General features: G+C 34.4%; 2 protein-coding genes across 2 annotated transcripts; one reads left to right on the top strand and one right to left on the bottom strand.

Moving 5' to 3' along the window:
• Positions 1-17562: 17562 nt before the first annotated feature.
• Positions 17563-20501, top strand: LOC136041378 (ubiquitin carboxyl-terminal hydrolase 44-like). Its single transcript, XM_065726035.1, has 2 exons — positions 17563-18221; positions 20280-20501. Exons 1-2 carry the CDS (start codon positions 17912-17914, stop codon positions 20309-20311), a joined length of 342 nt encoding a protein of 113 aa, XP_065582107.1. The 5' UTR covers positions 17563-17911; the 3' UTR covers positions 20312-20501.
• Positions 20502-58233: 37732 nt separating this feature from the next.
• Positions 58234-67361, bottom strand: LOC136041370 (uncharacterized). Its single transcript, XM_065726027.1, has 4 exons — positions 67099-67361; positions 62843-63011; positions 58976-59178; positions 58234-58853 (listed from the first exon to the last, which is right to left on the bottom strand). Exons 1-4 carry the CDS (start codon positions 67132-67134, stop codon positions 58728-58730), a joined length of 534 nt encoding a protein of 177 aa, XP_065582099.1. The 5' UTR covers positions 67135-67361; the 3' UTR covers positions 58234-58727.
• Positions 67362-72089: the final 4728 nt, after the last annotated feature.

Below are 72089 nucleotides of genomic sequence, written 5' to 3'. Positions count from 1 at the left end.
CAATCGACCCACAAACTGTTTGTGGGAGCACGGAAAAACGCCTCTAAAGAGGCTGAAAAGAAATTTCAGTACAGTCACAATGAGGTGCCAACTTTTCATATCCTGAGTGACCTAGGCTGAGAGCCTGGTCCTAGGTCCTAGGACCCGCTTTGTACTGCACAGAATTTTCCTTGTAGGATTTTCAGGACAAGTCCTTTTATATAAAGTTGAGGTTGGATACAGTTGGATACCCCTTCTCAGCTCCTTCCGGAGTCATTTTGGACTACATTCTCCTCCTGCAGCAGGGAGAGTAAACAGGGAGATATTAAATATCTATGTGATATCTACCTAATTCTTTAAGTAAAATAACTGTCTACACAGACTCTGATACTCTGTTAGCCTGCCCAGAATAATATTGAGTGTTGTCGCTTTTATCTCTTTAGAAACTGTCAAATCTCATTGCTCTCTAGTTTCTCAAGGCTCTCTAGTTTGAATTGAGGGCACTAGGTTGATAGTTTTTGTGTTTCCCATTTTCCCAACATAATTTTTGCATTGTGTTACTGCGTGTCCAGAAGCTAATCTCGCCAGCCTTTTTTAATGGTTAGTCTGGCAAATAGCTGATTTTATCTTTGTGATCTTAGTAGTGACAACCAGCTTTGTCATATTAACCATCAGTCTAGGCAATGCAGTAATGTTGCCTCACAAAAAGATGGTATTAGGCTATACATTAATGTTTTTTAGCTGCGAGAGAAGCATGGCATGTATGAGGCATTAACAAAAGAGATGGAAGCTTCCGACCATTTGCTCTTCTTTCAGACTTGCAGAATGCCAAAAGAGCAGATGGACTTTATTGCGTCATTTGTCAGTTCACTAATAGAGAAAAATGACACTGTTATGAGGCCTGCTATTGTTGCCAAGTTTAGACTGGCAATGACTCTTCGGTAACAATTTCTTACTTTGACAAAGTTTTATCAATAATAAAAATTTTCAGAGCTATTTCAAGTGTGCTTGCAGCTATTATAGGTGTAAACATCTAAGTTTGATTATGATTCTGGTTCTTAGATGATCTCCTGTAAGCGTGCTTAGTATTGCCACTTTGTTAATATTTGTACCGCCATGTCCCCCATTCTGTAACGTTTGAGGGTTAAATAAAAATTATAGTTTGTAAAAAACTCAAATTAGATGGCTAGCAAGCTCTTGTCTAATAAACCTTACTTACTACTTACTTAACTTCCTCGAGCTTGGGTGTATTTAATAGTTACACTTTTGTGTAGCTTGGCCCCATATCACCTGGAGTTCAAAACTTTGCAATGTATGCCTCAGTGGGGCACCCCTAACTTTGGACTAGGAGCTCGAATCATGAGATGTATTACAAACTCGTTATACTGAGAGAAAAGTAAAAAAAAAACTAAACTAAAAATGGAATTATTTATAATAGCAGACTAACTTAAATCTTCTCATCTGACGTTCAAAGTCACATGAACATTACAAATGCACTCGAACTAAAGGAGGTTATAATTTCAACTAGAATCTTGAAAAAGCCAAATTCAAAATCTACCACTTCTCTAACCAAAAACTTAATATTAGCAGGTCTTTTAATGTTTTTCAAGCTGTTCCATCTCTTCTAAAACGATTGAAGCAAACTTTGCTTTGATTCTTGCCTGCACAAGAGGTGTGAAGCTGTTTAACTGGGCAGCCAATGACTGGCAGTATCCAAAATTCGGTGACTGGTTTTGGTTCATTGGGGTCTCAACGATACTACGCAGGGCTTTTATAGCCTCCTCAATAAGGGCATCTGCACTTGACTGTCCTTTAACCGGTTCTTTTTTTGTCTTCTTGACCGGGGGCTCTCGTTCTGGTAAGGATTTATTTCTAGTCTGCTCGGAACTTCCGCCCGGGTCATCTGCCCCTTTGCCTTCTTGTACAAGAACATTGGGATTGGTATTGCCTTTGGAAGCTCTCGGTGAGGCTTCACTTCTCTGCTGCGGCAAGTGCAAGGCCTCTGTCTCTTTAAGGCCCTGTACTTGAATAGGGCTGACAAAGTCCTTCGAAGGTCCAGGAACGGGTGAGGCTTCACTTCTCTTCTGCTGCAAGTTCTTGTGCAAGACCTCTATCGCTTCAATGCCTTGCACTTGAATAGGACTGGCAAAGCCCTTTGATGGCCCAGGTGAGGCTTCCCCTTTTTGCTGTGGCAAGTTCTCTCTCCCTTTGAAGCCCTGCACGTGAACAAAGCCTTTTGAAGCTGTGCAGTAAACTTCTTGCAGGTCATCATCGCTTTCTGGCTCCCTCTGAGCTCTTTTGAGGCCGTTCAAAGTTTTGAGCACTGGCAGATTCAATTTCTTGCCCTTTCCCTCGTCTGACAGTTTTACTCTTTCCACAGAGTCTCTTTCTTGTATGCTATAGACTGGAAGGAAGGCATCTGTTGGTTCTTCTTCACTGTACTCACTGCTTTCCCCAGTTGCCGCCACAACCACAACTTCCTTGCTCATATCAGGAAGATTTCCGCTGGTCCTGAAAAAAGGGAACCTATTAATCACAAGTCTCCTCCCCCCCCCAAACATCAGTGACGGGATGACTTCGTTAAGTTTTGTCCGACTGGTAGCACCACAACTCTCGAAAGGGTTGAAATATTTTGTTCAAACTTTGAGAGGATACAAAAACAAGACCAAAGGTTACGATGGGATCCCAAAAATTCAATATTTGATCCAGACTCGACCTTACTCTTGACCCAAAGAATCATCACACCAAGTTTCATGAAAATATCTCATTCCCTTCGAGAGTTATCGTGCTTACAGACGGACGGACAGACGGACAACTTTTGCGATGTCATAGGTATCCCTCCACTTACGTTTTGGGATCCAAAAAAGTCATATTTCACGATGCATGTAGCTGACGGAACACAACTGACGTATCCGGTTTACAGCGTCAAATATGATTCGTAATCAGCTAGGTCTGAAGGAATATTAAAAAAAAAAATCCAAGCTGACGTGACAGTCGATTTACGGATAAAAATATGAAGACGTGAACTTCCTATTCTCACCGGACAGGTAGTTTGCCCAGAAGCAAATCCCTGAAAAAGATTGTTTGCCCCGAATCCAGGCGAAGCCCAGGAAAATATTGTTTTATAAAAAAAAATAATCAAAGAATACTATTTGTTCTCGCCTCAGAGGGATAGTCCAACTGGAACCATGACAAAACAGGATGTGTATGGATGAACCAAAAAAACTGCAAGGCACGACTTTCTGTATTAACACGACTTCCTGTTGCTTATTCTGCCTTTTATAATTTAGTTTCCATATGGAATTACCAGCTTACTTCTTTTATACTTTTTACTTCTTACTTCTTTTATTTGTAAGTTTTCCCACATTTTAACCACGGCTCGTTCAGTTTTTCAAATGTTTTGGGCCCAGCCGCCGCGTCGGAGAGCAGGAAAGCTGGACATAGTCGACAAGCGCTAACAAGAAAATCGCTATTTTCTCGTGGACAGTAATGGTGTTTCCGAAACAAATTTCTACCCATTTCATAGGTTAAAGATCATTTCTAGGCAAGAGTTGTGCTTTTAAAAAAGTCAAGAAAATCCACACAGAAGACAGAATAATTGTAGTCTGTATGATGTAATGCTGTAGTCTGTTTTTCTTAAAACAGTCGTTTTCTCAAGAAAAATAGTCAATAAAAATGACAACCCAGTCGGTAAATACCTTGACCCCCCAGACATTTTGGCTAGTATGGTAACACCTCTGCTCATGATACTTACTTCCTTGGGTTGTAGTATTTGATCAGGAACATCAAGTATCTGAACAACGGCCAATTAATATTCTCATCCTCTTCTCCATCTCCTCCACTGAGCCTTCCTTCTTTTCTCGCAGAGTAGCGCTTCATGAATTCTCCGCGAACATATGACCATGATTTTCTACACCAGTCCTCTGAAAGTAAGAATTTCACTATTAAGAACCATTAACATATTTCTTAAGTAAACTCAGGAATGTATATTTGAACAGTTTCTTAAATGTAAACAGTGCAGTTTCGGACTAAATGGTAGAATGAATATCCAAAATACAAAATCAGGTGTTTTCAGAGGCTCTTAATTACCAATCTAACTTCTTGTTAGTTTCATCATAACAAATGCTTGAAAATGCCAAAGTTTAAAGTCAATAAACATTCAAATAAGCATACCTCTACTGCAGACTGACGGCAATACCCAAATATAGATGTTAACTAATCAGATATCACTAGACAGTCAACCACAAACCCCTGATTTTTGGATACCCTATGCCAAACGCTAGATATATCTAACATTTCGCATAGCCTATGCCTAATGCTGGACACCATATGCCAAATGCTGGATACCTGTTGGTACTATTACCTTGACCTATCTTACTAGAGGTGAATTCTGATTGGTTGATTTCTGAGCTTCAGTAAAATCATTAATATTTTATTGAGAACAAGTATCTAACATTTGGCATAGGGTATCGAGCGTTAGGCATAGGCTATGCCAAATGCTAGATATATCCAGCGTTTGGCATAGGGTATCCAAAAATCCGGGGTTTGTGGTAGATTGTCACTAGTTGCATTTTGCAGATACCATGTTATCTGTTACCATGCTAAATGGATCTGCAGTTAGTTCTTTCTGCGGTTGTCCTTCAAAAATGACAATTGCCAAAATTGCATTTTGAATTCATCCCAAAACATAAACTGATATTCAGTCACATCACTAAGGTCCAAACTTCTTTACGGCCAATCTAATAAAATCATCGGCTCTTTTGTTGGTAATGATGAAAGTGAGATGACTTTCTCAGATACCATGGTCAGTTACCCCAGTTGGACTGTGGTACCTGAATATCAGATACCCTGACAACTGCAAAAACACATTTTGAACCCCAAACATTATTTCATTAAAATCAGGAATTAGTTGCAGAATTTGTTACAGAACAATTTGTAGAAGTGTCAATTATCAAGGATGTCTTGATATCCACCAGAATAGTTTTATTATTATCTTTTTATTTATTAGTATAATGTGGGGTTTATTAATATAATGTGTGTTCAGTGCAGGGTAGACCAGAAGAGTAGCACTTGAAGAAACATTTCATTGTCGATAACTGTTGTCCTTGTTAACAGCTAATGAAAATTAATACTCATACATGAATCGGCTTCATTAATTGCATAATTATAGGAGGGGTATGCAACCTCGAACTTGGCCGAAAAAGATTATAAGGAAATTTTGGTTCAGTCCTAGCAACCAGTCATACACAAATCCTCAATTTTGAGGCATGGAGCCCCAATGTATGGGCATGGTGCTCATAGTCTGGGGTACCATGCCCTGCAGCAAGGAAATGGTACCCCAGTCTGCCACGAATTCCTCATTTTTTGTTACCCTATGCCAAAAGCTGGATATTATCTAGCTTTTGGCATAGCCTATGCTTAATGCTGGATACCCAATGCTAAACGTTGGATACTGTTCCCAACAAAATATTAATGATTTTACTGCAGCTCAGAAATCAACCAATCAGTACCTGTAGTGAGATATGTCAGGGTTAGAGTACCAACAGGTATCCAGCGTTTGGCATAGGGTGTCCAGCATTAGGCATAAGGGTATCCAAAAATCAGAGATTTGTGGTTGGCTGTGGTACCTGGTGGTACCCCCATTAAAATCTGTTTAAAAGGTTAATTTCCATTTCAGATCCTGGTTCTAACTGACAATATGGAAACCCGCAACGACCTGGGACCTCTTTCGGAATGCACAAAGTTTCCTTGTAAGATCTTCAGGCCAAGTTTGAGGTCATATAAATTTGTGGTTGGATACCCCTCCGGTAGAACAATTCCTTTTAAGTAAATAACCTAAACCCCTACCCCAGCCAAAAGCGTACACGAGGGGCCTCCAACCTTAATTTATATAACCTTGAACTTAGCCTTAAAATCTTACGAGCAAATTTCTGTGCAGTTGTAAAGAGGTCTTAGGTTATGATCTTGCAGGTTTTGATCTTGACAGTTTAAAACTGAACCAAAATTTCCTTATTTCCTTTTTAGGGCAGAGTAAAGGGGCCATGTAAGTTCAAAATTGCATACTCCTCCTTATAGTTTTTCAAAACACTTTTTAAACAAGTTCTGTATTGTCGGCAAACAGTATTTTATTTACATTTCCGTCAACGCTGTACTAGAAAAGTCAAAGGAAATGGGAAATAGTGATACAAAACCTGCTTTCAGGAAAGCGGTTGTGCAGCTGACTTCACAGACCAAGGTGGGCATTTATGTAACACTATAGAAGAATTTTCGGTAAAAATCTAGTTAGGTGACTTCTTGCTATCTTGGAAAGGGGTTAGGTTAGGAAAATGAAACTTCCAGGGATGGTTCTACAGGCTAAAGTATGTCTTGGGAAGGTGTTCTGAAGTACATTCCTCCAGTCCTTACTCTAGAGGGCCCTGACCTTTGATTACCTTTAAAAATATGTGTGTTATAAAAGTGAAACCTTGCAAAATAGATCTTCTGCTTGAATGAAGTACAACAAAATTGTTTTCAGCTTCACAACTTTGCTCAATCCCAATTTATAAGGTGTTAAAGATATACAAATACATTTCCTAAATTTTGAAAAAAAACCATTAAATAGATTGGTAAAATTCTAGTTAATTGACTTCTTGCTATCTTGGAAAGGGTTAAGGTTAGGAAAATGAAACTTTCAGGGATGGGTCTACAGGCTAAAGTATGTCCCAGGAAGGTATTTTAAAGCACCCACCTCTACTCCTTCTCCCTCTAGAGGGCTCTGAAATTTGCCTACATGACAGGTTTACCTATTGAATTTCAATTACCTATTATTAATTTCAATTTACCTATTGAAATTTTGACAACACAACATTTTACCTAAATGTTCAGTTACTAGTTGCTTTTTCTCTGCCTTTAGTTCTGAAAATGCAATTCCTCTTATTTGAGCAGAATTTTGAGCCATATCAATGTTTTTTTTTTTAACTTAGGAAATGTATTTGCATATCTTTAAAACCTTATAAAATGGAATTGAGCAAAGTTATGAAGCTGAAAACAATTTTGTTGTACTTCAATTAAGCAGAAGATCTATTTTGCAAGGTTTCACTTTTATAACACACACATTTTTAAAGGTCAGGGCCCTCTAGAGGGAGAAGGAGTGGATGTAGTTGCTTCAAAATACCTTCCCAAGACATACTTTAGTCTGTAGATTCATCCCTGAAAGTTTCATTTTCTTAATCTAAACCATTTCTGAGATAGCAAGAAGTCAATTAACTAGAATTTTACCAATAGAACTATAGGGCATACTTTAGCCTGTAGACCATCCCCAAAAGTTCCAATTTCCTAACCTGGTTCATTCAGCGGTTCTGAAATCTCAGCCCAAAGCAAGTCTTTTAGCTTTGTTTTCTTGTAGTCTTGGTGAGCAGTGTCATAAATACAAGGCTTTTCCTGCACCAAACAGATTAAATCAGTAATTTTGGGATGATTCTTTACTGACATGTTATTTGTTTGTCGGCCAAAATCAACAAAACTGTAAATATTCTCGTTCTTCTTGCCTACACATCAAGCAGAATTGGTCAAAAACGGTCTCGGTGAAAGGAATCCTTGCTGGTCGCTAGACTTTTTTTCTACCCGGATTCGCGAGCGGAATCCTTTCAAGTGGACCAGAATTCCTTTGTCCGCGACGGGAATTCTCGTCCGTGTAAACGCGCTATTAATTGAGAAATTTATTGAAATTTTGGATAGGTCCTCCCAAATCTCACATGAGGAAATAGACATTTATATTTAATAGACACTTAGACTTAATGTTTTTACAATATAGAGGTATAAACTGTAACATTAGACAAACATAATTATGTAGAATGAGCAAAATTTAGCCAAGTGACAAGGAAATAGACACTTAGATTTCAAGTTTTTAAGAACTAGTGGTAGACAATTCTAACGAAAGACAGTCCTAATTATGTAGAATGAACAAAACTTACCAGAATGGCACAGGTAGTCAAACATCATATCTCTCTCCTCCTTTGACAGGTGGGTCGCATTCCTTTTAATAGTCGCGATTAGGTGGCGTATCGTGGTTTGAGTCGGAACGCGAACAGCCGGCCTCATGCCGTCTGGGAAAATTTTCTCTAGGAACCTCCACAATTTTCCGCTTGTGTTTAGTATCTTGAGTCCCGACATAGATAAAAGGAAGTTTTCTGGTTCTGGCTTGTCTGGCTTTATCAAGTCGAACGCAGGTCGAAACCAGGTCGAACGAACGATAGGTAATTCCTAAAAATGACTTCTTCGCGGACACTGAGTGCAATCCCAGCGGACTTCATGCTAGCGGTCTTATGTTTTTCAACGAGTATGACGAACATATTCTCCTCCTCCACAAACCGCCTGTTCAGAAACTCCTTCACCGTCATATTCTCCGGAATTCCTGGCCGGTGTCCAAACATAAAGGAAACCAAAAAGCAGAGGTACGCAGTGAGGTTTATGTGGTCCTCTTCTACTAGCCGATTCTTGATAGACGCTTGATCACAGGAGCCATAAACTTCTCCACGCCAGCTTTCAGGTTCTTGTAGTCCTCCGTATTGAAAGAGTTCGGATCGAAAGTCCACTGGAGTTCTCTGTGCCTCATCTCCGCCGTCGCCAGTGATTTTGCTTCTTATCCAGGAAGCCTAACGCCGACATAACAGAGTTGACGTGGGCTATGTTCAGCTCTGGCGGTGCTTCACTACCACGGGATGTGATAAATTTGACAAACCTGTAGTAACCCTGAGCGTATTTGTTTCTGCTACTCCCTTGCATCCCACAGTCCGCAAGCTTTGAAAAGAACAGCTCAACTCTTTCGGCAGAGTGGAAATTCTTCCAATTATACTTTGTGCCCTCTAATATAAAGTATACGATCTTTTGGGCACACCCAAAAGGATTCCTATACTTTTTGGTACTCCCATCGCCACATTGCGCCGACCATTTCTCAAATTTGCTCATCAACTCGATTCCGTAGGCCATCTTCTTCGCCTCCTCTGCTGTTTTGACATTTCGGGTGTAGATGTCATACAGCCCAACACTTGCACAGCAAGTGCAAACACTTGCAATAAAAGTTCTCAGTTAAAAATCCATTTGTTTTTATTTTAAAATAGCCTTGGCATCATTACTTCTTAACGAAAAGTTCAGCCAAGACTGTCTGATAAAAGCTAACATTTTACAAGATAAAAAGGTTCATTCATTTCACTAACTGTATTTATTAAAAATTGGAATGATTTCTTATTGCGATATTTGCCTTCTCTGCAGCTAATCTGATAGTACCCGTTGCAAAAAGTATGTCTGTAATAAAATTTAATTCTTTTTTAACATACGGCTCTGAACATATATTAAGTACTCTATCCACAAGAGATATTACCACACCTCTTTTAACCTGTGAAGGATGGTTAGATTTGAAGTGAAGGTATCTATTATTATGCGTAGGTATTCTGTAAACTGTAAAATCAAGTTTATTCACACTGCGTATTATCAATACATCTAAAAAAGGTATTTTTCCATCTCTTTCGGTCTCTAGAATGAATTGTAGGTTTCTATCGTAAGTATTTAAATGTTCTAGAAAATGTTTAAGTTCACTTTCGCCATAATTCCAAACTGAAATTACGTCGTCCATGAAACGTCCCCAAAACATATGATTAAGAAAATACGAATCTAGGGCCCAATTTTCAAGATTCTCGAAGAAAATATTTGCGAGTAGGGGTGATAGAGGTGCTCCCATAGGAAGGCCTCTTACCTGTTTGTAATATGAATATCGAAACTGGAAGTGCATGGAATATTTTTTACATAATTTAACCAAATGCATGAGAACATCAATGTCTATACCTATTGCTGACTCTTAAATTAGATGGTAATTGTTTTCCAGTTTATTTTGTAATAGTTGTTCAGATTTTGAAATATCAATACTAGTATATATAGACACTATGTCAAAGCTGCTTAATATGGAATTTTCAGAAATGTCTATTTGTTTCAGTTTTTCTACAAGATCAACTGAATTTCTTATATAAGATTTTTGGGAGTGAAGCAATGGTTTAAATGCAGTGCATAACCATTTTCCAATGTTTGAGGCAGGTGATTTTGTACTAGCTACCATGGGTCTTAGAGGAATGCCTTGTTTGTGCAATTTTGGTAATCCATATAACTTTGAGCAAAAAAACACCACGGGGGAGGAATTTATTGTACAACTGTGGAGTGATTCTGCCATTTTCTTTCAAAGTTTTTAATTCTTTTATTAGTTTTTGAGCAAATTGATCAGTCTGGTCATGGGTTGATTTAACATAAGTGGTTCTATCATTTAAATGTGACTGAATTTTACCATCATAATCAGTTTTATTCATAATTACTATGGAGTTGCTTTTATCGGCTTTAGTGATTATTATTGAGGAATCCTTACGGAGTTTTTTCAAAACTTTTGTGTCATATGATTTTTCCATTGCGTTATTGGGAGAATTAGGAAGTTTTAATGAGGTGTTGTAAAGAGTGTTAATTAAACAAAATCTAACTGTATCCGGGTTTGAAACAAGAGCACTATATTTGTGGAGAGAGGATTCTAAAGATGCTACCAAGTCTGCAACTGGAACTTGTTTCGGTAAAAACGAAAATTTTGGCCCTTGTTCTAGGACTTTTTCTTCAACATAGCTAAGCTTTTTAGATGAAATATTTACAATCGCAGGTCCAGGACTTATCTTAGGATTGTAAACTGGGTTGACCACTTGAGACTCATATTTCAACCTTGTAAACTTATTAGTGAGTCTCTCTTGTGACACACGGAAATCATGGTGGAATAAATTCCTTTCCATCCTAACAATCTGCAAAAAATCATCAGTGGACAAGCTCTGTGACAGAACATTTTCGAGTGATTTTCGTTCTGAGGAAATTATATGTCTTCTGTGTTTTTTGTCCTTAATTATCTGATTCAACTTTTTTAGCTGTAGTTTATGTGTGAACTGTGACTCTCGTAAAGTATTTAAGTGAAATTTATGCCTTAAGGATTTAGGAATAATTTTATTCCTTCTGCAGGATTCCAGAAACGTTTGTTGATTAATAATGTTCGCTTGTTTTTTCCATAAGCTAATGAAATGAAAAATATCTTTGGTCAAATGCTCCCCATAAGCGTGACGTAAATAATGACGAAGACCACACTGCCTTTCCATAATACAACAACAAAAGAGAATAATGAAAACTTTTTCCCCAAGACAGTGAACCAACAAAACCTATTTGAATATTTCGGCCCTATATCTAACGGCCGTCATCAGAAAAGAAAAAATAAAAAACAATAAAACACTTACAATAAAAGTTCTCAGTTAAAAATCCATTTGTTTTTATTTTAAAATAGCCTTGGCGTCATTACCTCTTAACGAAAAGTTCAGCCAAGACTGTCTGATAAAAGCTAACATTTTACAAGATAAAAAGGTTCATTCATTTCACTAACTGTATTTATTAAAAATTGGAATGATTTCTTATTGCGATATTTGCCTTCTCTGCAGCTAATCTGTGAGTTCATGTCTTTGTTTATTGTCCTGTTCTATTCTAGTATTCAATTCTCTACGTTTTTCATTAGCGTCTTTATACTCCTGACTCCCGTCTTTATACTCCTTATAAGCATCATTGGTTGTAAATTCTTCATCATATTCATCTAAGATAGATAAATGGCACTTTGTCTCTAAATTCTATTGTATCATCATAAGGTGGCACATCAGACATATTGACTAATCTTTACTATTTACACACAAAATAAAGTAAAACACGGTTAAAAACCAAATACACAACTTTTAAACACTAAAATACAATTAAACAAATACTTTAAAAATCTTTTCCTTTTCACTTTTGTTAATTACTTATTCAGCCTTTTTATACTTTACATAAACGCAATAAAAGCATCAAAAATTGAAACGCTTATTTAGCCTTTTATCCTATATAATAGGATAAAGATCCTCCAGAGCCATTGCTGGCGCATAGGGTGTCGAATCTACGTTTCAGTTACTGGGTGTTTTTACAGGAACAAGTAGCAAGCTTGTCGCCCAATCTTGCTGCGATGGGGATCGAACCCTGGGCCCCGTATTGCCAAGCAGAGCACCAATCCACTGTGCTACAACAGGTTTTATATATATATATATATATATATTTATATATATATATAATATATATATATTATGAAAAGAGAAATCACCAATGCAACAGCACAAAAAAAAAGAAAAAAAAAGACAGAACTGGTTTAACTGAAAACCAGTTAAAAGTCTTGTAGTAAGACACAATGTTTATATAGTATGACAAAAAATTTTAATTCGTAAAAATAATTTTGTTATCAAAGGACTATATATAGTAGAGAGTTCCCTCGGTTATGCAAGTCAAGTTACAAGAAAGCTTTTTTTTTGCAAGGAGTAGTTAACAGTTAAGATTACTGAAGAGTAAATTTATTTCATTACGATCACTATCACTCTAGCGCCAGGTCCCCTTCTGAATTGGAACAAAAAGTTAGGTTTAACTATGATCTTTTTGTATTTCACTAGGGTTTCTTACCCGTCACTAGATTCGATTGTCGAAGAACCTTCTATTTGATAGATGAAAGTGTGTCCTTTCTTGGACACACTTGGTGAATCTTTTGCAATCTTGATTTCAAATCACATCTTCACCTGGACCGTATATACTCATGACCGGGCTTTCAAAGTGATTGGATAGGCATATAAATTTTCCATGTTCATCGATTGTTCTACGATTCTGCTCTAAAACGGTTTGCAAAAAAAGTTTCAGCACTTCAAGATAATTCTGATCCAACCAATAGTATGTCACTTTACCCAACGGGTTTGACAAATCTGGTTTGTAATCCTGGCAGTTACACTCTTTACAATGGTCCCAATTTAACTGAGTTTCTTCGTAACAAAATCTTTCTGGAACAATGTCATAGCCAGGTCCAACAACTGGCGCTTCATTTATGTAGTCTAGTGGTTTATCAATAACTTCATTATTGAATTTCCTCTCCCCTGACTTAAAACCATAGTGTATCTGAATTTCCCTATCGCACAGACACTGGTGGAAAAAAAATTGGTTGAATTTGCCTATTATCTTAGTCGGGGCTCACTTTGTAAGGAATAAATCACACAGCAACGCTTATGAAAGTCATTATCTACTTGGCAGATCGTTCACCGTGGCAGTACGCAACAAAACAGTACGCACTGCTAACGATGATCAATAATATCCATATGAGTAGGCGTAAAAAATTTATTTTTATGATGATTGATTAACCGTCCTCTCTTTCTACGATATTGATATATGATATAAATTATTTATTTATTATCAATTTATGCCCCAAACCTAGAGTAAAAAAAACAAAAACAGAATTAAATGGAATTTACTAAAAATTCTATTATTTTCTAAACTGTAGACACTCTGTAGATAGTTATTAACACTCTGTATCCACTTTGTATTAACACTCACTATCAACAGTTTTAGGAAAGCATACATCAAAAGTAGTCATTTTCCATTTTATTTATTTCCCATATGTTCCCATTTGAATCTTTCACTAACTCTCAATTGTGCTGGTGTAATGCCCCCCGGAAAATACCCCTTCCCCGAAAAAATATCTCCCCGTAATATATCCATCTGCGGAAATTATTCCCAAATAGTCACTTGATATTTTTTTCATCGAACATTTCAAACAAAAGCGTCTATTTTTGTGTTCGCTTTGTATTAACACTCTATCAAACAGTTCGTGGTAACGAACTGTAGTAAGGAGCGACCCGGCTCAATAGTAAAAGAAACTCTAAAAAACGGAATTTCGATGCTAAAAGATATATCAAAAGAATCAGATTTTTATGCTGATTTTAAATATATAAGTTTCATCAAATTTAGTCTTTGTCATCAAAAGTTACGAGCCTGAGAAAACTTGCCTTATTTTGGAAAATAGGGGGTAGCCTCCCCTAAAAGTCATAGGATATTAACGAAAATTACAACATCGCATTCAGCGTATCAGAGAACCCTATAGAAAAAATTTCAAGGTCCAATCTACAAAAATGTGGAATTTCGTATTTTTTGCCAGAAGACAAATCACGGTTGCGTGTTTATTTGTTTTTTTTTGTTTTTTTTTTGTTTTTTTCCCCAGGGGTCATCGTATCGACCAAGTGGTCCTAGAGTTTTGCAAAAGGGCTCATACTAACGGGAATGAAAAGTTCTAGTGCCCTTTTTAAGTGACCAAAAACATTGGAGGGCACCTAGGCCCCCTCCCACGCTCATTTTTTCCCCGATGTCAACGGATCAAAATCTTTCAGATATCCATTTTGTTCCGCGTAGTCGAAAACCATAATAACTATGTCTGTGGGGATGACTTACCCCCCACAGTCCCTGTTTTAGGGGCTGCAAGTTACAAACTTTGACCAATGTTTACATACAGTAATGGTTACTGGAAAGTGTACCGACGTTATCAGGGGGATTTTTTTGGTTTGGGTGTGGGGTTCAGGGGAGGGGGCTATATGGGAGGATCTTTCCTTGGAGGAATATTTCATGGGGGAGGAGAAATTCAATCAAAAGGGCGCAGGACTTTCAAGCATTACTATAAAAAAAAAACAATGAAAATGTAAGCATGAAAAAGTTTTTTCAATTGAAAGTAAGGAGAAGCATTAAAACTTAAAACAAACAGAGATTATTACGCGAATGAGTGGTTCTAAAAATACTCTAGCATAAAGAGCGAGGTATTTAGGAGGAGATAAATACTTCGCTCTTTATGCTAAAATTTTTTTAAATAATTTTAACTATTTATTTTACGGCCTTTCTGATTCAGGGGTCATTCTTAAAGAATTGGGATAAAACAAGATTTAGTGTGAAGAGCGAGGTATTAACGAGGGGACCAACCCCCTCATATATATAATCAAAAATATAAGAATATAAAAGTTTGTTACGTAAGTTAATTCTTAAGTTACGTATTTTTTTTACTAATAAAAACGTTCGTTAAAAATAAAAGATCTAGTTGCCTTCTTAAGTAACCGAAAAATTGGAGGGCAACTAGACCTCCTTCCCCACCCCTTATTTCTCAAAATCGTCTGATCAAAACTAAGAGAAAGCGCATTTAGCCAAAAAAAGAATTAATATGCAAATTTCATTTTTATAATTTATGTACGGAGAGCCAAAATCAGACATGCATTAATTCAAAAACTTTCAGAAATTAAATAAAAAAACAAGTTTTTTTAAATGAAAGTAAGGAGTGACATTAAAACTTAAAACGAACAGAATTTACTCCGTATATGAAAGTGGCTTCTCCTCCTCGACACCCCGCTCCTTGCGCTAAAGTTTGATTCTTTCTCGCAACTCTACTTTTTAAAACAATAAAAAACAATAAAAGGAGCGACCCGGCTCAATAGTAACCAAAACTCTAAAAAATGGAATTTTGATAACAATAGCTACATCAAAAGAATCAGATTTTAATGTTGATTTTAAATATATAAGTTTCATCAAGTTTAGTCTTACGCATCAAAAGTTAAGAGCCTGAGAAAATTTGCGTTATTTTAGAAAATAGGGGAAAACACCCCCTAAAAGTCATACAATGTTAACGAAAATCACACCATCAGATTCAGCGTATCAGAGAACCTTATTGTAGAAGTTTCAAGCTCCTATCTACAAAAATGTGGAATTTCGATAATTCACGGATAATTCACGGATGCGTGTTCTGGGTCCAGGAGGAAAAGAATGGTCAGTGGGAGGGAGTATTTTTCCGTTGAGCTGCGAGCCGGATTTTACAGAATCAAAACAAACATCAGAAATTACATGATTTTTTTCCAATTTGTAAAGCAGAAAGCAAAAAGGGTCATATAAATTTAAAAGACGCATAATTCATATCGTAAAAGCAGAAAATTATATCTTCATCAACATCGCTGTCATCGCGATTCATCGATGCTTAAGCCTGCCAGTTGACCAGCAGACAACTGCCAAGTATTCATCTTTATCCACCGAAAAATTGCTGACATTAAGAAAACCCTTGGACGAACTCGACTTTTCATTATAGATGAAATAAGTATGATCTCGTCTCTTATGCTGATGTATATTCATTTGCGCTTGACGGAAATTAAATCTACTAATTTCTCAATGGGAAATGCCAACTTTGTTCTCTTTGGAGATTTTCTTCAATTGAGGCCTGTGTCGGCAAATCCACCGTTTATTCCTCTTACTCGTCTAGAAATCCGAAATAGACTTGGATCCATGTGATCCTTTAATCTATGGCATGAATTTGAGTATGATGAGCTGACAATCAACATGAGGCAAAAAAATGACAAGCCATATGCGGATACACTTGCAAACATAAGGCTTGGAAATTGTGAAGAACAGCATCTCCAGTGTCTTTCTACACGGAAATTTGGATGCATGTCGCGAGCAACCTCAGAAGAAATTACCAAATTATATTGTAATTTGTGTAAAGAAGGGAAAGTGCCGGTTATTTTGATGCCCACAAACGACGACTGTAGGGTAATAAACAACACACTGCTAAAGGAAACGAGCTCGAAACACGTTACACTGACTGCCATTGATTGTCTTTCTTCGGTGGTCAGAAAAAAAAGAATTGAAGAAGAAGCAGCAAAAAGTGTTTCAAGCTTTGCAGATGACTGCAAACGAACAGCTGGTGCATTAACAACATTGGTACTATCAATTGGTGCACGAGTAATGCTTCAAAGAAACATTGCAGTGGATAAAGGCTTAGTAAACGGATCCACGGGCTACGTCAAAGAGTTTAAAAGTATACCATCTGGTGAAATAGTTAGTGTTTTGGTATAATTTGATGGTCAAGATCAGTTGACAAGCATAGGCCATGCTACAGTTCGATTTGAAGCGCTCAAAGAGGTCTATTATACTAGAAAACAGTTTCCATTGCAACTAGCATTTGCAATTACTATTCACAAGTCTCAAGGCCTCAGCTTGGAATGTGCTATCGTCGATGCAGGAAGTCGTTGCTTTGGACCGGGGATGATTTATGTTGCATTATCCAGAGTTACCACTAGCGCAGGGCTGCATCTTGTGGAACTTGATCCAAGTAAAATTATTGCTGACATGGAAGCAATCTCAGAGTATAATCGTCTTAGGAGTAGTTATAGACCTGACCTTCCATTATTGAGAATCATCCAAACGCCCACAACTAATTTGAATGAGGACGTCGTGGAAATAGGTAGCATAGGAAATGTTTATCCGAAAAGGAAGAAAAATGTCGAACATGCAATCATTGAAAAAGGGGAAAAAAGAAAGCCAGCAATAGAAGATTCGTTTTCAAATAAGACGAAAAGCCGAAAAACAATATCCATAACAAATGAAGTAAGATCAAACGCTACGATTTTGCCAACGAAAGGTGATAGCGTTATCCTAGGTATTGAAGGCAACACGAAACGGTGCAGGAAGAAAAGGTTTCCAAAACAGAGATGGTGTTTCATGCTATGCAAACTCTGCAGTTCAGTGCGTTTTCAGCTTACACAGAATACTTTTTGATATGCTGCAAAATTCACAAGGCAACGTTGCAACTGAAATTTTACGGCTAGCAGTATCGTCCCTTGACAAGATAGAGTCAACAGTCCAGCTAAGATCATTGCTGCCGACTGTGTATGGATTTGCTGAGGACGAACAGCAGTCACTCTTCGAGTTTTGGGAAGCTTTGTTTAGAAGTATGGATGAAGAAAACTCGGAAACAAGCACAACAACTGCCCTCAGTCCTCTTAGTAGACTATTTCAGTTCAAGAATCATAAATTTTTGGCTTGTCACCGCTGTAACTGGAGCCAAATAGATGATAATATGACAAACGGAAAAGTGTGCTATTTTCCAGCTCCAGGAGTTCTGAATCCCGATGCACCCGCTCATGAAGAGGTTGTTGAGACATCGGACATTCAATTTAGTGAAGTGTTAAGTCCATATCCTGTTGGAAAATTTTACCCAAATGAACATTAACTAACATAACACACAGTTTTTACTGAAATGCCGCAGTTTCTTGCGATTAACTTGGACAGGAGTGCAATGGCACATAAAATTACGAGAAGAATAATTGGTTTTGAGCCAGATCACATTTTGTTGGAAAGCACAATGAGTGAGGTCATATCAGACGTTAGCTACAATGATATCGTCGTATCTTTGGAGCGATATAGAGCTATTGCCATTGTTGTTCATACAGGTATTAATTTCAACTCTGGTCACTATTACGTTTACAGGCGAACGTTGGAAGGCACATGGTGTCTCTGCGATGATTCAAATGTGAAATTGATGGGAAAGCAAGCAATGGACTGCTCAGGTATGACTTTTGCTGTTCTTCAAAGATGTAGCTAATCTTTTTTTGTCTATGTTTTAATCTAAATTATACATAAATTAAATATAACATAAGGGATCATATTTTAAAGTGATTTTAACTTGTTTTTTTTTCAAGTTTGGAATTAAAGTACACTTAAGTGAATTCTAGCTTTTGCACTAAATACTAACATCTCAGAAACATTCACCTGCTTCTAGTCTCTCTCTAGATACTTTATAGAAAATTATTATTTTTTATTTTTAAATCAGTAGGGAATTTATATTGATTTTTAAGACAATGTGGTAGTATAAACTAAAGACTGAAGTAACATTTGTATATGAATGAACTTTACATTGGTTCAAAATGAAAATGCTGGTTGGTTAGATACACTAGAAGCTGGAATCATAGCTGATAGTGAACCAAAGGTACACCAGCATACCAGGAAAACTTGACGTGGAAGCCTTGTACCTGGGCACCACGAATAAGACTGCTGGCTGGTTACATACACTTGAAACAAAAATCATAGCTGATGGTGAACCAAAGGCACGCCAGCACACCTGAAAAACTTGGTGTGGTAGCCCTGTGCCTTGGGCACCACATTATGGTTTTGACCCGGGTTAGCCTGGATAACAAATCCATACATTTTTCTCCCCCGGTGCATCTTAATTCATTCCATTTCGAATTTTAATTTGGAAATTGTAATGCAATTAGGATCACCATCAGCGACGCCTCCTCGTTGGCAGGGGAGGGGCAACAGAATGGAGTTGAACATATTATCCAATAGTCACAAGCAGGTGCGTGTATGTTCTCCAGTGTTTTCACGTGGAATCAAGCTTTGTTTAAATAATAGATAAATTTTGAATTCGCTACACAAATATCGAACATAATGGAGAAAATATGGGCATTCACATTGAATTTGAGAATTTTCATATTCAGAGTGAACGGACGCGTCAACATGCGAAACTTGGTTCTCTAACACGTTTCTAATGTGTTAGTCTTTTCAATTGTTTTTCTTTAGAGGCCTGACTCAATAATTTTAAATAAAATTATGATTTTTTAAATGGAGAAGTTGTAAAGCATTGAATAGCTGTGAAAAATGTTCACAACAATATGTTGTGAAAACAACATTTACTCCTTTACATTATTTGGGGTGTTACGAATTCATCAACGAAAATGTTTAACTCCATTCTGGCAAAGTTCGCTGAATTAAACTGATTTCTTAGTTGTTTATAAACTTACCTCTACTTCTAGGGTGCAACTTCGATTTGGCTAACACAGGATGACTGCAATTCACTTAATAATGGCCAACTGAGGTCAACTGTTGAGATATCCGGGGCCCGAGATTACTCAAACATAATTTGGAAATCATAATTTTAAATATAGCCTTATTGCCATTCTCATCTGTGCACGCTTAATTATACATATTGTTTGTTTTGTTTTTGTTTCTTTAAGCTGAAATAATAAAACCTATTAATTAAAATGTATTTAAGGAAACAACCAATGCGTTACTGTAGAATAGTTAATATTATTGTTGTACGCTACTTTTTTTAACTTTTCAACTTTGTGCATATAGTTGAAACTATTTTCAACGCTTTCTGTACTATAAGAATGTTTCTTTTAATTTGAACTTTGATAATGGTACTTTAAACTTTTTCCTGTACTTTAAATTAATTTCATAAAATTAACTTTAAAGGAACCTTATGCTTCAGTAGTTACTCCCAACGAATTGGACATTAAAATTAACGTTGAAAATTTTCAAACTCATATGGAACCGTCGTCCCCACCAACGAAACTTTGTTGTTTGACACGTTCCTAGTGATTTAGTCTTTTCAAATGTCTTTATAAAAGGCCTAAGTCAATAATTCTAAAGGAATTTATAATTTTTTCCCTGGGGACATTGTAAAGCATTGAATATAATTATATATTGATTTAAACCGTATTTACTCCTTTACAGTTTTCTGAACTGCTACGAATTCATAACCGAAAGTGTTTAACTCCATTCTAGCAAAGTTCGCTGAATCAAACTAATTTCTAGTTCTTTTATAAACAGACCTCTATTTCCAGGGTGCAACTTAGAAGTCGCTACCACAGGATAACTGTAATTGACTTAATAATGGCCAACTGAGGTCACATGTTGAGATATCCGGGGCCCAAGAGGGCTGAAACACAATTTGCAAGTCATATTTTTAAATGGTGCATTATTGCCATTCTCTTTAGCGTACTTTAGAATATAAATGATGCTTGTTCTGTTTTTGTTTTTTTAGCTTAAAAAAAAAAAACAATTTCATTGAAATGTATCTTATGGAACAACCAATGTGTTACTGTGAATAGTTCATATTATTGTTTTAGACTTCATTTTTTTAATTTCAAACGTCCTGAATATAGTTGAAACTACTTTCAACGCTTTCTGTATACTATAGAAATGTTTTAAAATTTTGACTCAATAATAGTACTTTAAATTAAATTACATTTAAGCAACCTTTATGCTTCAGTAGTTGTTGCTAAAGAGTTGGGAGAAAAGGCAAACTTCAGCAATAAGACAGAGGTTTTTACGAGGGAACCCTCATGTACATAATAAAAACTTTAAGTTTTATGCAGGGAGATTTCACATTGAGAGGGTTTTTTGGGGAGGAGAACTTCCCAGAGGTAAATTTACACGAGTGGACGAGTGGTGTTGCCTTAAAATATATATATATATATATATATATATATATATATATATATATATATATATATATATATATATATATATATATATATATATATATATATATATATATATATATATATATATATATATATATATATATATATATATATATATATATATATATATATATATATATATATGTATATATATATATATATATATATATATATATATATATATTATGTATATATATATATATATATATATATATATATATATATATATATATATATATATATATATATATATATATATATATATGTCTCGAATAATTGTTAAGTTTTAATTATTCAGTCAATTATCATTTTTCTCAAGCTCAAATCACAAACTATTTTTAAATGAACACTACCAATTTTTATTTTCTGATAATATTATCATCTATTTTATGTTACCCGATTCTTATTTGAAATTCTACACGAAAGTTTCTGCGCTCCTAGGTAGCCGTGTCCGAGTTATTAAATATTACAACTATTTAATTCTTCCTTGTTCCAACTTCTTTTATACACTTCGTGAATAGTTTGTCTGGCTTTAAATGTAATAATTTGTCGGACAATAATGTATTATTTTGTTACGATCTCCAATTTATTCATGCTTAACGTCTACCTAGAAAGAATAAGTAATATTCTATCGTAATGAAACGCTCATAAATTAAGTAATAATCTTTTACCTATAAGTCGGATCAAAATCTATATATATATATACAACTTTTTTTTCATTTATAAAATAATATCAAAATGTTTTCTCAGAAATCTTTTTGCCTTCTCTAGATTATTGTATTTATTTGCAGACAGAAACAATTTCTCCTTTATTTTCAAATTTTCTTCTTCGTTGTTTTGCATGGAGTAGCTCCGGATGTTTCAGCAGGTCAATCATCTAGAAAAGGAACATATATTGAGTCTCACTAGCTCAAAGTCGATACAAATCTCAATATACATTTATAGATAGTCTCGTTAGTTAAACGAGCAATATTGAATTTACACTCAGTGTCTTGACATATGTCCAATATATAACAGCATTAATTTACTATAAAACCCTAGTAATTATTATTTTGGAACAATAAGACCAACCGACCCAGGGGGAACCTTTGTATTCAGGTAATTTACCTGCTCTTCAAATTTGCGTATCCAAAGATTTTTATAACATTTAATTTTGAGATTTGTTGAACACATTTTTCCAAAAATTGTACTTTATATTGAAATTAATTTATGATTATCCAATACGATTTAAAAATAGATTACATACAAAATACATTTCCCTGCTATTTTATAAAATACACTGTAACAGTAATTAACAATCAATTCTAGCACTTCCACAGTATATCTCTATTTGTTTGTCATATCATTTTTTACTATATCATGGATGTCAAAATTTGAAAAACTCATTTTTATTACGGGATTCATTCATTCACCTATATGTTCAGTACTAACGAGTTTCACTAAATTAACACTAATTAACAAGCCGCAAAAAATTCCATAATGTCTGTGTTGTTAGTGGGGGAATAACAATTAACTGTTCATTCTCAAAACAAACTGTATGAACAATTTCTTTAAAATTTCATTAGTAAATAATTAACTTTTTAATACTTAATTTTGGTCAATTCATTGTTTACAAAAATCTTCCTCTATATAATTGCCAAATGAAATAAGATAGTGGGGAACTAAAATAAAATTACTACAGGAAAGTACAAAAGTAATAAATTAAATGGCAATGTTAATAAAGGTTTATCTCATTTTTTTAATTATTATTTTTTAGCATGTTTAAATAATATACAACAAATCTAAATTAAATAATTAAACAAACATAAATAACATACATATGTAAGATGAAATATGTACCACTATTAGATTTGAATAGCACAATAGTCACAGACAAAAATTATTAAAGCAGCAATACACCTAGACATTGGTTTTGATAAATTTAGTAATTTTTTTTTTAACTAGAAAATTTAGGTATAAAATATTATAATATGAATACAGCGTATGTAATTTCTTAATTTACTTATAATATAATTCAATCAAAATTAACAAATCTCATTCACTTTTACGAATAAATAATTCTGTAACTTTGGAATTAATTGTTTTATTCAGGGCTTCTAAGGAGAAACAATAAATAGCTATTGACATACCTATTGCAGTTTAGAAATTTTGAAGTAATGGATAAATCAAATTAGAACAATTATTTTCCGTTAGATAATTTATCCACACATCTATATTATATCTGTTTCATTCCTTTCGCTGGATTTTCCAATAACTGGCATTAAATATTTTTCGCTATATATTTATAAGTCTCAAGAGGCTTCTTCAGTAAAAATATGTTAATAATTGGCAATTATTCCTCCTCTGAATGTTTTTAAGTCATATTGATTTTCAGTACTGGCTGACTGCGTTGACTTTGCAACTTGATGCCTTTAACGAGGTCGAGCACGAGATGCCGTTTTACGTCTGATTTCAAAGACAAACCTCCAACACAGGATCAAGCTTATTTGAATTAATTTTCTTATAAAACATCAATTAAACACTTTTTAACAATCATTACAATAGAAATGTCCATTGAGAATTGAATTTAAATTTATCAAATAAAATTAATCATGAATGCACTCACCCATTCTGCCTTGTGCGCCCTCTGCTGAATCATCGACCTGATGTTTAATTTCTTTAAAACTTTGCTCCGATACTCAGCAAAACCTCTCCTGAGCCACTCCTCTTCATTCAATTTCAATGCTGCAAAATGAATTAAGTTGTTATTTATGTACTAAATGAATGATCTTTTTTAAATATTAAGAAAATACAAATAGGTAACACAAGTAATCTAAATATTTAAATAGGAATTAGAATTTTCATTACACTGAAAATCAGTTTAGGGAGGTGTAAAAGCAAATAAAATTTAACTATTCTGTCCGGTATCATTAGCGTCCATCCCATCTCTAAACTGAGGGGAGTATTGGCAACCTCAGCTGAATACTGAGTGATTTTATGTCATTTTAAAATCAAATAGAAGATTACTATTATGAGTCTTTTAGAGACATAATTTGTTTTAGAACTCGTTCATTGCTAAAGTATACATATTATTAAATTATTAGACTTCAATTAAAATATTTTTTATTTTATTATCTGTTTTTGTAAATTGTTCCAAAACTGTAGATCTATTACACTTATAGATTGTAAAAAAATCCAAACAATATATTTATTTCCTGACCATTATTTGTAAATCAACAGGTATTTTATTTTATGTTTAAAATTTTATATTAAAATACATAATTTTTTTAATTCTTTATCGGAACTTCTATTTTATTACCATGAATACATTTAATATTATTAGAAGGGGTCATACAAAAAGAAAATCGATGACTATAGAAAGAGTCGCTTCCGGGATCAAGAGAACTATTAGAGACATAACTAAACTAGCACAAATTACTACCCCCAAGATTTGTGGTAATACATTTTTAAAGTCATTTGTTGTTCTATAAACAAGTGAGTGTGCATTATAAAAGCATTTTGGTCGTAATGATACCTTATAACAATACAATAAGAAATAAACAATTTTTTCCCAAAATTTCATCAAATAAATGGGGAAGTTATTTAAATGTTAACTTTATTTCAGTAGTAAACACACTCACTTATTTAGAGACAACTATTTCAAATAAGAATAATTTAGATACAAATGCAAAGAAGAAGAGTTTGCTTGTAATTAGGATAAGCAAATGATCTTTGTACTTACATTCTTCGCTGTCATTAATTGAGCTGTACACATTGTGTGCAGAACGAACAGCGTCCTCTTTCTGGAGGAACATCCTCCAGCTTTCGCTGTCGTGCTTTATCTGGGCATAAATTTTTCTCATTTTCAAATGCCCCTCTAATACCTCTTTATTATTTTTTTTTTGGAGATAAATTTTTACAGCTCCAACCTAAATTCTAATTGAAATATAAGTATTACGACATCACTTTTTGAAAATGCAAACAAATTTATTTACTACACATAAAATTTATGTTAAAAAAAATTACTGGAAAGAATACTTCAGTCTTGACTATATTTAAAGGCATAATAATTATTTGCATTAACAAACCCTTGTATGGAAACAATTGTCTAAAAGAGGAAATCAACATCTATAATTCGGCCTGTCCGAGAACGTTAATAAATCCCGGTCTTGTCCCACATTTGCTTCTAAACTCAAGCAATGAATTATTGTTGTTGCGGATCATTGAAAAACATAAATTCAATAACATATAACAATGGTTATTTCTACAATGAGGGGGCAACCCATATTTGTATTCATTGCCGAGATTCTATTCCAAAACCTTTTTAGCGTCTATATTCATTATTATGATACATAATTTTTTGGGGTATTTATATTATACAGCGCCGACATACCATTCTTCATCCAATTAGAACCTGTTTCTCTCATGCTCAATCCTAATTGAATATATTAAATTGAACGATTTTTCCTTTCACACTTTATAAACAAACTTGGGAAATAGACTGGGTCTGAATCATTAATGTATTACGTAAAATTAATGTGCATATTAACAATAATGAATTGTTCTGTAACTTCACACTGTCCGAATACCGTACCCCTCCCCCTAATTGCAAATATCTAGCCAATTGCAAATATTCTAATTTGCAAATATCTAGCCAAAATTATATATCTCCAATTAAGTCTGTCACTTCTCTTTGTCTGATCTCTCGCTTACTAATAGAAACTAATTCATAGAAATAAATTTATATAAAGAAAGAAAATATAACCCTTCGAAACTTGTTACAGGAATTTATTTTAATAATCGTCGTACATTCGTTTATTATTATTATTTTATCTGCATTTTAACTTCGTTAAAAAACTATGCAAAGTCAAATAAATATAAATATTAATAATTAAAAATATTTACATTTTAATCATATGTCAATTTATTGAAATATCTTCATTAGATATATTGCTTAATTTTCTTTTTTTTTGCTACAGTCAATTATATCTTTTACTACACTCTATAATTTTTTCACATATGACTAATTAGGCATCAATTGCCATAAAAAAATAAAACCTATTTATTGCAAACTGTGTTTTTATATGTTTTTCACTATTTTGATTTAATTTATCAAATTATGTACTAATTTAATAGAATTTGCCTCTGAGTACTGACAATTTATTTCAGTCGATACTTACTCTAATTTTCATAGTGACATCGTTCTTTGCCATTGTCTCTAGTTCATTCATTACTTCATTTGCATCGTCCATTTTTACAAATTTCATTACTTTTTCGTATAGGTGATGACAACATTCCATTTTGTTCATCTAGAATATATCATTAGCATAGATTAAAAAGTAGGTTTGGTAAATTCACAAGATTTATAATTTAAAATACTGTAACCAGAATAAATGAATATTAATTCATATCATATTAAAATAAAAACACTTGGATAATTATATTATGAACTAGTATGATTGAACAAGTATAAATATTAACGGAAAGATATTTAATGCTAATTAGAGCAATGAGTGTGTTATTTCAGGTACAGTTAACATAGCTCCAAATGGGTACCGTGATGAATAATTAACGGGGAGGGGCAGAAGCTGTCTGATTATTTACTACCAACCACAGTTTTGACTCTCAGCCACTCTTTTCTTTCTCATCGTCCATAGTCTACTTATAATATTCAATGCAATCAATTTTTTACATACTAACATCACATTCTGTCCATTTTTGGAATTTGACAATCTTAAACATTAACAAACAATACGATAAGTTACAGCGACCTTATATTATTAGAGAGGGATATTGGATATGTAGCGCCAATGCTTCTCGCGTTTTCAAATACACAATACAATTGCCCCAATAATAACCTATGTAAGTCATTGCCATATCATGTTTCATTTTTATTAAAACTAAAATTGAATCGCTAAATAAATCTCTATTTTCTTTTTTTTTAGTGATAATGTTTGGCTGAAATACTGAAACAATACGAAGGTAATATGTTAACAGACCTATTCAACATGTTTATAATATCATCTTAAAAACAAATAATTTATTCATTCCCAAATCTATGGCAAAATTATTTTAAGTGAAGCAAATGTTTTCTAGAATAAAAAAAATTGACCCATTTGAAACATTATACAAAAAAATTGGGAATTATCGATTACATATTTTCAAATTATAAATTTCAATTCTATAATAAAAAGAGAAAAGACCAGTACAACAACACACACACAAAAAAAAAGACAGAAGGAGAAAAAGAAGACTATTTTCCTACATTAGTGATTAATATAGATCAGTACTTGAATGAGGCCTTAACCCTACTCATCCATACAATCACACAGGTCAAACAGCATAGCCATACACAATCCACCATAAAGAATAATCCACGGACAGGTAGTCGTGTCGTCAGTAAGTGGTAGTCGTAATTTACCAAACATAAAAAAAAGAATAAAAAAAAGAGAAGATACAAATAATTCATAGGCAACAACACAACACAAGGGCTCATTAGGAGAATACACACTTGCCTATAGGGTTTCGGCACTTTAAAAGCGGCACTTAATATCAAATTAGATATTAAATTCAACCACTTAATAAATCTGTATTATTTTTTTGGTTGTTATAATGTTTGAGTGAGTAACTTAATCATTATGAATGTAATATGCTACCAAATCAGAATAATATAATTAAAATTGGAACTTGCTAATGAATGATTCATCCTTTTGCAAGTCAATAATAAAATAATTTGGTGAAACGCATTTTATTACAAGAAAAAATAACTACAGATTTGGCATATTGCGTACGAACATTTTTTTTTTAATTATAGCAATTGAATAGTTCAAAACTAAAATTTGAACTTTCTAAGATAACGCAACACTTAATTCAACAATTTCTTTTGAAAACTAATAAATTTCTTTTCCAATTTCTTACTACTTGAAGGAGGAATGTTTTCGTAGGGATTAATAATATGTATTAATAATTACGCTAATACATATCATTCTTAAATTAAATTTTTCTGAATATGTATTTAACTTTTTAAATAGTAATATAATTCTTTTCAAAATCAAATTCTAAACATTCGGAACTACAACATTTTTAGAACAACATTTTAATGTTTACCTTTTTCTCTTCCAATTGCCCAAAACTATTGGCTTGGGACAAGGCCAAAATCTCCTCATCAACTATACTTCTTTGGCCAGATGGTAGAATATCGTCCATTACTAATAGGTTCATGTCGTCGTTGGAAGTATCCTATAAATTATAATAAATTGATTTGCTATTTTAAGGTTACGACAATCCTTCTAGAAAATACTTAATCATGCCTTTTGTCCTATAGGAATTCTTCTAAGGGGGGAAGGGTCTCCAGTTATTTTTTTTGAAATAATAAATTTTAATTTTATAAAATTATTCTGAATTAGAATGTGATACCCATTCTTGTAGCTCGCAAAATCATGGGATACTTACTATAGGTTTTGGATTTGGGAGTTACTATACTCGTATTATTAAACAATTTTACTTTTCCGACATAATATTAACCATTATACAAATATAACCATTAAATGTTAAATAAACTAGGTCCAAAAAGTGACGTTAGTAAACAATTTTTACTTAATCAAACAGTTCGTGGTAACGAACTGTAGCTGTCAGATTTTGCATGCAGTCCAGCTATACCTTTCCCATAACTCCCCTAAGGTGTAATATATAACTTATTTTTTATTTTCTTTGTATTCGCGCATTGCGTCTTTCTTACAAATTTACCTGTTAATTGATTCAACTGTGATGAAACAAAGATTAAACATTATTTACGTGTCTCAAAATTTATTGACAATATATAAAATGATCAACATATATATTATATAATTTGTTTTTAAACATAATTGAATAATACATATGATTTATAGGACAAAATCAAACATTGAACGGCCAATCGTATGATTTGAGGCCAAGAATAAACCAACGTAGTATTAAATTTTACTTGGGGTACCTTAAATAAATAGAAGATATAAACACTGCTAAATCAGTTCATAAACTGAATCCATTTGATATAAGTATATTAGGTGTTAAATATCATTTCCTATTCATTAAAGACAAATTTATCTTATTTTATTTAGGGGGGAGAAGGGGTTTGTCCAGTTAGATAATGTACAACTGTAAGATTATAAAGAAAATTTCTAAATATTTACGTATGAGACCAAAAGCAACCCAGAATTCGAATCTGCGAACAACAGGTTTCTCTCTCTATACTAGGTACAGTTCAATTGTCTGAGGGACATGAACTATGAGGTAGGTATATTTATATTAAATAGTTAATGTGTAAAGTTAGTATTTTGATTATTTTTTTTTGTAGTTTCCATTACTTCTTACTACAATTTATATTTCCATCATATTTCATTATATTTCTTTGTGATTTACCTTTACTCACTTTTAGAATGTGTTTGGTGCAATGCGTATCAGCCGCTAAATACATTGAAAATAAATTACCATTAAATTTACGATTTCCATTTTTCTTTTAATTTTCCCCCGAAAAGCACTATCTAAAACTATCAACGCCTATTCTTGAAATGAGTTGGATATGGCTGAGGGCGAAGATTTTTTCTTTTATTCAATTGAGAATTGCTCAAATTCTGCATTACATTTACATACAAGTTTCTACCTCTTTCGCTTTCTGTTACTATGCCTTTCAAAATTAATTTATATTTTCATCATATTTTTATATATATTTTCCCCATTATTATTTCTTTACTTCTTGAATGTGTTTCGTGTAATACGTCTATGACACTCAATAAATTGAAAATACGTTACCATTGAATTGAAAGTAGCCATTTTTTTTTACCCGAAGAGCACTAACTTTACTTATTAACGTCTAGTCTTGAAATGAGTTGGATATGGCTGAGGGCAAAGATATATCCTTTCGTTCATTCATTCAATTGAAAATTGTTCAATTTAGGCACTACGAGTAAATATAACAAATTTCTACCTCTATCGCGTTCTGTTACTGTGCATTGCAAAATTAATTCTGCAAATACTACGCTTCAATTACGTGATAGAATCTTTCATTAGAGAAAAATCCTGTGGGAAAATGAAATTTTCCTCGGAGTGGGAGATGGGCTTAACAACATTATTTAAAAAACGATCAGTTGTTTCATAAAAATATAGTTTTCTCTTAACTTTACCTAAGGAGTAACATTAAAACTTAATACAAAAAGTTAATAATTCGTATTAAAAGGGCTGCTTCTCATCAATAGCTCGCTTATACGCTATTTTTTTTTAAAGATAGCCATTTTATTATTGTAATAGGTCAATTAGTTATATTTAGGACTTGATAATCTTTCGTCAAAATGCAAAATCATACGTCAGGTCCTGCAGGAATTCGACTTGGGAGTTGGGTTTACGTAGGGGGGAACTTTCTATGAGGGAATTTTGTACGAGGGAAGAGAATTTCCATGAAGGGGGGGGGTATTTTCTAACAATGTTTTATAAAAAAAAGAGAAAAAAAATTTTTCAGCTGAAAGTCATGGGCAGTATTAAAACTTAGATGAACATAAAAGATTACGTATAAAAGGGGGTTTGTCTCCTCCACACTACCCTGCTCTTTACGCTAAAGTATTTTTTGGGTTGTTTAGACTAGTTTTCCTGCCTCCTTTGTGATTCAGGGGTCATTCTTAAACATTTGGTACAAAATTCAAGCTTTACTGTAAAGAGAGAAATATTTACAAAGGGGCTAACCTCGTCATATACGTAATAAACATATACACATATAGAAGTTTGTTACATAAATTAAATCGTAATTTACGTAATTTTATTACTTACAATTAATAATTAATTATTCATGAATTAATTATTGTGTCATTAATTAATTAGTATTTCTACCTCTTTCGCTTTCTGTTACTATGCCTTTCAAAATTAATTCTGCAAATACTGCGCACTTCAGTTATGTGAGAAAGTCTTTCCGTACAGAAATTTCCTGTGGGAAAATGAAATTATCGTCGGAGGGGAAGATGGATTTCACAACATTATTATTCAACGATTAGCTATTTCTTAAATACATATGTTTTTTTTCTTTAAGCAAGGTGTAACATTACAAATTAATACGTAAATAAAAAAATACGTATTTAAGGGGCCTGCCCCTCGTCAATAGCTCGCTCTTACGCTATTTTTTTGGCATTTTAAAGGAGATTACTTTATTATTGGAATAGGTTAATTAATTACTTTTAGGACATGGTGGTCGTTCTTAAGAAAGCCAAATTTTGCGTCAGGACCTCCACCGACATTGGAGGCCAACTTGGCCTCCTCCTCCATCCCTTTCTTATCAAAATCGTCCGATCAAAGCTATGAGAAAGCCATTTAGCAAAAAACAAAAAACAATAATTCAAATTCAAGTAAGGAGTGACATTAAAACAAAGCGGGCAGAAATTATTCCGTGTATGAAAGGGGCTGTTCCGTCTTCGACGCCCCACTCTGTACACTAAATATTTTTTAGTGCTATAAAAATTAGAGTTGTGAGAAAGAGTTTAACCTTAGCACAAAGAGACCGGCGTCGAGGAGGGAACAGCCCCATTTATATACGGAACAAACAATAACATAAAACATAATTAACGGGTGTCAAAACTCATTGACAATATATACAATGAGCTACATATGTATTATATATTTTTTAACTATAAATAATTAAAAAACTATATGCATATATTATTGAAAGATAAATTCTAAATTGAAATGGCAATCGTAGGATTTGAAGCGAGGGATAAGGCAACGAAGTATTAACTTCTACTTTGGTACCTCAAATAAACGGAAAATATGAAGAATGCTACAACAGTTCTTAAACTACTTTCATTTTTTTTTAAATTAAGGTTTTTACTGTGATAACAGATAAATTTACAATTTTTGGGGGGAACGAGTGGGTGGGGGGGGGCTGCCAGTTAAAAAACGTACGCTTGTAACATTATACAGAAAATTTTAAATTTTTAGTTACTATGAAAAGCTCATTAGATATTTACGTATTAGACCGTGCGATAACATATGATTACTTTTCTGTATTAGGTACAGTTTACGTCTCAAAGACATGAATAACAAGGTGATATATTTTAATTAAATAGCTTATGTACAGAGTTTGTATTCTGATTCGGTTTTTGGTTGTAGTTTCCATTATTGTCTTACTATAATTTTTGTTTTCATCATATTTTTATATATATTTTCCAGATTATTATTTATTCACTTCTTGAATGTGTTTAGTGTAATACGTCTATGACACTCAATATATTGAAAATACATTACCATTGAATTGAAGGTAGCCATTTTTTTTTACCCAAAGAGCAATATCTTTACTTATTAACGTCTAGTCTTGAAATGAGTTGGATATGGCTGAGGGCAAAGATATTTCCTTTCGTTCATTCATTCAATTGAAAATTGTTCAATTTATGCACTAAGAGTTCATATAACAAATTTCTACCTCAAACGCGTTCTGTTACTATGCATTGCAAAATTAATTCTGCAAATACTACGCACTTCATTTACGTGAAAGAATCTTTCATTAGAGAAATATCCTGTGGGAAAATGAAATTTTCCTCGGAGTGGGAGATGGGTTTAACAACATTATTTAAAAAACGATCAATTGTTTCATAAAAATATAGTATTTTGTTAACTTTACTTAAGGAGTAACATTAATACTTAATTCAAACACTTAATAATACGTATTAAAAGGGCTGCCTCTCATCAATAGCTCGCTTATACGCTATTTTTTTATTTTTTTATTTAAATATAGCCATTTTATTATTGGAATAGGTCAATTAGTTATATTTAGGACTTGATAATCTTTCTTCAAAATGCAAAATCATACGTCAGGTCCTGCAGGAATTCGACTTGGGAATTGTGTTTACGTGGGGGGATCTTTCTATGGGGGAATTTTGTACGAGGGAAGAGAATTTCCATGAAGGGGGGAGGCGTGTTTTCTTGCAATATTTTATAAAAAAAAATGAGAAAATTTTTTTTTAGCTGAAAGTCATGGGCAGTATTAAAACTTAGATGAACATGAAAGATTACGTATAAAAGGGGCTTTGTCTCCTCCAAACTACCTTGCTCTTTGCACTAAAGTATTTTTTTGTTGTTTAGACTAGTTTTTCTGCGTCCTTTGTGATTCAAGAATCATTCTTAAACATTTGGTACAAAATTCAAGCTTTAGTGTAAAGAGAGAAATATTTACGAAGGGGGCTAACCGCGTCATATACGTAAATACACATATAGAAGTTTGTTACATAAGTTAATTCGTAATTTACGTATAATTATTACTAACAATTAATAATTAATTATTCATGAATTAATTATTGTGGAGAGACAAAATAAAACATGCATTAATTCAAAAACGTTCAGAAATTAAATAAAAAAAAATAAATAAACGGAAAGTAAGGAGCGACATTAATACTTAAAGCGAACAAAATTATTCCGTAAATGAAAGAGGTTGTCCCCTGCGCAACTCCTCACTCTTTACACTAAAGTATTTTTTTAATTTAAAAAGTACAGCTGGAAAATAATAACATGCATTACTTCAAAAACGTTCAGAAATTAAATAAAAAAAACAAGTTTTTTAAACTGCAAGTAAGGAGCGACAGTAAAACTTAAAACGAACAGAAATTACTTCGTATATAAAAAGAGGCTGCTTCCTCATCAACGCCCCGCTCTTTACGCTAAAGTTTTTTTTACTGTTTTAAAAAGAAGAATTGAGAGAAAGAGTCAAACTTTAGCGTAAAGAGTGAGGCGTTGATGAGGAAGCAGCCTCTTTTTATATACGAAGTAATTTCTGTTCGTTTTAAGTTTTACTGTCGCTCCTTACTTGCAGTTTAAAAAACTTGTTTTTTTTATTTAATAGGAAATAGAATGGTTATATAAATATAGGATAGTAATATAGGAAATAGTTATAGGAAAGTTTACATCAAAAGTAGGCCTAAGGTCAGTTAACCTACTAAAATCTTTATTTTGGGGATTCTATTGAAAAATTCCACTTTTCCTAAACGCATTTTTACATCTCTCTGAGATCATTGTCTTTCCAAAGATATATAGAAGATAGACATCTTCTAGACCCCTTTCGGCGGACCACTATAGATAATTTCAACTCTTATTGCCATGTTCATCCACGTGTCCTTTTGTCCTGAGGTTTACGTGCCTCTTCCAATTGTTCTTAATGTCCAATTGTTATTGAATGACGATGTGGTTTCGTCGATACCAATCATTGGTACTGCTATTGGGGCTAGCGGCCCTGTAATAGTACAGAGGTGCATCGAGGCTGCCCGTACTTTTGACAGATACTTCTTTTCAACAGACCTCCAATATTTATACAGACTTGTCATTTCTGTAGCACTGGTCCGAATCGTTCCGTCACTGGAGACAAAGTTCTGTATTATAGCTTGCTCTATACTTTTCTCTAAATGTTCTTTTATTATTTGGATTTTATTTTTTTCAAGTGGCTGGCCTAAAATTTTAGGATTATTTATTCGACTCTGGTTACTATTGTTATGTTTTTTTAGGCCTTTTCCTGCCCATTCTGTTTAAATTACACTCTGTAGGCCTAACTACATCCTGATTTGGCACAAGGTCATTTAAGTTACTAAAATTTATGTTTGGGGGATTCCATGGGAAAATTCCAATTTTCCTTAACGCATTTGTACATATCTCTTAGGGCATTGTCTTCCTAAAGATATATTGAAGATGTTGACAAAAAGACATTTTCTAGACCCTTTTCGGCGTACCACTATTGATAATTTCAAGTCTGTTGCCGTGTTTATCCACCTATCCTTTTGTCCAGAGGTTTGTGTGCCTCTTCCAATTGTTCTTAAGGGGCTTAGATATACCTAGATTCAAGACCTGCAAAAAGTGGGTAGCATTTGGTATTATTCACAATAGCTTAATATTGTTTTTCTTTTGCAAATTCTGATGACTTCAAGGATGTATGACTCTTGGGGCCATCCATAGTCAAAACGACCTTTTATAACTCTGTTTAGGCCCTTTATTGGCTTTCATCAATAAAACAATAAACAAAAATTAAATACAAGATCGTGGAGTTAGCTGGAGGGCTCCTGGGTGAGGCGACGGCTAACAAAATCAGCAGTCCCATAACTGAAAGGACGCCAAACACAAACCCATAGGTACATCGGCAAGTATTGTTTTGAACAAGGCTTGTGGACTTCTCACCAGTCTGGGAATAGTGATATTGCCAATTATCTTCGTCAGGGTTCACTTTATAAGGAATAAAACATACAGCAATGCTTATGAAAGTCATTACTCACTTGGCAGATCGTTCACCGTGGTAGTACGCAACAAAACAGTACGCACTGCCAACGATGATCCATAATAACCATATGAATAGGGGTAGATTTCTATTGCCTCACGGACAGTTTGTTTGATTCCTAGGTCATTGCTAATTAGAATTGTTTCGTCAAATAGAACATAATAGTTTGGATTTTCAAAAATATGATTACTTAAAGCCGAATAGAAAGATATGGAGTTATTTTTAGATTTTAATGCTTTTTTAATACTTTCTTTGTGTTGCTGCAATCTTGTTCCTAAATTTTGGTGGGTTCGACCAATGTAATAATTTTCACAACTACATGGTATTTGAAACACCCCTCGTAGACGAATAATTGGGGTTTTATCCTTACCAGAATTGACAAGATTCATTATACTTAAATTGCTTGTGAATACAACACGTAAATTGTTCTTTAAACAAACTTTTTTCAGTTTTGAAGTAATTTTCGGAATATCAGATTAGCTGCAGAGAAGGCAAATATCGCAATAAGAAATCATTCCCATTTTTAATAAATACAGTTAGTGAAATGAATGAACCTTTTTATCTTGTAAAATGTTAGCTTTTATCAGACAGTCTTGGCTGAACTTTTCGTTAAGAAGTAATGATGCCAAGGCTATTTTAAAATAAAAACAAATGGATTTTTAACTGAGAACTTTTATTGTAAGTGTTTTATTGTTTTTTATTTTTTCTTTGCTGAAGACAGCCCTTAGATATAGGGCTGAAATATTCAAATAGGTTTTGTTGGTTCACTGTCTTGGGAAACAAGTCCTCATTATTCTCTCTTTTGTTGTTGTAATAAATATATATATATATATATATATATATATATATATATATATATATATATATATATATATATATATATATATATATATATATATATATATATATATATCATGAAAAGAGAAATCACCAATGCAACAGCACAAACACAAAAAAAAGAGAGACAGAAGGAGAAAAGGAAGACTGTTTTCCTAAATTAGTGATTAATATAGACCAGCACTTGAATGAGGCCTTAACCATACTCATCCATACAATCACATAGGTCAAACAGCATAACCACCTACAATCAACCATAAAGAATAATCCATGGACATGCAGTCATGTCGTCAATAAGTATAAGTCGTCATTTACCAAACCATAGAAAAAATAATATCGACAAATAATTCAGAGGCAACACCCAACATAAGGGCTCATCAGGAGAATACACTGGCCTATATAGGGTTTCGCGACTCTAAATTCTCTACCCAGCACAGTGTTGTGGCTACCACAGAATATCCATGGCATCCCCGCGTCAGTTATCACCCCTAAAATACATGCCTAGGAAAGAAAAAAAAACAGCAAATGTAAAACAACCAAGTAAAACCAAAACAAGCTTATCCTGTTAATATATCCCTCCCTTTAGCAACAATAGGTAAACTAAATATTATAAATTTTACCAAATCACAAATATTAACACATTGCAAAAAACCTGAATGAACTAAACAATTATAGAATTCATCTTTACCATGTGGCTAATTTTTGAGAAAATCCGCTCAATTAGAAACACAAATCAAAATAAATGGCGCTGCGACAGCATTTCTCGAACCCCCGAAATTAGTTGAAAATTTCTTTAAGTATTTCTAGATAATTCTTTTGATATTTATTTAAAAGTTCGTTATAACGAAAACTAAATTTTTAAATTGCCAAGTTAATTTATTTGCAGAAAAACCTCTTGATATCAATTTTTGGCTTAAGATTTTACATCTATTTTTAAAATCAATATAATTACTACAAATCCTTGCATAACGAAGTAACTGTGAGAAAAACGCTGAATATGTGATATTTGAGTGTATATTACTTTCAAGGAATGGGAAACTAATCACTTCAAAATCAAAATCATCCGTTTTATTATACATTTTAAACTTAATTTACTATTATCACAAATATTAATATTTAAATCTAAGAAATGATCTTCATGACCAGCGCCATGACTAGGCTCAAGAATAAGCTCTGATGGATATATATTTTTAGAAATATCAATGAAATCCTTACAATTTAAGACCAAAATATCATCTAAATATCTTTTATTATTTGACAAAGCATGTTTTAAATTAATTGGATTATTCTTATCTATCATATATTTATATTCTAGGTGACTTAAAAACAAGTCAGCTATAAATGGGCTGGCATTCCCCCCCCCCCATGGGAATTCCCACAATTTGCTTGAACAAATCACCCCCAAATCTTAAATAAGTATTGTATAAAACAAATTCCAATAACTCAAAAATCATATCCAAGCTGTAACATCTCAAGTTAACTGTAGTATTAAAGCAATTTGTCCATATAGCTTTTTTATTATAAATGTCTATTTTTAAGAACCTTTTACTAGATAAGAGGAAAGATTTCTTGATAACAGCTTTTAAATTATCAAACACTACGTCAAGTGATAAATTAGTGTACATTGTCGCAAAATCGAAAGACTCAATTCTTTTAGCTGAAACCATTGTTAAAGAATTTATCACCTGCAGTGAATTATTAACACTCCAATATGGATTAAAATTCGAAATTTTTTTAATACCAGAACAATAGGTTTTAAGTTTATTTACGATTTCCTTTAAAATTAAAGGAAGGTCAGTTATCTAAATAACTTACTCTCATGTCTTCTGGATGGTATACACCTTTTTCAATCGGGTCTTCAATAGGACCACTAGGACTTTGTTACATTAAAACTCCCAAAAGTAGGGTTAAAAGAATCATTTTCATCTTCTCTTACTTTTGTCCAAAATTTTGGACAAAATCTATCTTCTTCTTCTTCTTATTCTTTTTTTTAAATAGATGGCATTATTCTTATTCTTCAGCCATTAATAAAATACATAATTTTAGGAAGTCCAAATGAAATAAACAAAATAATTTTATGGTATAGGCCGGTATTAACTGCATTATTAACTGGTATTAACAATTATGGAATTCATCTTTACCATGTGGCTAATTTTTAAGAAAATCCGCTCAATTGGAAACACAATTCAAAATAACTGGCGCTGCGACAACATTTCTCGAACCTCCGAAATTAGTTGAAAATTTCTTTAAGTATTTCTAGATAATTCTTTTGATATTTATTTAAAAGTTCGTTATAATGAAAACTAAATTTGTTAAATTGCCAAGTTAATTTATTTGCAGAAAAACCTCTTGATATCAATTTTTGGCTTAAGATTTTACATCTATTTTTAAAATAAATATAATTACTACAAATCCTTGCATAACGAAGTAACTGTGAGAAAAACGCTGAATATGTTATATTTGAGTGTATATTACTTTCAGGGAATGGGAAACTAATCACTTCAAAATCAAAATCATCCGTTTTACTATACATTTTAAACTTAATTTATTATTATCACAAATATTAATATTTAAATCTAAGAAATGATCTTTATGACCAGCGCCATGACTAGGCTCAAGAATAAGCTCTGATGGATATATATTTTTAGAAATATCAATGAAATTCTTACAATTTAAGACAAAAATATCATCTAAATATCTTATTATTTGACAAAGCATGTTTTAAATTAATTGGATTATTCTTATCCATCATATATTTATATTCTAGGTGACTTAAAAACAAGTCAGCTATAAATGGGCTGGCATTCCTCCCCCATGGGAATTCCCACAATTTGCTTGTACAAATCACCCCCAAATCTTAAATAAGTATTGTATAAAACAAATTCCAATAACTCAAAAATCATATCCAAGCTGTAACATCTCAAGTTAACTGTAGTATTAAAGCAATTTGTCCATATAGCTTTTTTATTATAAATGTCTATTTTTAAGAACCTTTTACTAGATAAGAGGAAAGATTTCTTGATAACAGTTTTTAAATTATCAAACACTACATTAAGTGATAAATTAGTATACATTGTCGCAAAATCGAAAGACTCAATTCTTTTAGCTGAAACCATTGGTAAGGAATCTATCACCTGCAGTGAATTATTAACACTCCAATATGGATTAAAATTCGAAAATTTTTTAATACCAGAACAATAGGTTTTAAGTTTATTTACAATTTCCTTTAAAATTAAAGGAAGGTCAGTTATCTAAATAACTTACTCTCATGTCTTCTGGATGGTATCAACTTTTTCAATCGGGTCCTCAATAGGACCACTAGGACTTTGTAACATTAAAACTCCCAAAAGTAGGGTTAAAAGAATCATTTTCATCTTCTCTTACTTTTGTCCAAAATTTTGGACAAAACTTTTGTCCAAAATTTCGGCACTTTAAATTCTCAAATTCTCTAATTTTTTTGTTTATTAAAGCACTCAAGTATATCTACTAACTAATTTCGATTACATTCGATTGTACCAGTTGTACTACTAGTTTTGTATATATAATATGACAACTAAACTATCTCAATTACATCAATCAAGTAAAAAACAGACAACACAAGAAAACACAAAAATTTCTCAGATATTAATGATACCGATCAAAAAACGTGTATCTGCGTCTAATCCATATCCTCCATGTTTGGCGAGGGCCTAGTCATTCTTTAAGTCTTTTCCCATTTTGATACAACTGTCCTTTGGTCCAGAGGTCTACCTGCCTCTTCCAATTGTTCTTAAGGGGCTTAAATATACCTAGGTCCAAGGGCTGCGAAACGTGGGTAGCATTTGGTAATATGCACAATAGCCTAATATTTTTTTTCTTTTGCAAATTTTGATTACTTCAAGCATGAATGACTCTTGTGGCCATCCATAGTCAAAACGACCTTTTCATAACTCTTTTTAGGCCCCTTCTTGGCTTTCATCAATAAAACAAGAAATTAAAATTAAACACCAGAGCGTGGAGTTTCTGGAGGGCTTCCTGGTGAGGCAACGGGTAACGAAATTAGGACGCCAAAGACAAACCCATAGGCAAATGAGCAGTTATTGTCTTGCACAAGGCTTGTTGACGCCTCACCAGTCTGGGAATAGTGAAATTGCCAATTATGTTCGTCAGGGCCTTAGAAAGAATAAAATATACATAAACGCTTATGAAAGTCATTATCCACTTGGCAGATCGTTCACCGTGGCAGTACGCAATTAAACAGCACGCACTGCAACGATGATCAGAAATAACCATATGACTAGGGGTAGAAAATTGATTTTTTATGATAATTGATTAACCGTCCTCTCTTTCTACTATATCGATATATGACATAAATTATGTGTTTATTATCTATTATGCCCCAAATCTGGAGTAAAAAAACAACAACAAAAGAACAAAAACAAAAATCAGAATCAAACGGAAATTACAGAAAAACGGAAATTAGGAGTAGAAAACTCATTTTTATGATGATTGATTACCGTCCTCTCTTTCTACTATAACGATGTATGATATAAATTATATGTTTATTTTCCGATATTCCCTAAACCAAGAGTAAGAATAAAATAAAATCAAAATTAAATGGAAATTATTAAAAATTTCTCACGAATGTAAGGGGTTTTCCACGAAAGTAAGAGGCTTGCAAAGGTGTTTGCAAGAGATTGGAGGAATCTTTTGAAGGGCTTCATTGATTTGGACAGAAGACACCCATCTGTCAAATGTCTCTCTTCGAATGACGTTGTGGTTTCGTCGATATCAATCACTGGTACAGCTAGTGGGGCTAGCGGCCCTGTGGAAGTACAGAGGTGCGTTGAGGCTGCCCGTACTTCTGAAAGTTACTCCTTTTTAACGGACCTCCAATATTTATACAGACTTTTCATTTCTGTAGCACCGGCCTAAATTGGTCCGTCATTGGAGAAAAGGTTCTGTATTATAGCTTGCTCTATACTTTTCTTCAAATCAATTGCTTGTGTTTTAATGTCTTGATTCCTTCAAATGTTTCAATGCCCACTTTCTTCCTAAATTCCTCTACATCTTTTACATAATTTTTAACCCCCCACTTATCAGCTGATACTCCCCTAGCTCTTGATGATGATATGTCTATAGTAGGTCTCGGATTTGACACTTGTGGCTTTGCAGGACTTGAATTAACAGCGGTTTTAGCAATAAGATCTGCCATCATTTCGTCAGATGTGAATGTAACTGGATTATAACCCTGAGCACGTATGAGTTCATATCTTTGTTTATTGTCCTGTTCTATTCTAGTATTCAATTCTCTACGTTTTTCATTAGCGTCTTTATACTCCTGACTTTCCGGTTCATTGTTTTCCAAAGTTACCAATACGGCCCTCCCCTCCTTATAAGCATCATTGGTTGTAAATTCTTCATCATATTCATCTAAGATAGATAAATGGCACTTTGTCTCTAAATTCTATTGTATCATCATAAGGTGGCACATCAGACATATTAACTACACTAATCTTTACTATTTACACACAAAATCAAGTAAAACACGGTTAAAAACCAAGTACACAACTTTTAAACACTAAAATACAATTGAACGAAAACTTTAAAAATCTTTTTCTTTTCACTTTTGTTAATTACTTATTCAGCCTTTTTATACTTTACATAAACGCAATAAAAGCATCAAAAATTGAAACGCTGTTATTAAGCCTTTTATCCAAAAATATATAATAGGATAAAGATCCTCCAGAGCCATTGCTGGCGCATAGGGCGTCGAATCTACGTTTCAGTTACTGGGTGTTTTTACAGGAACAAGTAGCAAGCTTGTCGCCCAACCTTGCTGCGGTGGGGATCGAACCCTGGGCCCCGTATTGCCAAGCAGAGCACCAATCCACTGTGCTACAACAGGTTATATATATATATATATATATATATATATATATATATATATATATATATATATATATATATATATCTATATATATATGTATATATATATATATATATATATATATATATATATATATACATCTATATATATATGTATATATATATATATATATATATATATATATATATATATATATATATATATATATATATATATATATATATATATATATATATATATATATATATATATATATCTATATATATATATATTTCTTTGTGTTGCTGCAATCTTGTTCCTAAATTTCGTGGGTTCGACCAATGTAATAATTTTCACAACTACATGGTATTTGATACACCCCTCGTAGACGAGTAATTGGGGTTTTATCCTTACCAGAATTGACAAGATTCATTATACTTAAATTGCTTGTGAATACAACACGTAAATTGTTCTTTAAACAAACTTTTTTCAGTTTTGAAGTAATTTTCGGAATATCAGATTAGCTGCAGAGAAGGCAAATATCGCAATAAGAAATCATTCCCATTTTTAATAAATACAGTTAGTGAAATGAATGAACCTTTTTATCTTGTAAAATGTTAGCTTTTATCAGACATTCTTGGCTGAACTTTTCGTTAAGAAGTAATGATGCCAAGGCTATTTTAAAATAAAAACAGATGGATTTTTAACTGAGAACTTTTATTGTAAGTGTTTTATTGTTTTTTTATTTTTTCTTTGCTGAAGACAGCCCTTAGATATAGGGCTGAAATATGCAAAAAGGTTTTGTTGGTTCACTGTCTTGGGAAACAAGTCCTCATTATTCTCTCTTTTGTTGTTGTAATAAATAAATATATATATATATATATATATATATATATATATATATATATATATATATATATATATATATATATATATATATATATATATATATATATATATATATATATATATATATATATATATATATATATATATATCATGAAAGAGAAATCACCAATGCAACAGCACAAACACACACACAAAAAAAAAGAGAGACAGAAGGAGAAAAGGAAGACTGTTTTCCTAAATTAGTGATTATTATAGACCAGTACTTGAATGAGGCCTTAACCCTACTCATCCATACAATCACATAGGTCAAACTGCATAACCACACACAATCAACCATAAAGAATAATCCATGGACAGGCAGTATATATATATATATATATATATATATATATATATATATATATATATATATATATATATATATATATATATATATATATATATATATATATATATATATATACATATATATAGATGTATATATATATATATATATATATATAAATATATATATATATATATATATATATATATATATATATATATATATTATGAGAAGAGAAATCACCAATGCAACAGCACAAAAAAAAAAAGACAGAACTGGTTTAACTGAAAACCAGTTAAAAGTCTTGTAGTAAGACACAATGTTTATATAGTATGACAAAAAATTTTAATTCGTAAAAATAATTTTGTTATCAAAGGACTATATATAGTAGAGAGTTCCCTCTGTTAGGCAAGTCAAGTTACAAGAAAGCTTTTTTTTTGCAAGGAGTAGTTAACAGTTAAGATTACTGAAGAGCAAATTTATTTCATTACGATCACTATCACTCTAGCGCCAGGTCCCCTTCTGAATTGGAACAAAAAGTTAGGTTTAACTATGATCTTTTTGTATTTCACTAGGGTTTCTTACCCGTCACTAGATTCGATTGTCGAAGAACCTTCTATTTGATAGATGAAAGTGTGTCCTTTCTTGGACACACTTGGTGAATCTTTTGCAATCTTGATTGCAAATCACATCTTCACCTGGACCGTATATACTCATGACCGGGCTTTCAAAGTGATTGGATAGGCATATAAATTTTCCATGTTCATCGATTGTTCTGCGATTCTGCTCTAAAACGGTTTGCAAAAAAAGTTTCAGCACTGCAAGATAATTCTGATCCAACCAATAGTATGCCACTTTACCCAACGGGTTTGACAAATCTGGTTTGTAATCCTGGCAGTTACACTCTTTACAATGGTCCCAATTTAACTGGGTTTCTTCGTACCAAAATCTTTCTGGAACAATGTCATAGCCAGGTCCAACAACTGGTGCTTCATTTATGTAGTCTAGTGGTTTATCAATAACTTCATTATTGAATTTCCTCTCCCCTGACTTAAAACCATAGTGTATCTGAATTTCCCTATCGCACAGACACTGGTGGAAGAAAAATTGGTTGAATTTGCCTATTATCTTAGTCGGGGCTCACTTTATAAGGAATAAATCACACAGCAACGCTAATGAAAGTCATTATCTACTTGGCAGATCGTTTACCGTGGCAGTACGCAACAAAACAGTACGCACTGCTAACGATGATCAATAATATCCATATGAGTAGGCGTAAAAATTTATTTTTATGATGATTGATTAACCGTCCTCTCTTTCTACGATATTGATATATGATATAAATTATTTATTTATTATCAATTTATGCCCCAAACCTAGAGTAAAAAGAACAAAAACAGAATTAAATGGAATTTACTAAAAATTCTATTATTTTTTAAACTGTAGACACTCTGTAGATAGTTATTAATACTCTGTATCCACTTTGTATTAACACTCACTATCAACAGTTTTAGGAAAGCATACATCAAAAGTAGTCATTTTCCATTTTATTTATTTCCCATATGTTCCCATTTGAATCTTTCACTAACTCTCAATTGTGCTGGTGTAATGCCCCCCGGAAAATACCCCTTCCCCGAAAAAATATCTCCCCGTAATATATCCATCTGCGGAAATTATTCCCAAATAGTCACTTGGCATTTTTTTCATCGAACATTTCAAACAAAAGCGTCTATTTTTGTGTTCACTTTGTATTAACACTCTATAGGAAATAGAGTGGTTATATAAATATAGGATAGTAATATAGGAAATAGTTATAGGAAAGTTTACATCAAAAGTAGGCCTAAGGTCAGTTAACCTACTAAAATCTATATTTTGGGGATTCTATTGAAAAATTCCACTTTTCCTAAACGCATTTTTACATCTCTCTGAGATCATTGTCTTTCCAAAGATATATAGAAGATAGACATCTTCTAGACCCCTTTCGGCGGACTACTATAGATAATTTCAACTCTTATTGCCATGTTCATCCACGTGTTCTTTTGTCCTGAGGTTTACGTGCCTCTTCCAATTGTTCTTAATGTCCAATTGTTATTGAATGACGATGTGGTTTCGTCGATACCATTCATTGGTACTGCTATTGGGGCTAGCGGCCCTGTAATAGTACAGAGGTGCGTCGAGGCTGTCCGTACTTTTGACAGATACTTCTTTTCAACAGACCTCCAATATTTATACAGACTTGTCATTTCTGTAGCACTGGTCCGAATCGTTCCGTCACTGGAGACAAAGTTCTGTATTATAGCTTGCTCTATACTTTTCTCTAAATGTTCTTTTATTATTTGGATTTTGTTTTTTCAAGTGGTTGGCCTAAAATTTTAGGATTATTTATTCGACTCTGGTTACTATTGTTATGTTTTTTTAGGCTTTTTCCTGCATATTCTGTTAAAATTACGCTCTATAGGCCTAACTACATCCTGATTTGGCCCAAGGTCATTTAAGCTACTAAAATCTATGTTTGGGGGATTCCATGGGAAAATTCCAATTTTCCTTAACGCATTTGTACATATCTCTTAGGGCATTGTCTTCCTAAAGATATATTGAAGATGTTGACAAAAAGACATTTTCTAGACCCTTTTCGGCGTACCACTATTGATAATTTCAAGTCTGTTGCCGTGTTTATCCACCTATCCTTTTGTCCAGAGGTTTGTGTGCCTCTTCCAATTGTTCTTAAGGGGCTTAGATATACCTAGATTCAAGACCTGCAAAAAGTGGGTAGCATTTGGTATTATGCACAATAGCTTAATATTGTTTTTCTTTTGCAAATTCTGATGACTTCAAGGATGTATGACTCTTGTGGCCATCCATAGTCAAAACGACCTTTTCATAACTCTGTTTAGGCCCTTTATTGGCTTTAATCAATAAAACAATAAACAAAAATTAAATACAAGATCGTGGAGTTACTGGAGGGCTCCTGGGTGAGGCGACGGCTAACAAAATCAGCAGTCCCATAACTGAAAGGACGCCAAACACAAACCCATAGGTACATCGGCAAGTATTGTTTTGAACAAGGCTTGTGGACTTCTCACCAGTCTGGGAATAGTGATATTGCCAATTATCTTCGTCAGGGTTCACTTTATAAAGAATAAAACATACAGCAATGCTTATGAAAGTCATTACTCACTTGGCAGATCGTTCACCGTGGTAGTACGCAACAAAACAGTACGCACTGCCAACGATGATCCATAATAACCATATGAATAGGGGTAGATTTCTATTGCCTCACGGACAGTTTGTTTGATTCCTAGGTCATTGCTAATTAGAATTGTTTCGTCAAATAGAACATAATAGTTTGGATTTTCAAAAATATGATTACTTAAAGCCGAATAGAAAGATATGGAGTTATTTTTAGATTTTAATGCTTTTTTAATACTTTCTTTGTGTTGCTGCAATCTTGTTCCTAAATTTTTGGTGGGTTCGACCAATGTAATAATTTTCACAACTACATGGTATTTGATACACCCCTCGTAGTCGAGTAATTGGGGTTTTATCCTTACCAGAATTGACAAGATTCATTATACTTAAATTGCTTGTGAATACAACACGTAAATTGTTCTTTAAACAAATTTTTTTCAGTTTTGAAGTAATTTTCGGAATATCAGATTAGCTGCAGAGAAGGCAAATATCGCAATAAGAAATCATTCCCATTTTTAATAAATACAGTTAGTGAAATGAATGAACCTTTTTATCTTGTAAAATGTTAGCTTTTATCAGACATTCTTGGCTGAACTTTTCGTTAAGAAGTAATGATGCCAAGGCTATTTTAAAATAAAAACAGATGGATTTTTAACTGAGAACTTTTATTGTAAGTGTTTTATTGTTTTTTATTTTTTCTTTGCTGAAGACAGCCCTTAGATATAAAGCTGAAATATTCAAGTAGGTTTTGTTGGTTCACTGTCTTGGGAAACAAGTCCTCATTATTCTCTCTTTTGTTGTTGTAATAAATATATATATATATATATATATATATATATATATATATATATATATATATATATATATATATATATATATATATATATATATATATATATATATATTATATATATATATATATATATATATATATATATATATATATATATATATATATATATATATCATGAAAGAGAAATCACCAATGCAACAGCACAAACACACACACAAAAAAAAAGAGAGACAGAAGGAGAAAAGGAAGACTGTTTTCCTAAATTAGTGATTATTATAGACCAGTACTTGAATGAGGCCTTAACCCTACTCATCCATACAATCACATAGGTCAAACTGCATAACCACACACAATCAACCATAAAGAATAATCCATGGACAGGCAGTATATATATATATATATATATATATATATATATATATATATATATATATATATATATATATATATATATATATATATATACATATATATATAGATGTATATATATATATATATATATATATATATATATATATACATATATATATAGATGTATATATATATATATATATATATATATATATATATATATATATATATATATATATATATATATATATAAATATATATATATATATATATATATATATATTATGAGAAGAGAAATCACCAATGCAACAGCACAAAAAAAAAGACAGAACTGGTTTAACTGAAAACCAGTTAAAAGTCTTGTAGTAAGACACAATGTTTATATAGTATGACAAAAAATTTTAATTCGTAAAAATAATTTTGTTATCAAAGGACTATATATAGTAGAGAGTTCCCTCTGTTAGGCAAGTCAAGTTACAAGAAAGCTTTTTTTTGCAAGGAGTAGTTAACAGTTAAGATTACTGAAGAGCAAATTTATTTCATTACGATCACTATCACTCTAGCGCCAGGTCCCCTTCTGAATTGGAACAAAAAGTTAGGTTTAACTATGATCTTTTTGTATTTCACTAGGGTTTCTTACCCGTCACTAGATTCGATTGTCGAAGAACCTTCTATTTGATAGATGAAAGTGTGTCCTTTCTTGGACACACTTGGTGAATCTTTTGCAATCTTGATTGCAAATCACATCTTCACCTGGACCGTATATACTCATGACCGGGCTTTCAAAGTGATTGGATAGGCATATAAATTTTCCATGTTCATCGATTGTTCTGCGATTCTGCTCTAAAACGGTTTGCAAAAAAAGTTTCAGCACTGCAAGATAATTCTGATCCAACCAATAGTATGCCACTTTACCCAACGGGTTTGACAAATCTGGTTTGTAATCCTGGCAGTTACACTCTTTACAATGGTCCCAATTTAACTGGGTTTCTTCGTACCAAAATCTTTCTGGAACAATGTCATAGCCAGGTCCAACAACTGGTGTTTCATTTATGTAGTCTAGTGGTTTATCAATAACTTCATTATTGAATTTCCTCTCCCCTGACTTAAAACCATAGTGTATCTGAATTTCCCTATCACACAGACACTGGTGGAAGAAAAATTGGTTAAATTTGCCTATTATCTTAGTCGGGGCTCACTTTATAAGGAATAAATCACACAGCAACGCTAATGAAAGTCATTATCTACTTGGCAGATCGTTCATCGTGGCAGTACGCAACAAAACAGTACGCACTGCTAACGATGATCAATAATATCCATATGAGTAGGCTTAAAAAGTTTATTTTTATGATGATTGATTAACCGTCCTCTCTTTCTACGATATTGATATATGATATAAATTATATATTTATTATTAATTTATGCCCCAAACCTAGAGTAAAAAGAACAAAAACAGAATTAAATGGAATTTACTAAAAATTCTATTATGTTTTAAACTGTAGACACTCTGTAGATAGTTATTAATACTCTGTATCCACTTTGTATTAACACTCACTATCAACAGTTTTAGGAAAGCATACATCAAAAGTAGTCATTTTCCATTTTATTTATTTCCCATATGTTCCCATTTGAATCTTTCACTAACTCTCAATTGTGCTGGTGTAATGCCCCCCGGAAAATACCCCTTCCTCGAAAAAATATCTCCCCGTAATATATCCATCTGCGGAAATTATTCCCAAATAGTCACTTGGCATTTTTTTCATCGAACATTTCAAACAAAAGCGTCTATTTTTGTGTTCACTTTGTATTAACACTCTATAGGAAATAGAGTGGTTATATAAATATAGGATAGTAATATAGGAAATAGTTATAGGAAAGTTTACATCAAAAGTAGGCCTAAGGTCAGTTAACCTACTAAAATCTATATTTTGGGGATTCTATTGAAAAATTCCACTTTTCCTAAACGCATTTTTACATCTCTCTGAGATCATTGTCTTTCCAAAGATATATAGAAGATAGACATCTTCTAGACCCCTTTCGGCGGACCACTATAGATAATTTCAACTCTTATTGCCATGTTCATCCACGTGTTCTTTTGTCCTGAGGTTTACGTGCCTCTTCCAATTGTTCTTAATGTCCAATTGTTATTGAATGACGATGTGGTTTCGTCGATACCATTCATTGGTACTGCTATTGGGGCTAGCGGCCCTGTAATAGTACAGAGGTGCGTCGAGGCTGTCCGTACTTTTGACAGATACTTCTTTTCAACAGACCTCCAATATTTATACAGACTTGTCATTTCTGTAGCACTGGTCCGAATCGTTCCGTCACTGGAGACAAAGTTCTGTATTATAGCTTGCTCTATACTTTTCTCTAAATGTTCTTTTATTATTTGGATTTTGTTTTTTCAAGTGGTTGGCCTAAAATTTTAGGATTATTTATTCGACTCTGGTTACTATTGTTATGTTTTTTTAGGCTTTTTCCTGCATATTCTGTTAAAATTACGCTCTATAGGCCTAACTACATCCTGATTTGGCCCAAGGTCATTTAAGCTACTAAAATCTATGTTTGGGGGATTCCATGGGAAAATTCCAATTTTCCTTAACGCATTTGTACATATCTCTTAGGGCATTGTCTTCCTAAAGATATATTGAAGATGTTGACAAAAAGACATTTTCTAGACCCTTTTCGGCGTACCACTATTGATAATTTCAAGTCTGTTGCCGTGTTTATCCACCTATCCTTTTGTCCAGAGGTTTGTTTGCCTCTTCCAATTGTTCTTAAGGGGCTTAGATATACCTAGATTCAAGAACCTGCAAAAAGTGGGTAGCATTTGGTATTATGCACAATAGCTTAATATTGTTTTTCTTTTGCAAATTCTGATGACTTCAAGGATGTATGACTCTTGTGGCCATCCATAGTCAAAACGACCTTTTCATAACTCTGTTTAGGCCCTTTATTGGCTTTAATCAATAAAACAATAAACAAAAATTAAATACAAGATCGTGGAGTTACTGGAGGGCTCCTGGGTGAGGCGACGGCTAACAAAATCAGCAGTCCCATAACTGAAAGGACGCCAAACACAAACCCATAGGTACATCGGCAAGTATTGTTTTGAACAAGGCTTGTGGACTTCTCACCAGTCTGGGAATAGTGATATTGCCAATTATCTTCGTCAGGGTTCACTTTATAAAGAATAAAACATACAGCAATGCTTATGAAAGTCATTACTCACTTGGCAGATCGTTCACCGTGGTAGTACGCAACAAAACAGTACGCACTGCCAACGATGATCCATAATAACCATATGAATAGGGGTAGATTTCTATTGCATATATATATATATATATATATATATATATATATATATATATATATATATATATATATATATATATATATATATATATATATCATGAAAGAGAAATCACCAATGCAACAGCACAAACACACACACAAAAAAAAAGAGAGACAGAAGGAGAAAAGGAAGACTATTTTCCTAAATTAGTGATTATTATAGACCAGTACTTGAATGAGGCCTTAACCCTACTCATCCATACAATCACATAGGTCAAACTGCATAACCACACACAATCAACCATAAAGAATAATCCATGGACAGGCAGTCATGTCGTCAATAAGTATAACGATCTAAAAATCGGAGGGCAACTAGGCCTCCTCTCCCACCCTTTTTCTCAAAATCGTCTGATCAAAACTAAGAGAAAGGCATTTAGGAAAAAAAAAATAATGCGCAAATTTCGTTTTATTTATTCGTTTGCGGAAAGCTAAAATCAAACATGCATTAATTGAAAAGGTTCAGAAATTAAATGAAAAAACAAGCTTATTTTTTAACTGAAAGTAAGGGGCGACATTGAAACTTAAAACGAACAGAAATTACTCCGTGTATGAAAGGGATTGTTCCTTCCTCAACATCCTGCTCTTTACTCTAAAGTTATTTACTGTTTTATAAGGTAGAATTGAGAAAAAGAATCAAACTTTAGCGTAAAGAGCGGGGCGTTGAGGAAGAAACAGCCCCTTTTATACACGGAGTAATTTCTGTTCGTTTTAGTTTTAATGTCGCTCCTTACTTTCAGTTAAAAAAAAAAACTTTAAAAAAAAAACTTTTTTTTATTTAATACCTTACTTAGATTGCAGGCATCTGTAATTGGTCTATAAGAAATGCAATTCAAGGGGTCTTTTCCGTGTTTCAAAATATAAGTGACAGTTCCGCATAAAAATGAATCAGGAACAAGGGAAGATGACAAGCATATCTGGAAAACTAATTGTAAATGTGAAATCAAAGCAACTGACTCTAAATTCAAATGATTCACACAAATACCATCAGAGTCCATGCTTTTTTATTTAAGTTGCTTTACGCCATTTGTATAAATAAAGCGGTACGTCTTCATTGTAAGTGATACAAATGTAAAATAACCCTTTAATAGGATAAATTAAGACCACATCCCTGGACTTGATAACTTTAGGGGTTACTTCGGCCAAAGCAGAAGTTTCAAGCTGGGTGAAATGAGGGTTGATATGCTTGCCTTAGGTGAGCGTATTCGCCCGTTATATTGGCCGTAGGTGGCTTATTACTTCTGCAATTTTCCAGAAGTTTTATATTTATATTTATTTTTATTGTTCAATATAATTTGTTTCTAGATTATAAACCAAAGTTGTGGTGGATTGGAGTCGAAGCTTCTGGAGCCGATTCTTCTAAGTTTATCCTCTGCTCAAACTGACACACAACCAATTGTAAGAAAATGGTCACTTAAAGGACTTTCGGCCTTAAGCAAGTGTACAAAAAATCAAGTAAGTTTTTAATTTCATAATTCTCAGTTGAACGCAAAAGACTGAAGTAATGGCCGTTAAAATGAAAAGGAAATCATTCTCCTGCCATTAAGTTTGACTCTTTCTCTCAATTCTTCGCTTAAAGTTTGACTCTTTCTCTCAATTCTTCTTTCTAAAACAGTAAAAAACTTTAGCGTAAAGAGCGGGGCGTTGATGAGGAAGCAGCCTCTTTCATATACGAAGTAATTTCTGTGCGTTTTAAGTTTTGATGTCACTCTGAAACTTGTTTTTTTTAATTGAATTTCTGAACGTTTTTGAATCAATGCATGTTTTGATTTTGGCTCTCCACAGAGGAATAATCAAAACGAAATTTGCATATTTTTTTTTTGGCTCAATGGCTTTCTCATAATTTTGATCGAATCATTTTCAGAAAAAAAGAGCGGGGGACGAAGCCTAGTTGCCCCCCGATTTTTTGGTTACTTAAAAAGGCAACTAGAACTTTTAATTTTTTACGAATCTTTTTATTGGTAAAAGATTTAAGTAACTTATAAATTAGCTTACGTAAAGAACTTTTGTATTCTCATGTTTTTATTACATATATGAGGGGATTCGCCCCATCGTCAGTACCTCACTCTTTACACTAAAGCTTAAATTTTATCCCAATTCATTAAGAATGACCCCCTGAATCACAAAAGCCGTAGAATAAGTAGTTGAAATTACCGAAAATACTTTAGCGTAAAGAGCGAGGTATTAGAAGGAGGTGAGCCCCTCATATGGGTAATAATTTCTGTTTGTTTTAAGTTTTATTGCTGTTCCTTACTTCCAGCTGAAAAAGCTTTTTCACTTTTATTTTTTAATTGTTTTTTTTTTTAATAATGCTAGTAAATCCTGCTCTCCCTTCATGGAAATTTTCTTCTCCCATTACAAATTCTCGAAGGAAAGTTCCCCCAGCATATCTCCCTCTTCTCAACCCCTCCCAAAAACCAAAAAAATCCTCCTGAAAACGCCTGTATACTTCCCAATAACCATTACTATATGTAAGCACAGGTCAAAGTTTGTAACTTGTTGCCCCTCCCACGGGGACTGTGGGGGAGTAAGTCGTCCCCAAAGACATAGTTATAAGGTTTTTCGACTACGCTGAATAAAATGGCTATCTCAGAATTTTGATCCGTTGCCTTTGGGAAAATAATTAGCGTGGGAGGGGGCCTAGGTGCCCTCCAATTTTTTTGGTCACTTAAAAAGGGCACTAGAACTTTTCATTTTCGTTAGAATGAGCCCTCTTGCAACATTCTAGGACAACTGGGTCGATACGATCACCCCTGGGAAAAAAAAAAACAACAAAAAAACAAATAAACACGCATCCGTGATCTGCCTTCTGGCAAAAAATGCAAAATTCCACATTTTTGTAGATAGGAGCTCGAAACTTCTACAGTAGGGTTCTCTGATACGCTGAATCTGATGGTGTGATTTTCGTTAAGATTCTATGACTTTTAGGGGGCGTTTCCCCCTATTTTCTAAAATAACGCAAATTTTCTCAGGCTCGTAACTTCTGATGGGTAAGACTAAAATTCATGAAACTTATATATTTAAAACCAACATTAAAATGCGATTCTTTTGATGTAGCTATTGGTATCAAAATTCCATTTTTTAGAGTTTTGGTTACTATTGAGCCGGGTCGCTCCTTACTACAGTTCGTTACCACGAACTGTTTGATATATCTGACCATTTCCCAGTTTTATCAGATCTTTTGTTGCCGAATGTGCGACGGCTAACAAGATCAGCAGTCCCATAACTGAAAGGACACCAAAAACAAACCCATAGATACATGGGCAAGTATTGTCTTGAACAAGGCTTGTTGACGCCTCACCAGTCTTGGAATAGTGAAATTGCCAATTATATTCGTCATGGCTCACTTTATAAAGAATAAAACATATAGCAACGCTTATGAACGTCATTAACCACTTGGCAGATTGTTGACCGTGGTAGTACGCAACAAAACAATATGCACTTCCAACGATGGTCAGTAATAACCATATGAATAGGAGTAGAAAATTATTTTTTTTTTTATTGATTAACTGTCCTCTCTTTCTACTATGTTGATATATGATATAAATTATGTATATATTATTTCTTATGCCCCAAACCTAGAGTAAAAAAAAAAAAAAATCAGAATTATACGGAAATTACTGAAATTTTTTTTTAATTTTTAAAATATACACTTTTTTCTTTGTGCAATTTCTTAAGAATTTCAATAGGATACTGAAGGAGTTGATATAGAAACTTAAAAATGGCTTCCAAGGGGATATTTTACAACCCCTTCTCTCTATTAATCAAACTTCGAACTATACTTATTAGGACTTCCAGGAAATCATATTCCAGGGATATGAAACATATCGAATTTTTCCAAGAGTTTGCCAGGGCAGTCAATAGTTTTGAGTTCAGACCATGCAGTATCTCCATCGCATTTGCTGCTGTGATGTTCCTGTTGTACACTGATAATTGATTTGTGCAGAAGACACCCTTCTGTCAAATGTCTCATCGAATGATGATGTGGTTTCGTCGATATGAATCAATGGTACAGTTAGTGGGGCTGGCGGCCTTGCAGAAATACAGAGGTGCGTTGAGGCTGCCCGTACTTCTGACACATACTCCTTTTCAATGGACCTCCAATATTTTTACAGAATTGTCATTTCTGTAGCACCGGTCCAAATCGGTCCGTCATTGGAGACAAAGTTCTGTATTTTAGCATGCTCTATACTTTTTCTAAATGTTCTTCTCTATTCTAAAATTTAGACTTATGTCTTTGTGCAATTTTTTAAGCATTTCAATAGGCTACAGAAGGAGTAGATATAGAAACTTAAAAATGAATTCCAAGTGGATATTTTTTTTAGCTCAAACAAAAGTGTCTATTAATGTTACAGTCCTAGAAACCTTGCAAATGAAAAAACTGATTTGCAATTATGTTTCCATTAAGGCATTTCTCACGAATGTAAGGGGTTTCACACGAAGGTAAGTGAAACCCCTGACATTCGTGAGGGGTTTACACTCCTGCACACCTTTTTTGCAAAGTTGTTTTATTGGGTGAGATTGGAGGATTCTCTTGAAGTGTTTCATTGATTTCTGCAGGAGAAATCCCTCTATCAAATGTCTCATTGGATGACGATGTGGTTTTGTCGATATCAATCACTGGTACTGCTAGTGGGGCTAATGGAGCTAGTGGGGCCCTGTAGAAGGACAGAAGTGCATTGTGGTTGCCCGTACTTAAGACATATACTCCTTTTCAACGGACCTCCAATGTCTATACAATCCTGTCATTGCTGTAGCACCAATCAAAATTGGTCCGTCTTTGGGAACAAAGTCCCGTATTGTAGCTTGCTCAATACTTTTCTCTAAATTTTCTTTTATTATTTTGATTTTGGTTTGTTCAAGTCTGTAATTCTAGAATTATTTATTGAACCCTGGCTGCTATTTGTTGTGTTTTGTAGGCCTATTCTTGCAGATTCTGCTAAAATTACACTCTCTGTAGGCCTAGCCACATCCTGATTTGACCCAAGGTCAGTTAACTTACTAAAATCTATGTTTTGGGGAATCCCTGGGAAAAATTCCACTTTTCCTAAACGCATTTGTACATCTCTGAGGTCATTGTCTCTCCAAAAATATATCTATATATATATAAATAAGTTGTCTGTCTGTCTGTCGAGTGACGTCACTGTCCGCATATGACGTCTGAATTATTTCATCATATAGCATTTCAAAAACGAATGTATTCAAGCCGAAGTAGCTCATTTGGTAAAGTGTTATGTTCCAGGTTCTAGGTCCGAGAGGTTCCAGGTTCGAACCTTGGCTTTAGCATTAATACAAAAGAAGAAAAAAAACTAATAAAGGTAAAAACTACAAAAAAAACTAAAAAAGAAAAAAAAACTAAAAAATGGTAAAAAGAAAAAAAAAACTAAAAACTAATAAAAAACTAAAAACTGAAAAAGAAAAAAAAACTAAAAAAAGGAAAAAAACTGAAAAATAAAGGAGAAAAAGAAAAAAAAACTAAAAAAGCTAAAAAAAGGTAAAAACCAAAAAAAAATAAAAAGGAAAAAAATAAAAAATTTATTTCATCTTATACCAATTCAAAAACGAATGTATATACAGACCGGGACACAGGGAATATAAATGACGACCGGGACACTCAAGAGAAATTACAGACTGGGACACCAGGACACAAATGACGACTGGGACGTGTGTGTCGACTGACGTCATGTTTGTGTGTCGACTGACGGCATGTTTGTCGACTATAAATGACGACTGGGACACAGGGACACAACTACAACGGGGATGTTTGATTAGCAATCACCATCAACAAAGCTCAAGGGCAATTATTAGAATAATGAGGTATAGATCTGAATACGGATTGTTTTTCCCATGGACAATTATATGTTGCATGTTCAAGAGTCGGTAAACCTGACAATCTATTTATATGTACAGACAATGGGACAGCGAAGAATGTTGTATATTCGCAAGTTTTACGTAGTTAAAAACATATATATATATATCTATCTTTATTCACAGGTGGGACACAGGGACACAACTACAATGGCGCGTAACCAATATTGCGCGTAACGACTTACGCGCGTGGGGGGTTGGGGGGGCGCGAAGCGCCCCCAGCAACTAGGTGTTGGGGTGGTGCGAAGCGCCACCCCAACAGCTGGTGGAAGATATTGACAAAAAGACATCTTCTAGACCGTTTTCGGGGGGCCACTATTGATAATTTCAATTCTATTGCCGTGTTTATCAACGTGTCTTTTCTTCCAGAGGTTTACGTGCCAGAATAAGTAGAAGTCCAATATTGTAGCTTGCTCCATTCTTTTCCCTAAATATTCTTTCATTACTTTTTTTTGTTCAAGTGGTTGGCCTATAATTCTAGAATTATTTGTTGGACCCTGGTTGCTACTTGTTGGGTTTTTTAGGCTTATTCCTGTACATTCTGGTAAAATTACACTCTCTATAGGTCAGTTAACTTACTAAAATCTATGTTTGAGGGATTCCATGGGAAAATTCTACTTTTCCTTACCAGATTTTGCACATATTTCTGAGGTCATTGTCTTCCTAAAGATATATGGAAGATGTTGACAAAAATACATCTTTTAGACCCCTTTTGGCGGACCAATTGCTAATTTCAATTCTATTGCTTTGTTCATCCACGAGTCCTTTTGTCCAGAGGTTTACGTGCCTCTTCCAATTGTTCTTAAGGGCCTTAAATATACCTAGGTCTGAGGGCTGCAAAATGTGGGTAGCATTTGGTAATGTGCACAATAGCCTAACATTTTTTTTCTTTAGTAAATTGTGATGACTTCATGGATGTATGACTCTTGTGGCCATCCTTAGTCAAAACGACCTTTTCATAACCTATTTTAGGCCCTTTATTGGCTTTCATCAATAAAACAATAAGTGAAAATTTAACACTCGAGCGTGGAGTTTCTGGGGGGCTTCCTGTTGAGGCGACGGCTAACGAAATCAACAGTCCCATAACTGAAAGGACGCCGAAGACTTTCTTCATCCTCTTCTTTCGTTTTTTTTGAGAGGCAGATAGTCGCTTTGCCGCAGCTTTAACATCCTTAAATTCTTCTTCTATCCTTTCTTCTTATCCTTCTTCTCATCCTTGGCTTCCTTTTCTTCTAGTCGCTCATAAATCACCGAGTGTCCTGACTCGTTCGATGACTCATCGCTTGTTTGTGTTTTTTGTTCCATTGCTTCATTTTTTTCCATTTTTTTCGGTTCCCACCATTTTGTCCCTGACGGTTCTTGGCTCCCTGTCGATGCATCTCCTACTTCTTTTGGCTTTTTTTTTCTCCATTGCGTCGGCCACATCTCTCCGGCGTTTCCTGGCCTTCCCGGACAGGAGGAAACTCATTTCATGACCTTCATTGAAATGACCGGGTCAGACGCCATAGTCAAAGTATAGCTCCTCGCCAGCCGGGATATGTCTTGTTGCAACGAGAAACGGCCTTTTGATATTTTCAACCACCAACAGCTTAAATTTTAGGTTTGGGCTATCCTCATTCGCCTTGTGGTTAATGATGCGCCCGAAACAGGTCTGCTGGGGATGCCTCCTCTCTGGTGTCAATTGAGAAATCGCCGGCCTGCAAAATGTAATTGCTTCCATCATCTTCTCCCTCTAGTTACTGGATGATTCGGTTTGCCTCCACGGTTGCCATCCGTTTCCCATGGTACTCAATGACTACTTGATTTTCCCAGAATGGCAAACTGGCAAAAACACCCAATCCAACTTCTTTCTCGTGGCTCTTGGCTACCGTCAGACCTACCCAGGATTCATGAAGCACGCATTGAGTCAGAGTTTCCTCCACCACAGGTTCGACAGGATAGGTTTTCCTGATCCTGTAGTTGTTGTACTTTTGCCAGACATGTACAAGAGATGGCAGGGTGTCCTTGTAGCCTAGTTGACGAACAGCTGTATCGAAGTTTTCATCCGTGAGGGTGTCCAAAACGTCCGAGCCAAGACCACGTTTCTCCGAGATTGATTTTAGGATCGCCTGAAGTCGGTCTTGCCTAAGTCCCCTGCTGTGGAGGTCCTAAACCGACTTCAGTAGGCCCAGATCTGTCAAGTCGGGATTGTAGTATCTAATCAATGACAGAGTCGCTGTTTTGAATTCAGCAGATGCATTTATGGGGCTTATTGTCAGAACACGGTTGAGAGCCTGGAAAGAAAGAAAAGAGTCAACTAATACTTAGTCAAGTTGAGAGCCTGAAAGAAAGAAAGAAAAGGGTCAAATAAGACTGTTTAAGAAATCTATATCACAGAATGTAAAGTAAAACTTACGTCTTTGACCGCTCTTTTTCTCGTAGCCTCGTCCATGTATTGGCGTTTATTGGTCTTAGAGTCCTCCTCTTCGTCTCCGGAATTCCCAATGGTTTCGGAAGCAGAACATTTTTTGGCTTCTTCTGCACATTTTTTCAGCAACTTCCTGCTTGCGGCGATCCTCTGAAACACGTACAATTCGTAGTGTTTCTTTGAAGTTATTTCTGAAAAAAACAGAATGGTTAGGAAAATCCTACAGGAGGAACTAGACACTTAAATTTAAAGTTTTTACGAACTAGAGGTAGACATTCTAACGAAAAACAGCCCTGCAAGTTAATTCATTTCTGGAGGAAGTACGAGTGTCTAAGAACCTCAACGAAATGGCAGCTTGTTCCCTGAATCAAATTTACAGTAATTTCAACATCAATTTATGACTATGCTTTGTGGTGAGCTCACCTGGAAAGGAAATTTAAATTATGAAAATTATGTAGAATGAGCGAAACTTATATATTTGGTAAACTTTGTGTTCTTCTTAAGATGTCTAATCCTTGGGGGTGTTGAACTATTCTTTTCTTTTTTTAGGGGGGGGGGGTAAATTACTTAGGCTTGGATTACTCAAGGTTTTTCTTATTGGCATTTAGTATTAATGGCTGGTATTAATCAAGCAGTTTGTTCTTTAAATTTCTTTACCTTGTGTAAGCTCTCCAGGGTTTCTTCGGGTGCGTCTAGAAAAAATAGATTGTATTGTTCTTGTTTTGTAATTCTGTTCGTTTACTTTGGTTTTTAGTTAGTAGTTCTTTAGTTTTGCATGCATCCTTTTTGGTTTGGCGTGACTTTTTAAGCTTTAAAAGATTTTATATCTTTTTAACGTATAGTTAAAGGAAGTTGGGTCATATAAGAATTGGTTATAATAGCCAATCTCAAGTAAGGGGTGATGTACTCCTTCACATTTTATGCAATTGGGGTTTGCCTCAATTTTGTAGCAAATTTTGGGAGCCCAACACTTGTCTATCAAAAGAAGGCCAGTTTGTGAGGGTCCTTTGCAAAACCAAGAAAGAATATTGTGTTGACGTTGTAGTCTTCTTATTATCAGTTGTAAACAAGCCAAAATTTTCCCTTTTCTACTACTATATTTAATTCCTGTCTCCCCTAGCTGGACAATGTTTTGGGATATTGGCCAACTTTAATCCGTATTTGTATGTATGTGGTTTAAATTTCGTAGATCTTAGTTGTGGTCCCAGTTTTTGCAAACAGTTCTTTACCTTGTTCGTCTATGACCAATATGGCCTCGGTGTACATGATATTTTCCTTTGTGTGGGGTATGGAGATGGATTCTGTATCGAGAATTTATTTTGCCATTATCTGGGATAATTATATTATTGAGTGATCCTATTAAGACTGTGGGAACTAGTTTTTGTTATTTGTTTGTATGGAAATTTAACTTAATACTACCATTACGATTGTTACCCAAAATAATTTTAAGAATATTTTAACTATATAAGTGAAATATAAAGAAAAGGGATGGGGAAGAAATTTGTTATTCTTGTGTTTATAATTTTGGGAAATACCGATTAAATTGCTATTGTGATAGCTGATAAGTGGAAATTGTTTGTGGGGGCAAAGACTTAAGTGTATTGAATGATAAACTGATTTAAAATTTCATTATAGGATCGTATTGTCTTCTGAATCGTTATTGAATATTGATGGTCCATGAGGTCAATTTGAAAATTGCCTGTTTTAATCACATCGGAAAATTTGAATAGATTAGTTTTAAAATAAACTAGATATCTTTTGATACTTGAAGACAATCGCTTGTTGATATCAATCACTGGTAGATATGGTATATATTTTAATATATTTTTGTAGCCTGCTCAATACTTTTCTCTAGATGTTCTTTTATTATTTTGACTTTGCTTTGTTCAAGTGGGTGGCCTATAATTCTAGAATTATTTATTGGACTCTGGTTGCTATTTGTTGTGTTTTTAGAACTATTCCTGCACATTCGGGTAAAATTATACTCTCTGTAAGCCTAGTTACATCCTGATTAGGTCCAAGGCCAGTTTACTTGCTAAAATCTATGTTTTGGGGATTCCATGGGAAATTTCCAATTTTCCTTAACGCATTTGTACATATCTCTTTGGGCATTGTCTTCCTAAAGATATATAAAGATGTTGACAAAAAGACATCTTCTAGACCCCTTTTGAAGGACCACTATTGATAATTTCAATTCTATTGTCGTGTTTATCCACGTGTCCTTTTGTCGAGAGGTTTACGTGCCTCTTCTAATTGTTTTTAAGGGGCTTAAATATACCTAGGTCCAAGGGCTGCAAAAGATGGTTAGCATTTGGTATTATGCACAATAGCTTAATATTTTTTTTCTTTTGCAAATTCTGATGACTTCAAGGATGTTTGACTCTTGTGGCCGTCCACGCTCAAAACGACCTTTCCACAACCCTTTTTAAACCCTTTATTGGCTTTCATCAATAAAAAATATATAAAAGTTAAATCCAAGAGCGTGGAGTTTCTGGAGGGCTCCTTGGTGAGGCGACGGTTAACGAAATCAGCAGTTCCATAACTGATAGGACACCGAAGACAAACCGATAGCCACATGGGCAATTATTGTCTTGCACAAGGCTTGTTGACGCCTCACCAGTGTGGGAATAGTGAAATTGCCAATTATCTTCGTCAGGGCTTACTTTACAAAGAATAAAACATGCAGCAACGCTTATGAAAATCATTACCCACTTGGCAGATCGTTCACCGTCGTAGTACGCAACAAAACAGTGCGCACTGCCAACGATGATCAATAATAACCATATGAATAGGGGTAGAAAATTCATTTTTATGATGATTAATGAATCATCCTCTCCTTCTACTATATTGATATATGATATAAATTATGTATATATTATTCATTATGCCCCAAACCTAGAGTAAAAAAAAATTCAGAATTAAACGGAAATTCCTGAAAATTTTATTATTTTCTAAAATGTAGACTTTCGTCTTTGTGCAATTTCTTAAGCATTTCAATAGGATACAGAAGGAATGAATATAGAAACTTAAAAATGGCTTCCGAGGGGATATTTTTCATCCCCTCTTCTTTATTAATCAAACTCTTCGAACTAAACTTACTCGGAGTATCAGGAAATCATATTCCAGGGATAGGAAACAATCGAATTTGACAAAGAGTGCGAGGGCAATCAAATAGTTTTGAGTTCAGACCATGCAGTATTTCCATTGCATTTGCTGCTGCACTGGTCGTTTTGTACACTGCGAGAAACATTGTATGGTGATGCTGAATAAGGAAGAAAAAAATTTGTATAAGGAAGAAAAACAAACTAATTTTCTTCTTTTTTTCTATTTAATTTCTCTATTTTATTTTGTATTAACACTGTATTAACAGTTTTAGTAAAGCTCATATCAAAAGTAGACCCAATGTCAGTTAACCTACTAAACTCTATGTTTTGGGGGTATTATGGAAAACTTCAACTTTTCTTCAAAGCATTTTTACATGTCTCTTAGGTCATTGTCTTCCTAAAGATATATGGAAGATGTTGACAAAAGGACATCTTCTAGACCCCTTTTGGCGGACCACTATAGATAACTTCAATTCTTTTCCCTGTTCATCCACGTCTTCTTTTGTCCAGAGGTTTACGTGCCTCTTCCAATTGTTCTTAAGGGGCCTAGATATACTTAGGTCAAAGGGCTGCGAAACTTGGGTAGCATTTGGTAATAAACACAATAGCCTAATATTTTTTTTTCTTTTGCTAATTCTGATGACTTCAAGGATGTATGACTCTTGTGGCTATCCATAGTCAAAACGACCTTTTCATAACCCTGGTCCCCTCTTGGCTTTCATCAATAAAACAATAAATAAAAATTAAACACCAGAGCCAGGAGTTTCTGGAGGACTTCTTGGTGAGGCGATGTCCTTAACCGACTTCAGTAGGCCCAGATCTGTCCTTTCGGGATTGCAGTGTCTAATCAATGAAAGAGTCGCTGTCTTGAATTCAGCAGATGTATTTATGGGGGTTATTGTCAGAACACGGTTGAGAGCCTGGAAAGAAAGAAAAGGGTCAATTAAAACTAAGTTACGTTGAGAGCCTGAAAGAAAGAAAAGAGTCAAATAAGACAGCTTAAGAAATCTATATCAAACAAAGTAAGGTAAAACTTAGGTCATTGACCGCCCTTTTTCTCGTTGCTTCGTCCATGTATTGTCGTTTATTGGTCTTAGATTCCTCCTCTTCTTCGTCGGAATTCCCAATGGTTTCGGAAGCAGAATATTTTTTGGCTTCTTCTGCACATTTCTCCAGCAACTTCCTGCTTGCGGCTATCTTCTAAAACACGTACAATTCGTAGTATTTCTTTTAAGTTATTTCTGAAAAAGACAGAATGGTTTGGAAAATCCTACAGGAGGAACTAGACACTTAGATTTAAAGTTTTTACGAACTAGAGGTAGACATTCTAACGAAAAACAGCCCTGCAAGTTAATTCATTTCTGGAGGAGATACGAGTGGCTAAGAGCCTCAACGAAATGGCAGCTTGTTCCCTGAATCAAATTTACAATACATTCATCATCAAGTTTTGACTATGTTAAGTGGTGAGCTCACCTGGAAAGGAAATTTAAATTATGAAAATTATATAGAATGAACGAAACTTACCAGAGTCACAAAGATAGTCATACATCATTTGTCACTGTTCCTGAGTTATATATTCGTTGCCTTCCTGCTTATGGTCTTGATTAGGTGGTGGATAGTTGTTTGGGGGGGGGGGTTACACTAACCCCCGACCTCTTGCTGTTCGGGAATATCATCCCCAGAAACATATTCAATATTTTTGAGACGTTCACCAGCTTTTCTCCCTTCTGTGACAATAAGAAGTTTTGTGGTACCCGCAAACCAGACTTGAGCAGAGCCGGCCTAAACAATTTCATGTAAAGGCGAAAAATCGTTTCTTCCTCAAGGCTGATTGCAACACCAGCGGACTTTATGCTTGCAGTCTTGTGTTTCTCCACGAGGATCACGTACATTCCTTCTTCTTCTATTAAGTGCTGGTTCATGAATTTCTGGACGGTCATATTCTCAGGGACGCCAGGCTGATGACCAAACATGAAGGACACCTGGAAGCAAACGTAGGCCGTCAAGTTTGGTAGATCCTCGTTACGAAGTTTATTCCTTGACAAGCGCCAGAGCCCAGGAACCATGAAATCCGCGACGCCATCCTTCAGCTTTCGGTAATCCTCGCTATTGAAGGAGTGGGGGTTGAAAGCCCACTGGTGTTCCTTACGCCTCCTTTCAGCCGTCACCATTGAACACTGCCTTTTGTCTAAATGGCCAAGGGCCTTCACGACGGAGTTAACGCATGCTATATCCAAGTTCTTCGGTCCCTCTTTACCGTGTGTGGTGATAAAATCTAAGCCCTGGGTGTATTTATTTCGCGAGCTTCCCTGCATTTCACATTCTGCCAACTTTGCAAAGAATAGCTCCACTCTTTGGGTGGAGTTGAAGTTTTCCCACTTGTATTTTGTCCCCTCCAGCACAAAGAAGTGATCAATCATTGGTACAACTAGTGGGCGTATTGGCCCTGTAGGAGGACTGAAGTGCATTGAGGTTGCCCGTACTTAAGACATATACTCCTTTTCAACGGACCTCCAATGTCTATACAAACCTGTCATTGCTGTAGCACCAATCAAAATTGGTCCGTCTTTGAGAACAAAGTCCCGTATTGTAGCTTGCTCAATACTTTTCTCTAAATGTTCTTTTATTATTTTATTTTGGTTTGTTCAAGTGGTTGGCCTGTAATTCTATAATTATTTATTGAACCCTGGTTGCTATTTGTTGTGATTTGTAGGCCTATTCTTGCACATTCTGCTAAAATTACACTCTCTGTAGGCCTAGCTACATCCTGATTTGACCCAAGGTCAGTTAACTTACTAAAATCTATGTTTTGGGGAATCCCTGGGAAAAATTCCACTTTTCCTAAACGCATTTGTACATCTCTGAGGACATTGTCTCTCCAAACATATATGGAAGATATTGACAAACAGACATCTTCTACACCTTTTCGGGGGGCCACTATTGATAATTTCAATTCTATTGCCGTGTTTATCAACGTGTCTTTTCTTCCAGAGGTTTAAGTGCTAGAAGAAGTAGAAGTCCCATATTGTAGCTTGCTCCATTCTTTTCCCTAAATGTTCTTTTATTATTTTAATTTTTTTGTTCAAGTGGTTTGCCTATAATTCTAGAATTATTTGTTGGACCCTGGTTGCTACTTGTTGGGTTTTTTAGGCTTATTCCTTTACATTCTGGCAAAATTACACTCTCTGTAGGTCAGCTAACTTACTAAAATCTATGTTTGGGGGATTCCATGGGAAAATTCCATTTTTCCTTAACAGATTTTGCACATATCTCTGAGGTCATTGTCTTCCTAAAGATATATGGAAGATGTTGACAAAAATACATCTTTTAGACCCCTTTTGGCGGGCCACTTGGTAATGTCAATTCTATTGCTTTGTTCATCTACGAGTCCTTTTGTCCAGAGGTTTACGCGCTTCTTCCAATTGTTCTTAAGGGCCTTAAATATACCTAGGTCTGAGGGCTGCAAAATGTGGGTAGCATTTGGTAATGTGCACAATAGCCTAACATTTTTTTCTTTTGCAAATTCTGGTGACTTCAAGGATGTATGACTTGTGGTCATCCATAGTCAAAACGACCTTTTCATAACCTATTTTAGGCCCTTTATTGGCTTTCATCAATAAAACAATAAGTGAAAATTTAACACTCGAGCGTGGAGTTTATGGGGGGCTTCCTGTCGCCTCAACAGTTGAGGCGACGGCTAACAAAATCAACAGTCCCATAACTGAAAGGACGTCGAAGACTTTCTTCTTCCTCTTCTTTCGTTTTTTTTTTCTGAGAGGCAGATAGTCGCTCTGCCGCAGCTTTAACATCCTTAAATTCTTCTTGGCTCGTTTGTTTACTCTCCTTGGCTTTCTTTTCTTCTAGTCGCTCGTAAATCACCGAGTGCCCTGACTCCTTCGACGACTTCTCGCTTGTGTATGTTTTTTGTTCCATTTCTTCGTTTTTTTCGGTTCCCACCATTTTGTCCCTGACGGTTCTTCTCTCCCTGTCGATCCATCTCTGACTTGTTTTGGCTTCTTCTCCTCCATTGCGTCGGCCACATCTCTCCGGCGTTTCCTGGCTTTCCCAGACAGGAGGAAACTCATTTCATGCCCTTCATTGAAATGACCGGGTCAGACGCCATAGTGGAATTATAGTTCCTCGCCAGCCGGGATATCTCTTGTTGCAACGAGAAACGGCCTTTTGATATGTTCAACTACCAACAGATTAAATTTTAGGTTTGGGTTATCTTCATTCGCCCTGTGGTTAATGAGGTGCCCGAAACAGGTCCACTGGGAATGCCTTCTCTTGCGTCAATTGAGAAATCGCCGGCCTGCAAAATGTAAATGCTTCCATCATCTTCTCCCTCTAATTACTGGATGATTCGGTTTGCCTCCACGGTTACCATCCGTTTCCCATGGCACTCAATGACTACTTGATTTTCCCAGAATGGCAAACTGGCAAAAATGCCCAATCCAACTTCTTTCTCGTGGCTCTTGGCTACCGTCAGACCTACCCAGGATTCATGAAGGACGCATTGAGTCAGAGTTTTCTCCATTACAGGATCGACAGGATAGGTTTTCCTGATCCTGTAGCTGTTGTATTTTTTGCCGGACTTGTACAAGAGACGGACTGGTGTCCTTGTAGCCTAGTTGACGAACAGCTTTATCGAATTTTTCTTCCGTGAGGGCGTCCAAAACGTCTGAGCCAAGATCACGTTTCTCCGAGATTGATTTTAGGATCGCCTGAAGTTGGACCTGCTTAAGTCCCCTGCTTTAGAGTTCCTAAACCGACTTCAGTAGGCCCAGATCTGTCAAGTGGGATTGTAGTTTCTAATCAATGACAGAGTCGCTGTCTTGAATTCAGCAGATGCATTTTATGGGGCTTATTGTCAGAACACGGTTGAGAGCCCGGAAAGAAAGAAAAGAGTCAACTAATACTTAGTCAAGTTGAGAGCCTGAAAGAAAGAAAAGGGTCAAATAAGACTGTTTAAGAAATCTATATCACAGAATGTAAAGTAAAACTTACGTCATTGACCGCTCTTTTTCTCGTTGCCTCGTCCATGTATTGGCGTTTATTGGTCTTAGAGTCCTCCTCTTCGTCTCCGGAATTCCCAATGGTTTCGGAAGCAGAACATTTTTTGGCTTCTTCTGCACATTTTTTCAGCAACTTCCTGCTTGCGGTGATCCTCTGAAACACGTACGATTCGTAGTTTTTCTTTGAAGTTATTTCTGAAAAAGACAGAATGGTTAGGAAAATCCTACAGGAGGAACTGGACACTTAAATTTAAAGTTTTTACGAACTAGAGGTAGACATTCAAACGAAAAACAGCCCTGCAAGTTTATTCATTTCTGGAGGAAGTACGAGTGTCTAAGAACCTCAACGAAATGGCAGCTTGTTCCCTGAATCAAATTTACAGTAATTTCAACATCAATTTTTGACTATGCTAAGTGGTGAGCTCACCTGGAAAGGAAATTTAAATTATGAAAATTATGTAGAATGAGCGAAACTTACCCGAGTGACAAAGATAGTCATGCATCATATCCCGCTGTTCCTTTGTTTTGTGTCTTGCCTTTCGGTTTATTGTCGTGATGAGGTGGCGGACGGTTGTTTGGATGGGGAAACTAACCCCCAGCCTCATGCCGTCCGGAAAAATCTTCCCCAGAAACCTCTGCATAATTTTGGATGCGTTCGCCAACTTTCCTTCCTTCGTTGATAACAAGACGTTTGGCGGGACCGGCGCACCAGGCTTGAGCAGAGCCGGCCGAGCGATTGACAAGTAATCCTGGAAAATCTTTGACTCGTCGAGGCTGAGTGCAACACCAGCGGACTTGTGTTGAACTTGTTTTTGCGGACTTTGAAACTTGTGTCAAATTTCATAGGATATAGGAGATACAAATGACAGGAAATATAAACACAAATGAAAGGAAATACAATAGTTTGATAGGAAATATAAATACCTGACACAAACGAGGAAATATAATATAGAAAACGAGGGTGATTTTGAGCTTTTTTTAAAACAAAGAGAGAAGATAAAAGCAGATATTTCGACAAGCTTCCTCCTCCTCCTTTAGATTTAGCAGTGCTGGTCTTGATTTAAAGAAATGGATGGATCCACTATCGAAGAGGACAGAGGTGCATCAACAAGTAAACCCTAAAATGGAGAGCCTACTTGGAAATGGGTAAGTAAAAATATTTGAGATTGAGCAGCAACAGAAATCGAAATGTCGGAGATAAGCATTGATACCTAAAAACTGTGCCAATTGCTTGCTGAAGCCATTTTCAGAAAGCAAGAAGAGTGTCTCACTTCAAAAAAGCAGACCGGAAATACATTGGTGATAAGATGATGAGGGTTGACTTATGGTGACTATATTTTAAGTCTGTTCAGTCTGCAAACACTACTGACGAATTGTTCTTGGCGTCCAGCATCACTTACCTCCATCGCCCTCTACCTTTCAAGGCATTCAAGATCATATGGAGTAATAAACGTGGATAATACGACTTGTAAGTAGTAAGCAAATTACCTAGCGAAGACTCAGTATAGTCGTTGCAGAATTTTTGACATCGCATCATATCTTTATATATTCGCTCATAATCGTCTTCATCATTATCAACATGATCTTCAACATAATCTTTTGGCTTTTCAACATAATCTTCAGGTTGTTCAACATTCCTTAAAATAAAGTAAAAAAGTTTACTTTATTTAGACGTATTTGTTTTCTGCACAATTCTGCTGATGTTGATTGGTTCGAGCTAACACGAACTGTGCTAATGATCAGTTGTCTAGGGTAAAATAAGGAATTCATACAGTTGATTTTTTCTTGTAGACAGTTATATCGACACCTTGTATTATTTTTGAACCAAACTTCTCGTCGTTTTGGTATAGGCTAATTGTTATTTTTCTTCAGCTCCTCATAATCTTATTCATAAAAATAATATATTGCTTGACCTGATTCGGATTCCACACGATTTGGGCTCACATAGTTCTTATATAAAATAAGGAGCAAATTCTGTTCTTCTTACAAATTTTAATTCTTTTCTACTAATTTTGATAGAAATTTCAAGGATTAAATTATGGCAAAACCATCTTCGTTATACATATGCCTTAGGTCTTCAACAATTAGGATTGTGATTAAGAGGTTAGCTTCCTTGGGGGCTCTGTTTACCAATACTTCGAAAATTAATAATGCGTATTTACTTTATATTGGAAACTTTCTCTGACTGTTTTTGTCAGAAGGAACAGAATGAGAGTCGGACCATTATCTCTATTATTAAATCATCCTTAACTATAAGGGGGATTTGCATAATGGATTCAAGAGTTTCATAATCTAAGTTGGTTACGGCTTCTATTAAAGATCATTCAAAAATGTCATCATTCAATTGATGATCTATTCTATATATATTTGGTAAACTTTGTGTTCTTCTTAAGATGTCTAATCCTTGGGGGTGTTGAACTATTCTTTTTTTTTTTTTTTGGGGGGGGGGGGGGTTAAATTACTTAGGTTTGGATTACTCAAGGTTTTTCTTATTGACATTTAGTGTTAATGGCTGATATTAATCAAGCAGTTTGTACTTTAAATTTCATTACCTTGTGTAAGCTCTCTTGGGTTTCTTCGGGTGCGTCTAGAAAAAATAGATTGTATTGTTCTTATTTTGTAATTCTGTTCGTTTACTTTGGTTTTTAGTTATTAGTTCTTTAGTTTTGTATGCATCATTTTTGGTTTGGCGTGACTTTTTAAGCTTTAAAAGATTCCGTATCTTTTTAACGTATAGTTAGGGGAAGTTGGGTCATATAAGAATTGGTTATAATAGCCAATCTCAAGTAAGGGGTGATGTACTCCATATTTTATGCAATTGGGTTTTTCTTCAATTTCTTAGCAAATTTCGGGAGCCCAACACTTGTCTATCAAAAGAAGACCAGTTTGTGAGAGTCCTTTGCAAAACCAAGAAAGAATATTGTGTTGACGTTGTAGTCTTCTTGTTATTAGTTGTGAACAAGCCAAAATTTTCCCTTTTCTATTACTATATTTAATTCCTGTCTCTCCCCTAGCTGGACAATGTTTGGGGGTATTTGCCAACTTTAATCCGTATTTGTATGTATGTGGTTTAAACTTTCGTAGATCTTAGTTGTGGTCCCAGTTTTTGCAAACAGTTCTTTACCTTGTTCGTCTATGACCAATATTGCCGCGGTATAGATGATATTTTCCTTTGTGTGGGCTATGGAGATGGATTCTGTATCGATAATTTATTTTGCCATTATCTGGGATAACTTTATTATTGAGTGATCCTATTAAGACTGTGGGAACTAGTATTTGTTATTTGTTTGTTGGGAAATTTAACCTAACACTACCATTACGATTGTTACCCAAAATAATTTTAAGAATATTTTAACTATATAAGTGAAATATAAAGAAAAGGGATGGGGAAGAAATTTGTTATTCTTGTGTTTATAATTTTGGGAAATACCGATTAAATTGCTATTGTGATAGCTGATATGTGGAAATTGTTTGTGGGGGCAAAGACTTAAGTGTATTGAATTATAAACTGAATTAAAATTTCATTATAGGATCGTATTGTCTTCTGAATCGTTATTGAATATTGATGGTCCATGAGGTCAATTTGAAAATTGCCTGTTTGAATCACATCGGGAAATTTGAATAGATTAGTTTTAAAATAAACTAGATATCTTTTGATACTTGAAGACAATCGCTTATTGATATCAATCACTGGTATATATGGTATATATTTTAATATATTTTTAGTAGCTTGCTCAATACTTTTCTCTAGATATTCTTTTATTATTTTGACTTTACTTTGTTCAAGTGGGTGGCCTATAATTTTAGAAGTATTTATTGGCCTCTGGTTGCTATTTGTTGTGCTTTTAGAACTATTCCTGCACATTCGGGTAAAATTATACTCTCTGTAAGCCTAGTTACATCCTGATTAGGTCCAAGGCCAGTTTACTTGCTAAAATCTATGTTTTGGGGATTCCGTGGGAAATTGCCAATTTTCCTTAACGCATTTGTACATATCTCTTTGGGCATTGTCTTCCTAAAGATATATAAAGATGTTGACAAAAAGACATCTTCTAGACCCCTTTTGAAGGACCCCTATTGATAATTTCAATTATATTGTCGTGTTCATCCATGTGTCCTTTTGTCGAGAGGTCTACGTGCCTCTTCTATTTGTTATTAAGGGGCTTAAATATACCTAGGTTCAAGGGCTGCAAAAGATGGGTAGCATTTGGTATTATGCACAATAGCTTAATATTTTTTTTCTTTTGCAAATTCTGATGACTTCAAGGATGTATGACTCTTCCACGCTCAAAACGACCTTTTCACAACTCTTTTTAAGCCCTTTATTGGCTTTCATCAATAAAACAATATATAAAAGTTAAATACAAGAGCGTGGAGTTTCTGGAGGGCTCCTTGGTGAGGCGACGGCTAACGAAATCAGCAGTCCCATAACTGATAGGACGCCGAAGACAAACCCATAGCCACATGGGCAATTATTGTCTTGCACAAGGCTTGTTGACCCCTCACCAGTGTGGGAATAGTGAAATTGCCAATTATCTTCGTCAGGGCTCACTTTATAAAGAATAAAAGATACAACAACTCTTATGAAAATCGTTACCCATTTGGCAGATCGTTCACCGTCGTAGTACGTAATAAAATAGTACGCACTGCCAACGATGATCAATAATAACCATATGAATAGGGGTAGAAAATTCATTTTTATGATGATTGATTAATCGTCCTCTCTTTCTGGTATACTGATATATGATATAAATTATGTATATATTATTCGTTATGCCCCAAACATAGAGTAAAAAAAAATCAGAATTAAACGGAAATTACTGAAAATTTTATTATTTTCTAAAATGTAGACTTTTGTCTTTGTGCAGTTTCTTAAGCATTTCAATGGGATACAGAAAGAGTGGATATAGAAACTTAAAAATAGCTTCCAAGGGGATATTTTTCAACCCCTCCTCTTTATTAATCAAACTCTGAAAATCATAT

The sequence above is a fragment of the Artemia franciscana genome, chromosome 2 (assembly GCF_032884065.1).
Source record: "Artemia franciscana chromosome 2, ASM3288406v1, whole genome shotgun sequence".
In the NCBI taxonomy this organism is placed as follows: Eukaryota; Metazoa; Arthropoda; class Branchiopoda; order Anostraca; family Artemiidae; genus Artemia; species Artemia franciscana.
This window is presented reverse-complemented; position numbering and strand designations above follow the sequence as displayed.

Coding starts and splice junctions, on each gene's coding strand:
- LOC136041378 (XM_065726035.1), top strand. CDS start 17,912: ATGCCGCAGTTTCTTGCGATTAACTTGGACAGGAGTGCAATGGCACAT. Junction 18,222..20,279: donor GCAAGCAATGGACTGCTCAG/GTATGACTTTTG, acceptor CTCTATTTCCAG/GGTGCAACTTAGAAGTCGCT.
- LOC136041370 (XM_065726027.1), bottom strand. CDS start 67,134: ATGGACGAGGCAACGAGAAAAAGAGCGGTCAATGAC. Junction 59,179..62,842: donor TCCAGAAACTCCTGGCTCTG/GTGTTTAATTTT, acceptor TGTTTTTTTCAG/AAATAACTTCAAAGAAACAC. Junction 58,854..58,975: donor GAAAAAGAGCGGTCAAAGAC/GTAAGTTTTACT, acceptor CTTTCTTTCCAG/GCTCTCAACCGTGTTCTGAC.